This window comes from Hibiscus syriacus, unplaced genomic scaffold (genome assembly GCF_006381635.1).
Source record: "Hibiscus syriacus cultivar Baekdansim isolate YM2019G1 unplaced genomic scaffold, ASM638163v2 tig00110483_pilon, whole genome shotgun sequence".
NCBI lineage: Eukaryota > Viridiplantae > Streptophyta > Magnoliopsida > Malvales > Malvaceae > Hibiscus > Hibiscus syriacus.
The window spans coordinates 1,644,131-1,716,219 of NW_024062759.1; the positions used below are offsets into that span (position 1 = coordinate 1,644,131).

The 72,089-nt window shown below is 33.3% G+C and overlaps 4 pseudogenes; 3 read left to right on the forward strand and 1 right to left on the reverse strand.

Annotated features, from left to right (window-relative positions):
- Nucleotides 1-15,422: 15,422 nt before the first annotated feature.
- Nucleotides 15,423-16,354, forward strand: LOC120129143 (annotated as a pseudogene).
- A 4,954-nt stretch (nt 16,355-21,308) lies between these two features.
- Nucleotides 21,309-22,921, reverse strand: LOC120129241 (annotated as a pseudogene).
- A 1,946-nt stretch (nt 22,922-24,867) lies between these two features.
- Nucleotides 24,868-34,010, forward strand: LOC120129144 (annotated as a pseudogene).
- Nucleotides 34,011-45,025: 11,015 nt separating this feature from the next.
- LOC120129243 lies at nt 45,026-58,090 on the forward strand (annotated as a pseudogene).
- Nucleotides 58,091-72,089: the final 13,999 nt, after the last annotated feature.

Genomic DNA, 72,089 nt, shown 5'->3' on the forward strand with positions numbered 1-72,089 from the left:
AAACAACAATACTTAATCCAAGTAGCATATAAAATAGTTGATGACACAAATAAGGGAATAAGATTTCCTAAACATTTGCAGAATATCCAAATCAAAATATATATCAGCAAATCCACTATGGAAGCTGTTCTCAACCTGGGGGCATTCTACTATCCTATCTCTCCTTACCCCATTACATATGGGAATAAGGGTAAGCCATTTTCTTTTCTCGGATCCAACAAAACTTACACTGGAGAACCCGCGCATATACCAATGACACCTCAAGTTCAGCTCCAAGAAAACCTTCATGGCATCGCTGAGATTTAGACGGTGCTTCAAGAGCCAATGGGAATAATCTCTTGATATCTGATGAACATCCAATTCCAAAGCAGCGCAAGCATGGTATGTCACTGCAAGATGTAAATCCCATTGATATCTCCAAAATACCTATGAGTCTCAAGCTGATGGTGCTCACTTGGTGTCAATGACATCAGCATCATCTGAAAACTTTCCTTCTCATCATTGAAATACAATGATTCGTTTCTGTAACTATTCCCAATGAAATCTCCCATTATAGAAAACTACATCACCAAGGCCATGCGATTACCTTTGACCTCGAAAACAAATTCGGATACTTTCCAATAATTCGTTTCAGACACATATAAATCCATCTCAAACATGTAAGGATTCTTCGACACTTCCTGAACAACAATGAGCTTATAATGAGGTGATTTCAGAGGATCAAAAGCCAAACTAACAAAAAACTTATTATCTTTAGGGTTTCTAGGAAAAGATAGCTTCTTAAATTTCTTCGTAGTCGGATTGCAGATTAAATAGCAAGAGACATTGTTGTTATTGTCCTCATCGTCACCATCAACAGTGACGGATTCAGAAATATTTTTCGGAGTGTGCACACATATATATTAATCACATAAAATTTTGATAAAGGGTGGACACAACTAAAATTCAGGGTGGATACACTCTTCACTACTAAAGTAACAATGATAAATTCCATCTCATATTTATAGATTTTGGTGTTTATTAGATTGTTGATACATGTCAAGATTTTAGATATCAATCTTACAAATGTTGATAATCTTTTATAGATAATTATGGATGTAATATCAAATATTAAAAATATCAACATTATTTTACGAATAATTTTATATATGTATTATTTTCATATTATTTTAGAATATTCTCAATATATATCTCGTAAATGATGATTATATATTTATATAGCGGCTTTCCAGCATTGGTATTTCTAATGATTAAAAGTGAAAAACTTTTATTTTAAAATAAATAAATAAATAAATAAATTGTACAAATTACTTTTATTTTGATACTATTAATTCTTCTCCATCGTTGCTTGCGATCGCACGCCGATAAAGCTTTTGTTTTCGTATTCGTTAGATATATGATATGCTTGACAATATATCTTAGGGCAGTCTCTCTATCTTAACTTGAGTTTATTCTCCTGCTTCCCCAGTAGGATGAGGCGACAATGTCGATCGTGTAATGAATTTAGAATTGACTTTGAAAAGTAAAAGTGCAATTTAAAATTTAATTGTTTGGGATTGTTGTTAAAAAGTAGGTTTGAAAAGATAAAATGTACATTATAGACATTATGTTGTAAACTAAAAATATATAATTTAAAATATATTTATACTTATTAATACTATGATATATGAAATATTTCAACTTAAATTATAATAAAAATATAAAAAAATATAAGATAACTCATTAATAATATTTTTATAAATAAAATATTTTATTAAGAAAAAATATATTATTAATATTTTTTAATATATGGATATAAAATTATTACGAAATAATAATTTAATTACTTGTTTTGACAAAAAAGAATATTACCAAAAAAATACATTAATACTCACAAAATTAAAGTAAATTTATTAAAGTGAATTTAACATTTGAATTCTAAGATAATATTTTAATCATTTCAATTCAACCACAATAACTCTTTTAAAATTTAAAATAAAATAATTTAGGGTTAACTACACGAATGATCACTTATATTTGTATTTTATCCATTTTTTGTCAATGGTTTCAAAAAACATAAAATATAGTCACTTTCATTTTTTATTTAATTAAAATATAGTCACTTTATTTTTATTTAATTAAGATGTGCGAGACAACTTGTTGTTAACAATTAATAGAATACGTGACGTGATGGTTGGTATAATCACACACTTTATCCATGTTATTTACATATTCTCTCAATTTAATCATACTTTTAAATAAATTTTAATATAAAATATATATTTTTAAATGAAAAATGTTTTTAAATTAAGTTAATAAAAAAAATATTTAATAAGTTAATATACAAAAAATATTATTAATTTAATTATTTATACACTAAGATGCAAAAATATATATATCATGTTGTCTAATTTAGACCAAACAATAATCTTGGCTTAAGGTTTGATTCATGTTTAGTTTCCTAAGTGACCAAGGTTTGAATCTTTCTTGCCCCAATTTGCTTTCCTTTGGTTTCTTTCAACAAAAGAGTGACACATTTCACTCTTTGATTGGTGGAAATAAATATTTAAAAATTAAAATTAGTCCTTCAATCGAATGGTGACACATGGCATGACATGTGACATCATTCGATTTGAGGATTAAATTTATTTTAATTTATTAAAAGTATGACTAAATTGAGAGAATATGTAAATAATAGATACCAAATGTATGATTATATCAAAATATTTAACTGTTATTAACGAAAGTTAACTCGGGGTGACACATTTTAATTAAATAAAAACGAAAGTGATCATATCTTATGTTTTTTGAAATCAGTGACCAAAAGTGGACAAAACACAAACATAAGTGATCATCCGTGTAATGAACCCAATAATTTAAATTATATATTTATACTTTTAACCATTCAAAAATATATATATATATATAATAAATAAATTCAAATGAAATTATTATTATATATGAAATATATATATTTAAACTATAATAAGAATATAAAAAATAAAAATAAAAATAAAATATAATTATAATAAAAATATATTTTATAATAACTCATTATTAATATTTTAATATATAAACCATGAGTTTTATTTACTTTTAAATAATTAAAATAAATTATTAAGTAATAGATTATTTTTTAAGGATGTTAATATTAAATTATTAAAATAAAAATGTAAATAAATAATTAAGTTGAGTCTATGCATTAGTAAGGGGTAAAATTATAATTGCTCTCAAAACGTAAAGTTAAAAATGAAAAACTATGAATCTTAGCTTTTTGTGGTTAATTTTCTACTATTATTTTTTTTATCCATTTGACATTAATTTTACGCTCGAGACAATTTTTTTTAATTAAGAGTTACTTTTAAAAAACCGCTCTAAAGTGATTTGCCATAAATATGTACAAAAAAGTCGGTTGGAAACTCAATTGCCCACAACTTTGCTTCTGGCTGCTCTTTAAACCCTATCATTGATTTTGTTGCTGCAATAAAATTTTATTAAGAGCAAAAAAAATTAGATATAATATAACATCAACACATATATATAATCATCAATATATCAAAATTATGTGTGGCAAAGAATTATATGTGCATTTATTTATTATAGATTTTTTTTTCCAAATATTATTATGGACAAACAAATGAAAAATGAGGTGGTCATAGAGGTAGCTAAGGTAAGAAAATAAATAAAGGAGTTGGTTATATATGGACAAGCAAATACATGATTTGATTTTCCTTTTAAGAAGTGGACTGGAATGAGTCTGGATCGGTTTGTAATTTATTTTTATTGTTTTAAACAATAATGTTTATATTAAATTTACAAATATTAAATAGATTAACTCAATTTAATCTGAATTGGAAAAAAAAACTTTAAAACCATCTTAGGCCCTGATCAAGTACACAGTTAAATTATTACAATAAAATCTTCCATGTGGTAGATGGATAAGTTGGTTATTATTATCATTTACTAGAGTTTATTTAAGCCCCTTCATCAGATATAAAGTAATTTCCCATAAATATGTACAAATAAGTCGTTTGGAAACTCAGTTGCCCACAACTTTGCTTTGGCCTGCTCTTTAAACCCATATTTATGTTACGGACATTCATCATTGATTTTGTTGCTGCAATAAAATTTTATCAAGAGAAAAAAACTAAATTATAATATATATAACATAAATTTCAATGTTATAGGAAAAATTAACAAATTTGGTTCGTCAGTGGTGAATAGTTATTTTTGTTTAAATTTTTCTATTAATCTAAGATAAATATAAAGTAATATTTATTTAAATATAACTCTTGATCTTTTGACACCGAACGCTTACACTCTTAACATTTATGTTAACAATAATTCATTTATCACCGAGATCATTTGGTTCACCGGTCACGAAGAATTATTTTTCTTTTTTAGATTAAATGGAGAATTAAAGCTGATGAGAAGATAATATCAACCAGTAGTTTCTATTGGAGGATGAGAGATATTTTTTTTCAGAAGAAAGGAGGAAGGAGGGAAAATCACCCATTTTTTAGATCTTGTTTAGGTTATAAATACCTTGATCGTTGGATGGTTGATACTAGACCTAAGATCATCATAATTTTCAGTAGACTGTTAATTTATATTGATGCGGCTGTTAAATTTTGAATAGGTACTAAAATAAACAAAAACTAAAGCTTTTAATGGTGAGGTACTTGTCGGAACCGTCTTTTGGGTGGATCCGGAATTGGGATTCAACTTAGGAAAATTGGGTTAGAGTCGCCACCGATCATTTATTTAAAATTAAATGGGTTGACCGGGTACCTTATTTCTTACATGATCTGCATCTTACTAGTGATATGTCGGATTCGGGAGTCGGTTACAGTCAAGGAAGGGTTAGCACCCATGAACTGCCCTTTCGGTACTACGTAATTTCCAGTTGTCTTTAATTAAGAAAGTTGTAAAAGGTAAAATAACGATTCGAGACTTACCACTTATTGATTTAAACACCCCTCAAAAAATAATGACATAAAAAAGACGAAAATGAATAAGGTAAAAAGAATAAATTAAAGGAAATAAGAATGAAGATAAAATAGAAAAAAAAACCAAATAAGCAAAATAACAAGAAGTAAAATAAGTAAATAAATGAAACAAGGAAGCTAAAGGTAACATATACATAAAGACAATGCAATATAAAGAATAAATAATAAAAAGACCAAAATAAAAAATGAATAAATAAAGAAAATAAATATGCATAAAAATGAAATGAAAAAAAATAAATAACTAAAAAAATGAAAGTAATAATAGCTAAAGAATAAAAAAAAATATGTATAATAATCAAATAAAATAATAAGTAAAAATATATATAATAAAAATGTACATAAGAAAAATATAATACAATAAAATACATGAAAAAATATAGCTAAATACATATAATGAGAAAATAATAATAAAAATATAATATAAATGGATAAAAGCCAAAATAGAGAAATATAGTAAATAAATAGAAAAAATATAATTAAATAATAATAATGATAGATATAGTATAAAATATATATATATATATATATATATATATATATAAATATATATATATATATAGTAATAATAAAATGAAAATATGTATATATATACAAAATAAGATAAAATAATATAATATAATTATTATAATAAAAATAAATAGAAATAAACAAAATATAAAAATAAGGTAACAATAAGCGTAACGGGTTAAATTGGAATGAAAACCAAAGTTGAGGGTCAAATTCGGGAGAAAATTAGCGTTAAAACTGTGGATTAGGGGGTAAAACGATAATTGTAAAAATGAGAGGGACCAAGAACGGGGTTAACCCATTAAATTTTGAAAACGCGCGGGTTAAGGGGGTTCATCGGGTTGATGCACGGATCCAACTCGGTTTAATGGGCCGAGTATATAAGCCATTTTGTTTTCTTAATTTTTCATTTCTCTCATTTGAAAACCAAATTCCCCATCCCCATCTTCATTTTCTCTCTCGGTGTTCTTCAAAAATGAATAACACCAACCCTGATTTTCAAAAAATAGCCATCGACCGCCCCCACGCCGCCTCACCACTGTCGTTGATCGGCGGCAAAAATTGTTTTTTTTTGTTTTTCAAAAGCTTTTCTTCTCCTCTCTACGAAAACCAACATATTTTCTTGAAAAAATAGGCCTCGGGGGTAGATCTTGCTTCGAAGTTTTGAAAAACTCCACCCCCAAAGTCATCGGCCGAAGGTTTTTTAGGTTGTAGTCGAACCAAATCTCAAGTAAAAGAAAGGAAAGCAACATGCATGGCGACGAACGAACGAACAAGGTAAAGAAAAACTACCTTTTATTTCCTTCCAAAAATGGTACAAAATGCTCCGAACTCTTACTAGTATTTTTTGTGTCTATTTGTGCGTAATCTCTCTGGTAAAAATTGTGTGTGCAAATATGTTGATTACAAGCTTATTTATAGTTTACAAAAGCTATTTTTAGTCCCAGATTCTCGGTGTTTTACTTGGACTTAAACGCTTGTTGTTTGTTTTAATTGGGTGTTCCACGTTGTTGCGTCTGTGGGTTGTTGCTGGGGGCGAGGAATTCGGGAAGACTTGGGTTGTTGGAGATGAGACATGAGGCTGTGGGAGAGGCACACGGGATGAGGAGTCCTCGGGTATGCGACGTCGTACGAGTGATGAGGGTTAGGGTTTCAGAAACCCTAACCTGCTTGGGTTCTTGGATGCTGGGTTGGGCCTTGCTGGGCCACGTGTAACGGTCCCAATCCTGTAAAAACAGAACATGAATTAGTACGTGTGCACCATGTAATTTGTGTTATTTAATTATAGTATGTAATATAACATGTATTTATAATATAATACATATATATTATATATTATAAATAATATCACATTAACATATACATGTCATGCACAAAGGAAAAAACGTATGTTATGCAACGTAAAATAATGTTAATCCATGGGACAAAATTTGGTGTCTTCGACTTAGATTAAATGAATTAGAGTCGCCACCGATCATTTATTTTAAAACAAATGGGTTGATCGGATACCCTATTTTTTACCTAATCTGCGTCTTTCCAAAGATGTGTCGGATTCGGGAGTCGGTTACAGTCAAGGAAGGGTTAGCACCCTTGAACTGCCCTTTCGGTACTACGCAATTTCCAGTTGTCTTAAATTAAGAAAATTGTAATTTAAATTAAAAGGTAAAAATACGATCTCAATTACTTACCTTAGATAGTTTTAAATATGTACCCTTAAGAGAGTCAAGAAACGTGTTAGATAAAAAATATGAAAATAAATATAATAAAGAAAATAAAAACGACCGAAATAAAGGAATAAAAAAAGGAGTAAAAATAAAAATGAATACGATAAGAAAAATAAAATGAAGAAAAAAAGAATAATGATAATAATATGTACATAATAAACAAGTAAATAAAAAAAAAGAAGAAAATACAAATAAATAAAACAAATGTAAAGAAGATAAAAAAATAAAGATAAGGAATAAAAATAAAAATGAAATAGAGGGGAAAAATAAAAAAGGGTACATAGAAATAAATAAAATAGAATAATAATAATAATAATAAAAACAGTAAGTACAAAGTAATTAAAGAAAATAAAAATAGAAGGGTATAAGAATAATAAATAAAATATATGTATATATGTAATAATAAATATAATATTTGCAACAAAAAAATAAATGGAAAAAATGTATATATATATATATATATATATATATATATATATATATATATATATATATAATACATATAGATAAATAATAGAGAGAAAAAATAATAATGGTAGGGAAATGAAATAATAAATAAAAATATAATGAATGCATATAAATAAAATGTTTTAAAAAATAATAATAAATTAAAAAAAAACAAAATAAAACATATAAAATATAATAATAATAATGAAGTATATATAATAATAATAGTAAGAAAAAAATAAAATATAAAAAAATTGAATTTTTTAAAGCTCTTCTCCTCCTCTTTCCAAATGTCCGAACGATTTTCACAAAATAGCCTCGGGTTCTGTAGATCTAAAAAGTTAGTTTCGAAGAAAAAAACTCCCTCCAATCATCGGCTTTTTGAGATTTTGTGGTTTTACAAATCGAAAGCAAGAAACAAACGACACATGCAAACCTAACAACCGAAAAAGGTAAGGCTTTTTACCTTTGTTGCCTTCGAAACTTAAAAAAATGCTTTGATTGCTCCAAATTTTCTGTTCGTGTTTCGTCTATAAATTGTGTGTCACAATAGTGAGTTACAATGGCTATTTATATTGCTTATGGATCATATTTTTAGGAGTTTGAATCATAGTAAAACTTTATCATACTTTTAGGAGTTTGAATCATAGTAAAACTCTATCATATTTTTAGGAGTTTGAATCCTAGTAAAACTCTAACGTTATGTTTGTTTTCTAAATCCCACTAAATCAGGGTTGTTGAAAGTGTTGTACCCGGGTGAAAATGTGTGTTGACAGCTGCCTCTCTTTGCCCATAGTCGTGTAACGAGGATAGTGCAAAGATTAAAAGACACGCTTTTCATTCGGTGAAGTTAAAATATGACTCTGATGTTTCAATAACTCCCTGTCGAATTGAGTTGTGGATGACTCCTCCATCGTGAGGTCGAGTTGAACTGGAAGCTTCTGAGCACGATATCATTCATCGTGAAGTTGAAATCGAACTCAAAGCTCTTGGCGAGTGGCCTTTGAATCATCTTCTGGCTCAAGATACTTCGTTGTGAAGGTGCAACTTGACCTGAAGATTTTGGTGTTGATGTGTTATAGATGACTCATTTTTCGTGAAGTTGGGTCAATCTGTTTCTGAAGTTGGAATCGTATATGACCCCTTCGTCGTGAAGTTGAGCCTGGGTATTGGATGTCCTTTGTCGTGAAGTTGAAATCCAATGTATGTTGCGCTGTTCCGAAGCCAATATCCTTCGCTGTGAAGTTGAAATTGACTCTGAAACTGGAAAGTTTGTTGACATACACTCTTTCGTTGAGTTGGATATCTTTTGTCGTGAAGTTGAAATCCAATCTAGAGGATATGGATGCTACTTGTGTGCACGATTCCCATCGTCGTGAAGTTGAAACTACGGGTGGCCCATTCGTTGTGAAGTTGAGCCTGAAATTGGATATCATTCATCGTAAAGTTGAAATCCAAGTAAGTTGTATTGTTTTGAGTCCAATATCCTCCGCCGTGAAGTTGAAATTGGCTCTGAAACTGGGAAGCCCCTTCGTCGTGAAGTTGAGCCTCAAATGGCACAATATCCTCCATCGTGGAGTTGAAATCGTGGATGTGTGGGTACGATATCCTCCGTCGTGGAGTTGAAATCGTGGATGGCCCCTTCGCGTGAAGTTAGGCCTTGACTTGAATATCCTTCATCGTGAAGTTGAAATTCAAGTATTGTATGTTGCGGGTGGACACGATTCCCTTCGCCGTGAAGTTGAAACTGTGGATGACCCTTTCGTTGTGAAGTTTGGCTTCAAGTTAGATATCATTTGTCGTGAAGTTGAAATCTGTTATCTAGCAAATTGTGTCGCTTCGAGTTCAATATCCTTCGCTGTGAAGTTGAAATTGACTCTGAATGAAACTGAAAAGTTGTTTATTGACAGTCAGTCGCCTCTTCGCTGTGAAGTTGAGCTTGTTTTGTCCCGAGTCCAATATCCTTCGTTGCAAAGTTAAAATTGACTCTGAATGAAACTGAAAAGTTGTTTGTTGACAGTCAGTCGCCCCTTCGCTGTGAAGTTGAGCTTGTGTTGTCTCGAGTCCAATATCCTTCGCTGTGAAGTTGAAATTGACTCTGAATGAAACTGAAAAGTTGTTTGTTGATAGTCAGTCGCCCCTTCGCTGTGAAGTTGAGATTGTGTTGTCTCGAGTCTAATATCCTTCGTTGTGAAGTTGAAATTGGGTCTGAATGAAACTGAAAAGTTGTTTGTTGACAGTCAGTCGCCCATTCGCTGTGAAGTTGAGCTTGTGTTGTCTCGAGTTCAATATCATTCACTGTGAAGTTGAAATTGACTCTGAATGAAACTAAAAAGTTATTTGTTGACCGTCAGTCGCCCCTTCGCTGTGAAGTTGAGCAACCACCATCAATTTTCGAATGCACTTTTGAATCAATTATCTTTCATCTTGAAGTTGAAATTTGACTCTAAAAGTTGTAAAAAAAAGTATGTATGCTAAAAATGATAAATGTTATGCTCTTAAGTATGTCTAAGATGCATGCAACATGAATTAATTCTGTGGAGCCTCATTTTTGTCTACTGGTCTTGTCCTTGGAATCGACCATGCCCCTTTTATTCTTATCTTGATGTCTCAAATTCTATCTAGTCTTTCGAACTGATTGTTTTGTGAAATGCTTGAAATTTGGCATTGTTCGTTATTTCTTCAAAGGAGGCAAAATGAACCTTAGCACATTCTAGGACCTTTCATATTTGATATTGTCCTGTTAGAAAATGTTTTTCTCATTTCTCTTATTTTAGGAGGGAAAAAGATATAAGAATAAAAATTCTGTAAAACATTGCTCCCAAATTCAGGCTTGCAATCAAATCGAATCAAATCATAAATATGAGTTCAAAGAATATCAAAGGAATCAATAGCTCTTTTAATGCTTTCAGAGTTATAGCTCTTTTACAAATATTCAAGTGGATGAGTTGGCTTTAGGTTGACCTAAGGTTTCATCCATAAAAAATGTCATTTTTTCGATCATTGCAGCATGCTTTTTCTTTAGTTTGGTATTTTAATTGGATGCAGACAAAATGATGCAACTAGCATTGTCAATTACTAGACCCTCTATTTTGGTTCTCTGAAATCTTTCATTTGTTCAAGTTCTATAAGCTCCTCTAACAAAGGTAGTGCAGAAATATCGGTCTAAAACTGAAATTCTTGAGTGCTCGTGTGAAATTGACTATAACAGGTGTTTTTTAACTCCCTTAGTCCATTTTTACCGAATATTTCTTGCTTAGATAAATTTGGATTTAATTTGTCGTTATCTGGCTAGTTGAATCCATAAAACCGGAGTGTTTAACCAATTGCTTTAGAGGGACAACTTAACATTATAATCAGTTTTATCAAGTTAATTGAAGGGTTCATCTCATCACACAGTCTTCGGTCTGACAATAGCAGTAGAGCAAACACCGAATTACCAAGTGTTCGAGTAATGTCATGGTTTGAATGTAATCTACTCATAAGGCCAGGGCTTTCAAGTTTCTTCTATAACCAATTGCCTTAATGGAATAGCTCAACTTTACGGATTTAATTTCTTAAGATTGTCAAGAAGAACCTGTTATAGTCTAGGTGCTGTCGAAAGTCAAAAATTTCATCTTTAGAGTTTAATTTTCAAGCAACTGACCTAAACTAGATTCACTTACTTACAGATCATTATCATCACCGAACGTCTTAAACAAAAAGTATAATAATGTCATATACAAAAGATGCCCCATGTTGTCCGCACCTATACACACCTAAATACCAAGCCACTTGTTTATACCCTGATGGGAGAAGAAGGCTATATCAGTTCTTGTAAGGGAAAGGTATGGTGTTCAGGTTTTTCGGGGTAAAGTCCTTGTTTTGTCACTTTTAATCGTGTTACTTTGTCAAAGATCTATGAATCCAATCATTTACAAAGTTTTTAATTCAGTTGATATTCAAAGAATTTCAAGTCTGCAAATTTGATTCATTGCTCGTCGTCTTTAAAGTAACAAAAATTTATTTAAAGGTTCAAAAAGAAAAGTTCAAAAACAAGTTACACCCAAAATATGAGAAAGTTCAAAAATGAATTCAAACAGGATGCCGCAAATGATGAAATGAAATGATCTTCTTCCTTATTTGGATGCCCTGAATTGTTGAAGTTGATCTAATTCTTGTTACGTATCTTCTGCACGATTCTCTTGAATGCGTAGCAGTTCTCATTTGTGTGCCCCGAGACACTGTCGTGATATTCGCAATGGGCACTCTCATCATATCACTTGGAGTATGGGGGCTTCATGGGTTCCACCAGATATGGTGACACTCGTGGGTGTCAAAAAGTTGTTGGTGACACTCTTTTGTAGGTCATGAGAGCATGATCGAAATGTTCCCATTTTTTATGAGACATGTGAATATAGAAAAAAAAAGAGAAAAATAATGCGAAATATGAAGGAATGCATGATGCATGCAATGTTCGAGGCATTGATCCAAAAACATGTCTGTTATTATAAATAATCCTTATTGGGGACAAAAGTGTTTTATCTTTTAAGAGACAAAAATATCCTGACAGCTTCTGACATGTTAACTAGTCTTCTGCTTTCGTCTGTCACCGGTTGAATAACATGTCGAACCGCTCTGGCTTCTCTGGACGAACCGTGCAAATGTTGAGTTGCTTTTTGTACTAACCCAAGTAGTCTCGAATGACTGCATCTCTGGCATTTATCTTTTGTTGAATATGGTCCCAACGAATACGTCATTGGAGCCCTCAATTGATAGGAACTATGTGAAGTTCATTTGTCTGTTTCTTGAATTCGTCAGCAATGGTCTCCAATTTCAGCTATCGTTTTGCCATTGTCATCTTTGAAGGGACTCCTAAGATCAGTAACCTTCATCTTGCCCCTGCAACCTCTGTCAATCAGTTCTTCAAAGATAGACTTTCATTGTGCTTGATGTAGACCCGGTTCATTATGAGTCCTTTATAATGCAACAGAGTGATATACTCTTCAATTGTGGGCACCACGTCTTCTGGATTGAATGTGACACATAGCCGCCTTGTAGAGTATCCTCTGCATTTTCATCTCTTGTATTACAACTACTTTGTCCATTAATGCAAATTATTTATGTTTAACAAACACGTTTTAATGGATCAACGCCCCTTTTGAATGATGCAAGTAACGAAAATAAAATGAAAGAGAACAAAAATGAAAAGAGTTAGTGAGGTAAGGATAAAAATCAAAACAATAATGAAAACAAAAGTCTTACCCCACATGATATCTACCCCACATGCTTATTGTTCCTACCCGGACATGATCTCTATCCCGCATGCTAATTTCAAACAAATCCTAACCACATAGTTGTCTAGTTCACATGTTTTGAACAGAAAATAAAGCAGGAAATAAAATCAAAGCAACCTAGGGTTTGGAATGAGGTTTTGGGGTGGGCTCTAATTCTCTGTCGTCTCCCAGTTTAGGTTCTAAAAAGGTACTCGAGTTCTCCTTGCTGGTGCCCCCTTGGGCTTGCCAGACCCTTAGTCCTAAGCCCATTACAAGCTTATGTGGACTAAGTTAAACTCGAGAGGAAACATTCCCTCATGCCTATGCGATGAATAAATTCACACGAAGACATAAGGTATATGAATCCCGAAGGCTACTTGCTAGGCCCGTACGGTGAATAAATTCACACGAAGGCGTTGCTTTTACCCCCACTTAAATAGGGTTTAGAGCTCAGGTATAGAGCCTGAGATGAAAAACTTTTCAAAAATCTGAAATAAAAAAAATCAGTACAACTATTTATTTGAAAAATAATCAAAGGTAGATAATTGAAATCGAATAAATAAATTAAAATTAAAATTTACTATTCGCATAAAAAGACAACCGAAAATTAATTCTGGCCTGACTCACTTACATGTCCCCAATGGAGTCGCCAAGCTGTCGGAGCCGTCTTTCGGTTGGGCTCGGGAATTGGGCTTCAACTTGGATTAAACGAATTAGAGTCGTCACCGATCATTTATTTTAAAACAAATGGGTTGATCGGATACCCTATTCTTAACTGATCTGCGTCTTTCCAAAGATGTGTCGGATTCGGGAGTCGGTTACAGTCAAGGAAGGGTTAGCACCCTTGAACTGCCCTTTCGGTACTACGCAATTTCTAGTTGTCTTAAATTAAGAAAATTGTAATTTAAAATTAAAAGGTAAAAATACGATCTCAATTACTTACCTTAGATAGTTTTAAAGATGTACCCTTAAGAGAGTCAAGAAACTTGTTAGATAAAAAAATGAAAATAAATAGAATAAAGAAAATAAAAACGACCGAAATAAAGGAATAAAAAAAGGAGTAAAGATAAAAATGAATACGATAAGAAAAATAAAATGAAGAAAAAAATAATAATAATGATAATAATATGTACATAATAAACAAGTAAATAAAAAGGAGAAGAAAATACAAATAAATAAAACAAATGTAAAAAAGATAAAAAAAAATAAAGATAAGGAATAAAAATAAAAATGAAATAAAGGGGAAAAATAAAAAAGGGTAAATAGAAATAAATAAAATAGAATAATAATAATAATAATAATAATAATACTAATAATAATAAAAACAGTAAGTACAGAGTAATCAAAGAAAATAAAAATAGAAGGGTATAAGAATAATAAATAAAATATATGTATATATGTAATAATAAATATAATATTTGCAACAAATAAAAAATAAATGGAAAAAATGTATATATATATATAATACGTATAGATAAATAATAGAGAGAAATAAATAATAATGGTAGGGAAATGAAATAAAATAAGATAAAAAATATAATGAATATGCATATAAATAAAATGTTTTTAAAAAATAATAATAAATTAAAAAAAGATAAAACAAAATAAAACATATAAAATATAATAATAATAATGAAGTATATATAATAATAATAGTAAGAAAAAATAAAATATAAAAAAATAAATTTTTTAAAGCTCTTCCCCTCCTCTTTCCAAATGTCCGAACGATTTTCACAAAATAGCCTTAGGGTTCCGTAGATCTAAAAAGTTAGTTTCGAAAAAAAAAATCTCTAGTCATCGGCCTTTTGAGTTTTTATGGTTTTACAAATCGAAAGCAAGAAACAAACGACACATGCAAGCCTAACAACCGAAAAAGGTAAGGCTTTTTACCTTTGTTGCCTTCGAAATTTAAAAAAAATGCTTTGATTGCTCTAAATTTTCTGTTTGTATTTAGTCTATAAATTGTGTGTACCCGGATCCTATTTATATTGCTTATAGATCTTATTTATGATGCTTTGATGGCTATTTATATTGCTTATGGATCATATTTTTAAGAGTTTGAATCATAGTAAAACTCTATCATATTTTTAGGAGTTTGAATCCTAGTAAAACTCTAACGTTATGTTTGTTTTTTAAATCCCATTAAATTGGGGTTGTTGAGAGTGTTGTACTCGGATGAAAATGTGTATTGACAATACTAAAATAAAATAAAAACTAAATTTTAGGTATGATTTAAAAAAAACTAAATGTTTAGGTACTAAAATGAATCAAAACTAATAGTTTAAGTACTAAACATGTAATTTTCCCAAAAATAATCATTAACTAACACTTAAAAAATATTCAAAAACCAGTGGAGCTAAAGCTCGAATGATAACAATTAACAACATAACAATTAATATTTAATCATAATTTACGAATAAGGGATCACATTAATGGTGGAAATATATCCCCTACATTATATGCCACCATCATGGTTATGGCCACTATTGAAAGCTCCATAACTGAAAGCCAAAGAGGAAAGGGAAGCCATGGGAAGACCTCCATGCTGTGATAAAGTAGGTATTAAGAAAGGCCCATGGACTCCTGAAGAAGATATCATCCTCGTCTCTTACGTTCAAGAACACGGCCCTGGAAACTGGAGATCAGTCCCCACTAATACTGGTATATAACTTTCACTTCGTCTGTTTCGTAATTTCATACGGTTTTCAGCTGATCCAAATCCATTTTCGTTTGTGAAAAAAAGGGTTATTGAGATGCAGCAAAAGCTGCAGACTTCGATGGACTAATTATCTAAGACCGGGAATCAAGAGAGGCAACTTCACTACTCATGAAGAAGGGATGATTGTCTTTGCAGGCATTCTTCCATGGCAGTACCGATGAGATCGTTTCCGAAAACTTCAACGACACTGCTCCAGCTGGTTCGAGTAATGTTAAGCTAAACCAAAGCTCTTCTTCTTCGTATGCTTCAAGCACCGAGAATATTTCTCGTCTTCTTCAAGGTTGGATGAGATCGTCACCCAAGATCAACGACGACAGTATCGGGAGTACTGATTTGCTCTCTTGTGGAGATGATCAGTTGGAATCGATTCTATCGTTCGAGAACACGAACAATGTGGCATTAGAGGATAAATCTACTTCAAAGACTGCTTTTCAAGATTCTGAAAATGGTGAAAAGTTGAACCCAGAAAGGAAGCAAAAAGTTGGTCGTCAGAAAAATCTTAATATTAATGATGATAATGATAATCCTCCATTATCCTTTCTGGAGAAGTGGCTTTTGGATGAGAGTTCTGCAGGTCAAGTAGAAGACATGAATCAGATGATGGAATTGTCTTCGATTTTCTAAGATCTTTTTTTTTATTTAATTACCTTAATTTTATTTAGGTTTTATCGATAATTATTCTGAACAAGTTTGGGATCTCTTAGTATTGACAAAATGTAGTAACCTTGGATCGATGTTTCTTTAGCAACACTCTCTAGTTTATTTTTCTTAATCACATATTTTCTTTAGTCTTTAGTAAAACTAATTTGCAGATGGATCATTTCAAGCAATTCAATGACTACCGTTTTTACCATATATATGTACGAAAATTCAACCACTCTATAGCTTAAATATCTTATGGCTTCCATTTTCCTAAATAATTTAGTTAAATTGTAACTTTTTTAGAAAAAAATAGGATTAACATAATATTATTTAGATTAATTATCTACTTTCATATTAAAAATGTATATATTTGATAATATTTTATAAATCACATCGGTATCTAAAATATTGATCAACTAATCTAAATGCATGTTTATTATGGAGGTGATCCAGCTCTCAACCCATTTAATCCGTTTATAATATTAGGATTCAAATCTATGACCTTGACTAAGAGATCTAATGTCTTCTCCGCTAAACTAATTTATCGTGATATATATTGATATTTAATAAGTATTCATGTATCATAAATTAGTATAGAATTTAATTCCTCTTCTAAAACATGCTTATCGTAGCTTGTATGCGTCATCTTTGTCACTCACATAATAAATATGCATATTATGTATATGTATGAGTGATATGGGAATGGTATCACGAAAGTCTTGCTTGAAATAAGTCAACATGGTTTCGTTTTATGAGAACCATGAGAGGGAAACTTGTGATTTTATTGACCTTTTTTCGGTGTGAAAACTGGAACTTAACTGCTGGCCATTATCATAGGAAATGTGGGAGGAAAGGGATTTCCTTTTTTCCTTTAGGAAGGAGAATATAAAATAATTATAGATATCAAGATTTAAGTTTAAATTTTTTAGATAGTATTACTTTTAAAAATAATTTTATAAATTCATTAAACTATGAAATAAAAGTATTATTTATGAGAATATAATACACATATTACCTTGATTATATAAACTTGAAAGGGAAAAAAAAAAAACAGCCTTCACGATAATGGAACAACAGTGGGTTAAATTTGGAGATGAAAAGACTTGGCCTGCCGCTTCAGAGAGAACATTCACAGATTCCTCACCAGTTCACCACCTATCCAAATCAACCACAAGTCGTGCCGTCCCCTTTCATTCATCTATTTGCACCAACCGAGTAATTTCGGTGATAAAAAAATTATTGTTATTTTCTAAAGTCTTAAATTTAAGTATTAAAAATATTAAAGAGTATAAACGTTTTAATGTCAAACGATTTAGATTTACTTTTAATAGATATTTCTTACATTTATCTCATATTAATCATAAAAAAACAACTTCATCTACTCATTAAAGGTATTAAAACAATGGTAAACTACACATTTAGCACCTAAATTTTTAATTTTTTTTAAAAACCATACGTAACATTTAATTTTTGTTTCATTTTAGTACATCAAACTTAACATATTTAGTACCTAAATTTTAGGTATGGTTTTAAAAAATTAAAAGTTTAAGTACTAAAATGGACTAAAATTGATAGTTTAAATACTAAACACGTAATTTATCCTAAAACTAAAAATGAAAAGAATATATCATTTTCAGTAAAATATTAATGCAATAAATGGAAATTACATATTAAAATTTAAATAGATGTACTCTTGTCGCGGTTATTCTGTAGTTTTAATATTTATTAGTAACACTAAATTTAGTAATTTGAATCCCAAACATAACAAACACTGATATTATCAGTGATAATATTAGTAGGAGGATAATCTGGACCCCAAACGTAACAAATACAATATTATATATATATATATATATATATATATATATATATATATATAATTACTTTTAAAAACAATATATATATAACTAATATTAATATGGTAAGTATAATTTAATTTAATTTCAAAAGAGTATATAATTAAGTCTGATGTCTAGATTTTATTTAAACCAGTTGGTTAGATAGGCAAGATTAATGATTAATTTTTTCTATAAAGTACAATCATTTTACATGTACTTAAGTTCTGAAAAAAGTGCATTGCATGGATTCAGAGACAAGACAAACTCAGTAATCCTGGTATGTTTTCAAGTTATTTCCTTACCCGACTGTACTGACACAATGTTTAACATCGTGTTTCTGGTAGACATTATTTCGAGCATATATTTAATATAAATATCATTTTTATATATTTTAAAATTTATATTCTATATTTGTTTAAAATTATATAATATGATTTAGTATTAAATAATTGACATAGTTATTAACGTGAATATTGTAAAAAAAAATGCAATGAAATCTTTGAAATTGATAAATTTGATCAAATATATCATAATTTTTTAAGTTAAATCGATTCTAAACTTAAATTAATTTAGTAAAATTAAATATTAATATATTTTTAAATTTTAGAGATTGATTTATTTTAATTTACAAAATTTAATGGTGTTTTATATTTGAAATTTAAAAAAATCGAAGAGTTAATGTAATATAGGTGAGGCATGGCACATGAGATGGCTCAAGGGTTTAGATGATGGGTTTTTATTGCACATTAATTTGTTAGGTTTTAATTATGTCTATGATAAATCTTTGCCTTGATGATCTTTAACGTCTTAGTTTTATTATATATATATATATTGCACGAACCAAGTTATTTTAGTGATTAAAAGAATGATTGTTATCTCTAGAGATTCTAAATTTAAACAACAACAATTACAGGATAATTAAACATTTATTGTCAAATGATTAAGAATATTTAGAAAATTGATACAATTAAACCATTATTTAATTCAGTAAATAGATGCATTAATACACTTGAACTTAATCAAGTCTAAATTATCGGTCTATTTATCCAAATTCAAATTACACAATAAATAATATAATGCTTTAAATAAAGTCTAAATTAATAATAATAAGCCTTGAAATTGATATAATTAAACAATTCCACAAAAAAATAATTTTTTTGTTTAAAAACAAATTAATTAATTTGTGAGTACCTCACTTTCAATCACAACTATCATATCCACCTAACTTTGCAAGGTTGGCATGTGAGATAAGAGCCACCACCTACGATTATGATCCCCATGAATAATAGGCCCCAAAATACAAAGTTAACGAAATATGATTGGAAGTAGAATGAATCAATTTTTTTTATTTAATTAACTATGATTTATTTTAAAAATATACGCCTAGAATACATATCTTTTTAATTAATAGTTGTTTAAAAGTTCTATTTCATTTTTATTTTTATATATTTCAGCTAAGTTCATTGAAAAATCGAGATAAAAATTAGCCCAAAAATATAAGCACTTAGAACAAAAAAAAAACATTTACTAATTATTTAATGCCTCTTTTTTATTAACACAGCTTTGATGGGAACTCTGCTCCACAACACATTTACTGCTTAATTTTACTTCTTTCATTTAAAGATTATAAATAATATAAAAGTAAATTATTATTATTATTATATAACATTAATTATTATTTATAAGAGATGATATTTCAATAATGTTTGAACTAAATCGGTGACACCAACTTATATATTGATATATTTGTTCCTCAATTTAAAGCATTGTTTTACTTAAAATCCAATATATGTATAATGTATGAATTTTATTTTTATTCACAGTACTTGGTTAATTGAGAAATGGAGAAAGCTCCCGTTCTCTAAACCATTTTTAAAGGGTTTAATATAAGAATAAAGATTCAGATTACATTTTTTTATTTAAATGTTTAAATTATTTTTCGGTTAATTCAAGTGTTTAATATTTCTTACGTTATACTTTTAAGTGCCTGATTCGTCACGGTCAAATTTCAATGTTAATTGACATGTGTCGCCTTTATGAAATTTTAAAATTTTCATTTTATTTAAAAAACACTTAAAATACTATTTTTTAAAAAACCTATTTTTTTATATTACAAAAAAAAATCCTAAAATATTTTTAAACCCTTAATTTCAGACCTTTTGCCACCACTTGCCGCTACCAATAGGGATGTTCATAACTTGATTAAAATTTAATTAGTCGGCCGAACCGAAATTTCGGTCAGTTAATTTTGGGTTCGGTTGGTTAATAGTTAATGGTTTTTTTAAACTTCCGTTTATGTTAATTTGATTCGAAATTGGTTAATTAACCAAATTAATTGAAATTATTAAATATTTAATATACTATATATATTTTTTAGCTTTAAGGGTGTTTAAACTTCGGTTTTAATCGAATTAACCAATCGAATTAATCGAATAAAATAAAAATATTAAATATATAATATATATTATTTATAAATTCCAGTTAATTTGGTAACCGACCTATTAGCCAAACATAGTTGGTTCCGTTTGGGGATGTTGAAGAAAGAAAATTGAGGAGAGAGGGAGGCGGGTTGGGGTAATTTTTTAATAATATATTTATTTTTAAAAGAAAAAAATTGTGTCATTTAATGATGAAATTTAACGACGGTAATGATCCAATCACTTAAAATGTAATGTTGAAAACATTAGACACCGAAATTGATAAAAATAATTTAGATACCTAAATAAAAAAAATCTATAGTTTAAACAGTTATTTTGTTATTAATATTAAGCCTGCTTAACGTGATCTCTCTTTCTTTGGGATAAGAAAACCAGCATCTCAGCTAATAATGGCGGGGGTAGTGGAATTGCATTGAGCGGCCTATATGATTTATGGCCTTCGAATAATAGGGTAGGGCCTGGTTTGGTTCGAAATCCATTTAAGAACCGGGTTTGAACAAAATATAAAGTTCATTAACAAGAAGAATTTAAGACATCAATTATCATCAGTTTATCTCTGGCCACAAATGGAAGGTTAAGTGCCTAACTATGTTATCAATCCTATTTTTTCCGTAAAATGATCATGTTCGATATTGATATCGAATGCATATATAAAAATAGACATAAAGACAATCTTCAAAGCATACAGAAAAAGAGGAAATATTTGAAAGAATGATAAATACTCGTATTAGACACATCTTTTGACGCTCCTTAAAACCTATAATTAATTAGAAGTTTTTTGGCGCATATCATTTGAACCGCATCCCCTTCCTTGGATGGATACTGAAATTCAAACAGAGGCTCGACTTGTTTCAATTTCTCCCACATTCGAGTCAACTCGTCCTTCATGTTGCTCCGGATCCGGTTTATGAGGAACCCTTCTTTCATGGCGTCCGACGAATATGCAGAATTTGTAGTCGAGAAAGTCTTCGTAAGGGAGCTAGATCTCGTCGCTGATAATGACCGGAACACAATGACTAGCAATGGCATCGAAAAGGCGGTTCGATGACGGAGTGTCGCCGGCTATGTTTAGGCAGAATTTGGATGAATGCATGCCTTCACCTGCCTTGCGAATTCCATTATTTTGAACACTCCAGAATGAGAAATGTACGTCTTTTTCATCTTTTAGAAGATAAAACAGCTATCGTCTAGCAAATTCACCCTGTAATCAACAAAGACAAGAATTAATAACCGAGCACAAGTGTTCGATACAAGTATTGAATGCGATGTTCGGAGAAGGAACGCATACATCTTTCCTGTACATGGCACCTTGGAAGAAAAACAACGTTTTCCGGCTATCGAAATCGGATGAATCATTGACATAACGTTTGATTAAATGTTTGTAAGGTGCAATCACATCTTTCTCGACGTTCGCTAAAATGATCGGATACCTTCCGAAATCGGAATGAACGAAAATTGCAGGCCAGAGTTGCATCCTGCCATCAAGCATACTATTGGGATGACGAGCCAAAACCACATGATTTCTCCCACCTGAAACTTTCCATTCCTTTTGATTCCTCAAAAACTAGACCAATTTGGTTTGCAGTTCCATGTTCTTGCTCTTCTTACTCGGGGGAATCACCTTTGAATACCGATTGTAACTCAACGATGAAAAGAATGGCACGAATATCAAATCAGCTGCACTGGAATATTTTACCCTGATGGCTTGTCGGGTGTTTGAATTCTCGTAAAATTGAAAGTTCAGGTATTAAACGTACCAAAAGTGAAATTTTAGGTAATAAATGCATAGTTTATCATATAAAAATAATATAATTAATATTTTATATAATTTATATTTAGATTTTTAACTGATTTATAATTATACATTGAGTAATTTTAATCTTAAAATTTTACAAATTAAACTAATATTGCTTATCGATATTTGTTGAATGTTGTAGAATTTTTCTATACTAGAAACTTATATTCATTAAAATTAAACTAAATTTTGAAATAAATATTATTTTAAAATTTAATTTTTGAATAATAGTAGAGAAATTATGTTATTTTGGAGGACTGGAGTTCTAACCCTATAAATACGTTAGTCTTTAATATCAAAAAGAGTTAAAATTATCTTTTAATAAATATTCTCTCGTATTTATTCGACGTTTTTACCCAAAAATCACCTTCACATGTTTTAATTGCTTGTCAGATACCGTTTCAAAAAATTTTACCGATCTAACACCTTTTGCAGATGCCACGTGGGGTAAGCATCCGAACCTTTCTGGTATGGGTGTTAGATCCGTAAATTTTTTTGAAATAGTGCTTGACAGGTAATTAATTTACGTTATGGTAATTTTTGTGTAAAAAGGCCAACTTACTTTCATTTTTTGTAAAAAAACTTTCTACATTAAAAATTTTAAATCTGTTTTTGCAAATTATTTTATAACTCAATTAATTTTGATTTTGCATAAAATTACACAATACAGTTATATCTACCAATTACCATTTTGCACTTTCTAATGCTCTTCTGACCATTTTAAAATCCTATAAGTATAATCTAATCTATTAAAACTTTGAGGGTAAGTAATAATATATATGAATAATTTTATAAAACTTTTATAATTAGTATTTTTTTTCAAAATGATGATGATGATGATAATAATAATAAATATTTTATAATTTAAAAATTATAAAATAATTCTTATATTTTTGAAAAAAATTCTTAACTTTTAAAATTAATTGTTTAAAAATATAAAAAATATTAAAATAAACTTTTAATTACAATTGAGGGATCAAATGAATTATTATTCATTAATTATTATTTTTTAAAAATAGTTAATAATGTGTACTCAATTTTAATAAAATTATAATTAAATATTTATTTTATATTTTTTTAAAATTAATATTAGAAAGAATATTTTAAATATATAAGTGATATTTTTTTAGCTTTGTCTTCTTTTTTTTTTTGAATTTTGTTACAAGTTTAGAAAGTAGCACAAAAGAAATGAAAATCTTTAGATTTTCATGTATATATTTATACTTTTATTTTAGAAATATTTTACCATAATCTTTCTTAATTAATTTGAATAATGGCATAATAAATGATTAATTTGAATTATAACACACACATATAGATATATATATTCCATTAATTGGTCGATGATGATGATAATAACAAAAAATATTTTATTATAATTTATATTGGATTTTGAATATAATAATTGGAAATACATAAGTTATAATTATATCAAATATTTTAATATGTTTTATTTTCATCATTGATTTTTTTTAAATATTTTTATTATTATATTTTTAATTTGTTTTTTTATAATTGAGTTATTAATTTGTATTCTTTTAATGGCATCACACATTAATAAAAATTTAATGAGTTTATGCTAGTGAACCTTTAAATGTGCGTCGTCCTCTTAAACAACGTATCCCCTTAAACCAACAGTGATTTATAAGAATTCACTAATTATACATTCAATCAGCGTATCAAAAACATATTAAAATATAGATTTATAAGAATTTTATACTATATATATATATATATATATATATATATATATATATATTATCTCAACACATCTAAGAATAACTTTAAAGTTCAATTAAATTAAAAAACGTATTCAACACAAAAATTTTGATTAAATAATAACAAAATCAAAAGGCGAGACAAAGTTTATTAACACTATTTATTATTATTATTATTATTGAAGAAAAAAAAGTTTTTTATTATCTTATTTCTAGAATTTAATAAAAAATTATTATTAAAAGAAAAAAATAATTATTTGAAGAAAATGATAAGTGTAAAAGACAAGTGATTTTCTTTATGGTCATAGAACTTAATTTTTCAGAAGACAAAAAAAGAAAATGATTAGCTAATTAAATTTTATATTTTTTCCAACAAACAAAACACAGTTACTTCTTTAATATTTTCTGGCGTTTTATATAAAAATCATCATAACATAAATTAATTACTTATTAGATATCATTTTAGAAAATTTTACCGATCAAACACTTATCCCAAAAAAATACGAGTCATTTTTTATATTTTACTTCACGTGACATCACATCAACATAACATTTACACCTTTATGCAAAATATGTTAGATCTATAAAATTTTATAAAAGAATATCTGACTGATAATTAAAACGTAGGATTAAAAACGCCTACTTATCCCAATCAATTAAAGAAAAAACTTTTAGGATTTTTTTTTATATTTTAAAAACGATGTCTTATAGCGCGTTCAAATCGGTAGTTTCACTTCCGATTAGGATAAAAATAGTAAAAAGTAAGTTATTTCTTCCACTCCAACGTTAGTTAACAAAATTTAGTAATTTCTTTTTCTTAACAAAATTACTTTCCTCCTAAGCCCTAATGTCATCTCTTAACCACGTCATCTCTTAACCGTTCACCTGACTCCTAACTCAGTGACTCACTTCCCCTCTGCTTCTCAACCTCCTATGTCTTCATTTTTCTTCTTCTTAAATCTCTTCTTTCAAGTATTATTATGAATATTAATCTCTTTTGGTGTAAATTATCTGTATTATTACTATCTTGATTTCATTTGAAAACTTTATTCCCTTCCTCAGAAAAGGGTAGAAGCAAAAATATTAGCGCTATTTTTTAAAATTCGTAAATAAGTAGGATGGTTTTCTGTTCCCGTTGTTCTAGAAACGTTGCTGGAGAACGCCTCAATGAAGGTGTTTTGTAAGTGATTTTCTTTCTCAAAAACTCTGATGATTTTCCCGAAGAAAATTTCGAATTTATTGTTTCATTATTTATTTCTGTAGGTGTTGTAATTTTTGCGGGAAGGTGTTGGAAGAATACAATTATGCAACTGAACCTCAATTCGTTAAAGATTTAGCTGGCCAGGTAATCTTTCGGCTAAACTTTAGCGGAATACTTGTGTTATAGGTTTAAGCAAGCTGATATGTACTGTATCGTAAATTTTGTGCAAAATTCATTGTTTTCAGCTATTCGTAGTTTCCTAATCATGAAATTGTCTGGGTGAATATACGATTAAACAAAAGAAGAAACATTTTGGCCAATCTTATTGTCGGATGTGTTTTAATGGAGTGAATTGTGCTGACCTGGGGAGTTCAAGTTTTATTACCCTTTATTTATTTTTATTTTCTTTTAGTTGATCACTTGATCTGTGCTTTCATGTTTTTGACTTGTGTTTCTATTGATTTCTATTGCTGATTTCACTTTGTTCCCGAGCAAACTGTCCGGAAATTTTGTGAAGTCAGTCCAAGATATTTCAGATTCACGTAGGCGTACATTGGATAAGGGTATGGCTTGTCAAGTAGCATCTATGCTATACAAAAAGCTATATGTTTCCGACTTTTGCTAAAGGATCACTGATACATTTCATCATATTCTCCCTTCCTAGTTTCTCTGGTTTCAAAACATTTTAACATATATTATTGCAAGCTCAAATTTACTTTTATGTGTTATTTCAGTTTCTTGTCATGGTTAATAACGTGTTAGCATTAAAGTGATTACTGCAATCTGGCTTACAAACATCTTGTTTATGGTTTTAATTTCATTGTGATACAGCTTTTGATAATATGAATAGTCTGAGGATTCAATTAGAGCTTGACGATTATAGTGATGAAGTTGTTGAAATTGCTAGACGCTTTTATGAAGTATGTTTTGTTCTGCCTAGCTCTCGTTTCAATGCTTATCATTTTCGTCTTTTCCTCCTCAATATATTGAGCTATTTTTATCTGTATTGTGAAGATTGGCCTTGAACGGAATTTCACCAGGGGGCACAGATCAGAACTAGTAAGGCTGCATGTCTTTATCTTGCCTGTAGGTGAGGAATATTTCTTTCTTACATTTGTAACCTGGTTACATCGAATGCTATTGCTTGCCTGAATTTGAACATGGTTGTCTAAACCTAAAATGTGATGATTCAGCTGTTTAAATGTCAGCTTAAAAAAACAATCATATAGGTACCTATTGATTACATGTGTAAGAATTTGCTAAAATAAATTTCACACTAGTAACTTGTTATCTCAGATAGGTATTTTACATATTTTGCGTAGTTTTTTCCAGCTCGTTAATGCATCTTTTTTTTTTTACTAATATAGGGTCATGTAGATACCTAGATGGTACTTATCTTTTATTACTTCAAACCTCTCTTTCTCATTTATAAAATACCACGCAGATTCTTTACCTTGTATCCTTCTTTTAGAGGAAGTGTTTGATTTTTTGTTCCTTTCAAGTCCTGTTTGAAATTTGTGTGTTATTGTCTACTTTTCCTTCTGCAACACAATAACATGTGATCCTTTTCTTCATTATCTAGTATGACATGCATATGATATTTTCTTTGGGATGAATTTATGCCTCTAGTTTATCATGTCATCATATATGCTTTTTGGTTATGGAATTTGTGTAAATTTGGCTTAAGGAAAAGGAGGGTAATGACATAATTCGTAAAGGTTTTTTTTTGGTTAGGATTTCTTGCACTAGGAAGGAGTGTAAGGCTTGTATTTTAGGGTTTGATATTGCTCAAACGAATGTATTTGCAGCTAGGGTTTGAATGCTGAAAGATTATTGCTGGTTTGGAATTTGGATAGAAATGTTTGGATGTGATCTCTTTCATCTTGTGGTTCACTACTTAAAAAGCACCAATGGTTCATGCTGTGTTTTTGAGAGCTGCATCAAATTCAAATTAGCTCTACCCATTCTTTAAAATTAGACCAATGCAGAAATATAAATCATACACTGTATGACAGTCGGGAAAGGGTGCAGTAGAGGAGGGAGAGGAATAGAGAAAGAGAGAGCTATCATGAACAATATGATTCAATGTTAATTTAAACTATAGTCTGTGAGGTGCATACATTTGAATGTAATTTATTGTGACAAAAATGTGTTCTATTTCATCATTTTGTGGTGGTTAAATGTGGTATCACATGAATACATTAATGCCATGCTCAAATAATTTACCCTCTTGATTTTCTTTCCTTTATATCACTTTTGTGTTTCTTGAACTGTTGAACTATTTCCCTCCTTAACCATATCATTTCCGGAATGTAGGTAAAAGAGAAAGCCGTTCCTCCTTATTGATTTTTCAAATTCTATAAGTGTAAACGTGTAAGGAATTTCCTCCTTTTTACCCCTTATAAAAAAATAAATCGTTTGATAATCCTTTCTATCTCTGGTTTTGTGTGACCTGTTCCTTTTTTGTTTTGTTCAAGTTCTGTTGTTTCTTCTTCAGTTATGAGCTTGGCTCTGTATATCTGCAGCTTTGCTATGTGCTGTACCTTGCTGACACAAAAGATCTTCCGAATAGTTGATCCTTCAATTTTTATTCATAAATTTACAATCAGTAAGTTGCTTAATCAATTTCCATGCCTTGAGATTCTTTAGTTGATTGTATGCTCCCATTGTTTGTGATTTGAACTCAGACATGCATAACAACCAACATGCTTTGCAGCTTTGATTCCAGAAGGGAATGATGCAATTGTTAAAATTGCACGAGACATTTTAGCTAACATGAAACGGGACTGGATGCAGGTATGATTTTATTCAAAGCACTTCATTTTGATTCTGAGTATCACTGGGTAATTTTTACAGTTAAAATCTTACTGTAACACAAATTTACAGACAGGGAGAAAACCCAGTGGATTATGTGGTGCAGCGCTGTACATTTCTGCACTTTCACATGGTTTGAAGGTTTCTAAGTCAAAAATTGTAAGTTGTTTTCTTACTTCTTTGTTTATTGGATTCTTTAATAATTATAGATGTTTTAATTGTATATCTATTTTTATTATCTGGCTGAAAAACTTTGCAATTTTAAATTTATGAGTCGGGCTTGCAATTTAACAGATGTTTTAACTTCCAGCCTTGTCATGATTGTAGACACATGCTAAATAAGGTCCTAACTTATATTACATGGTTTTAGATAAGGTTCATGTCTTCAGCCAAGCTAAAGTAGTTATAGTTTAAATGCCTCACTGCTATAGTTAAAGAAATCAACTGAAGTCTTAAGCCATAACAAATATTGAAAATATTAAAAAGATGCTTGATATTTCCATTTAGCGTCTGCTAGATAATGATTTTTCGTTTTTCCAGTTCCAATTTCTTCTTTATTTAGATTCACGTTGTTTGTTGTTTTCCCCTTTTCTTATTATTATCCCTGCTGTCTCTCTCTCAAATTATTTGTTTAATTAAGGTCTCTGTTTATCAGATTGAGGTTGTTCACATTTGTGAAGCAACATTGTCAAAGCGGTTGATTGAATTTGAGAATACCGACGCTGGAGCCTTAACGGTATGTACCTTTCAACTTGTTCATAGTAATATAGAAGAATTACATTTTGCCAGGAAACTGGCAACGGAATAAGATTGTAAATTAGTAGTAACTGTGAAATGAAGAACCACATTCTACCTAGTTGATATTTATGATAGTTTGGATCATTTTTTGTATTTTATTTTTTAATTTTCCTTTTGATGTTGATGTGACTTCCTATCTGCATAGGGTCCTAAGTAGATAATGAATGTGTGATCTGATTTAATTGTAATTTGATTATTAAATTTTTACTGTTGTTATTTGTGTCCACTCTACAGACTATCCAACTAATTTTATGTAAATTTGATGCTGATTTTTAATCATTATGCAAGCATTATGTTGAATTGTTGTATTTAGAATATCATTACTTTTCCTCCATTTTATTTCTTGAAAACACACTCCATTGTTATTGGGACCAGATGGAAGAGTTTACGGAAAAGGAGAGGGAGCTTCGAAATAGTTCATTAACTATAAAGCAGCCAAATACTGGGTCAAAAGAAACAAGCTTAGATGAAGTTCTATGTAGGCATACGGAGAGAAAACCTTTTGCCTATGGACTTTGTAATGAATGTTACAAAGAGGTAAGCACTCGTGTTGTTTTGACATTTTGTAGGCTTTCTTATCTTTTTTTTGTGCTCTACAATTTTACTGATGGGAACTGTTTTATAACGAAGCTGGAGTTCTTGCTGTTACTGGTTGATGCAGTTCATGAAGGTTTCAGGAGGGCTTGAAGGGGGATCAGATCCACCTGCATTCCAACGTGCTGAGAAAGAGACACTTGCAAAATTATCTATGGAGGAAAATTCTAATGTAAGTTCTGTAACTATACCTTTCTAAAGGTTTAAGGACAGTGAAAGGTTGATAATCCAAATTGTAATTGCTTCATTTATTTTGGATTTCAGGATTTACACTGCATGCAATAATTATTCACTTACAATGTCTCTCCATCCCTTCCTCATGTGCTAACTGATCTTTTTATTTGGTGTTGTCATGCTTTTCAGTTTAAACACTTAATAATGAGGAATTTATCTATGGTATGCTGCTTAATTATGAGAGATTAACCAGTCTCAAATTCCTGTGACTGGATGCATGATCTTTTTAGTTTATTTAGTTATAATATTATCTTCAGCCTTGTTTTAACTGTCATTCTTTATCATGAGACTTCATTGTTTTGATTATTCTTCATAATTACAGAGCGTATCTAACAGCACTATTGAGAGTGGATCTGAAAAAACTCAAAATATTGGTAAGTTTAAAACTCATGTTTAATCATGCTTTACATGGATTAATAATTGGACACTTTGGTCTAAATGCCCAAGCTTTTTAATTAGAGAAGGTATTGTTTCAGGGCTTTTAGAGGATGCAACTAACAAGGCAGGCATTGATGACGATGACAATAATAAATTACCTGGAGTTGATGGTAGTGATGGATCAGATAACTTTTCTGATATCGACGATTTTGAGGTAGGGAATAAGTCTGTTTTCTTGTATATTGTCATTGCAATGTCCATATGAACTTCAGCAAACAAAATACTACATGCTTAAGCTCAATTACCAAAGTGCTACCAGTTACATTGGTTGTATTTCCTAGTCTTAACAGAATTGCGAAGGTGTAGGTAGAATTAAGTAGATTCATTATATCAAGATTCTTGAGCTTTGACAAGCTTAACTCTTTTGCTTCTTGGATCAAAACAATTTTTGCACTGCATCAATAAACCATCTAAGATGTGTACCCATGAGTTGAAGTCAATTGGGATTAAGTTCAGCTTTCAGTCATTGCTACCAAGCTAATGCTAAACATATGGGTACACATATTGTTATACTTTCTTCTGAGCTGCTCTGGGTCTATATAATGTTCAAGAACTGGCTAAAATTTACCTAAATTAAGCTTATTGTTCAGTTCTATATTCTTCAGTATTTAGTGTGTGATTCTTCATAGCTTTTTTAGGAAGTGAGTTTGGTTGGTCTGGTATAGAATCAACCAATCTACCTGAAATTTAGTCATATAAATATTCTTTACTGTATACCTTCCTCAGCAGTATTGTTCATGGCTTTTAAACATGCTATATATTTATTATGCTTGCATGCAGTTAAAAATCATATAAAAAACACTTTTATAAAAGCTTATTCAACAAATAGTTAAAGGTGAAATGATAAACAATTTGCAGATAATCTATTATTTTTGTGTTCAATCTTTAACGATGATTTTGGTTGTTTTATTTAATAAATATATTAAAATATATGAAAAAGACCAAAACACTATTATGGTAATATTAATTATCATTTGAGAAGAGTTGGTGCCCAGTTAACTGGTGACACCGACTCAGACAAAAATTTAAATCATAGTATAGTAAGAGCATGTTATTGTTTGAGTGGCATGCATTGTGTTTAAACTTATTTTAGAAAGTGTTGGATGATTTTGTGTATGGAGCAGCACTATCCGTTGTTTACTTTGATATCATTTTCTTATTACACTTGGGGATTACTCAAATATTATGTTTTCAGGTTGATAGTTATCTTCTTCACAATGAGGAGGAGAAGCATTTCAAAAAAATCATTTGGGAAGAAATGAACCGGGAATATCTTGAGGTGATTTGAAACATGACTTTTGTTGAGCACAACATTATTTTGGCTTACTCTAGTCTAATCTCACACTTTAATTCCTGCATTGAAATGTGCTCAAGTATGGGCATTGGAAGAAGCAGTTAGTAAATCTTACCTGTTAAAAACATCCAGAAGAGTATGATTTCTCCTAGACTAATAATTTCTCCTTGAAGAATAATTCAAATATAATCGAGCACTAAAGAGACAAACTTTTAGATGGGGTTTCTCATAATCTTATCATGTGGTTAAATTGAGCCCTAATTCCAGTGAAATTGTTTGATATAACTTGTGTCTCAGTGCCTGTTGTTGGTTAGAATGTTCGTAAAGAATACAAATAAACTTTGTTTTGATGAATTTAACGAGAAAATAAAAATCTCTCTTGCTATACGTAACAGGAGCTTAATCATGCTGCAATCTTTTCAGGAACAAGCAGCAAAGGAAGCAGCCATAGAAGCTGCTAAAGAGGCTTTAATGGCCAAGTATGATAAATGCCCAGAGGACCTCCAAGCTGCACAGGAGCTTGCTGCAGCTGCTGCAGAAGTAGTGGCAAAGTCTAGAAAGGTGATTCTTGAGTATTAAGAGAAGTATGGAGTTTTCTGATTTCTGAAGATTATATTGAGAGAAATGCAAGGCACCACTCATGCTCGGTTACTTATGGTTAAAGATAGGCATGGAAGGCAATATCTAAACTGCTAAAATGAAAATGCAAAACAAACTACAAAGCAGGGATGGACCTAGAGGGGGGCGAGTGGGAGCAGTGGCCTCCCTAAAAATTTCAAATTCCTATATATTTTATATATTTTCTCTTGAAAATTTTTATTTTGCCCCCCCCCAACAAAACAAGAATTTTATAAGTTCTTCCCTCAAAATTTTATAAGTTTGCCCCCAACATGAAATCCAGTTTCCGTCCCTCCTACAAATGTACCATGCATAGTAGGTTGATCACATGGACTTATTTTTTTCTCAATTTCAGTTAACTATTTCCACTCTTTTTTATTCAAAGGTTCTTTTTACTCTATTTTACACACACAAACACACGAGCATAAATGTAAGCTTTAGCATGCCTGCAGTATGTTATTTTATGTCCAATAATGACCGTCTTCAGATTATCGTACTTATCCTTTTAAGATATATTGCTTCAAGAGTTCTTTCCTCTATCTCAACTTTTTTTCCTCTCATTTTGTTGGCCTTTGTTGTATTACCAGGAGAGACAACAAAAGCGGGCTGCTGAAGAAAAAGTACAGGTCCTCCTAAGACTGCTGCTGAAGCAACCCGGCGAATGCTGGTCAAGAAGGTACCAGATGGCTTTCTTGTTTTAGCACGAGGCTGAATAGTGAAACTTAGTTCTGAGATTTGTGATTACGATAAACTGCACTCCCTTTAAAATAGTAATTAAGCTACAGGAATCTTATCTGAATTAATTTCGGGTCAATGAATCTAAACAGATACTAATCTCTCTCTAGATGGATGTAAAAGTTCCTCTTTATTATTCTGTGAATTTAAAATAGTCGATCCTGAAGTCGAGGTCATGATTTTTAGGAAATCCCATTTACATAAGATTTTGCTGAAAAGAGCTTTTATCTATCTTTGAGTTGCGAGGATGTGGTTGAACAAATTAAAAACAGAAAGTTAAGAGAAGCTGAATAAATATATATATATATATATATATTTCTTTTTCCCTGAAAGCGTCATCATTTGTCAATAGATCATTTTCTTGGCATTTATAAAACATATGCAATTTAAAAAATTTAGAATGCTTGGAATCTGTTTGTGTAAAAGATGTGAAAATTGGCTTCTCATTTAATTTTATCACTCTAATTGAAATGGAAAACTTTGAAAAATAGGTAAGTCTCATTTTACTTTTCCGGAAATTTTAACTAGATTTGAAAGTAAGTAGATGAATTTGCTATGCCCAATAACTAGCTCAGGAGTTGAAACAAAATGATCCCTATAAAGCATGCATGCATGTTTACGAGTGAAACCTCAAATTTTGTACTTGATATGGATTCTAACAACCGCATTGCTTAAATTTTGGCTTGAATGTTTGATACCTTATATGGCTTCTGTGCAGGGACTAAGCTCAAAAATAAACTATGATGCATTAGAGAAACTCTTCGATGACCCGGTACGTTTATGTCTGCTTTTAAGATTAATTTTTAGGCTGTAGACCCAAATAACTCTGTACTTTGTTTTGTTTCCCTTGTCTGCGACACAAATACTTTCTCATTCGGGTGGTATGGTACCTTTATTACTCTGACTTTGGGAGTGTTGGATACAGATGTAATCAAGTTTTTCCTCGTATTAGTTCCCTCAGAATTTTTTTTTTCAAAATAAATAAATTGTCTTGAGATTTCTTTGGTATCACAGGTGGGTACAGAGAAAGACAAGAAACAAGAACTAGAGTCAACTTTGGATGAAAACGAAGAGGAGGGTTCGAAAATTGGGAAAGCAGGTAATGAATATAACGGTGATGGAGGAGTTGAAGAAGAAGATCATGAAGACAATAACCCGGAATTTTGACAGCCAAGTTTATGATTATGATGGATATTGACCCCTCACTCAATGGCTTCTCATGATTTTGAAAATTTGTTAATACACCTATTTTTTTTTTTTGGTCTTCTCAGATTGTTTGCAAGTTTTTTATTTTCTTTATATTTTAAAAAAATATCCTCATTATGTATTTATATTAAATTTAATTGATATAAATTTTATATTTTTCTTTAATTATTGTAAAAGTAACATATATATGAATTTGAACTTAATTTTTTCTTTAAAAAAGTAGATCCTTCAAATTAATTTTCTTTATAGAATCACATTATGATTATTAAAGAGAGTAATCGACACTTTGAAAACTAGTGACGAAAACTGTAGGTATAGTTATATATATGAATATGATATAGGTTTTGAAGCGATATTTGTGGTTGTGGATAAAAGCATAAAGGTAGAGGCGATTTAGATGACCCATTCCCCACAATTTATTGCACCATCCCATGCTTCATTACTGCAAAATTAATTGTTTGTATAAGCTTAATGTTCTGTTTTTGGTTGCAATCCACTCTCAAATTTTAGTTGCAACCAAAAAAAGAGTTGAATTTTAGTTGGAAATTTCTTTTCATTTTTAAAATCCCGATTCTTTTAGCTTATTATTTGGGTGGTCGCCAGAGACACATGATAATGTATTTGAGCATTTATTATTAGATGATCGAAATTTTTTAAAACATATATTATTACTTGTAATCTTCACATTAAAAAAATTAATCGGTTTATCTTTTATTTCATGAATTTAATCATTCTATTTGTTTGATTTAAAATTTAAAATCCAGCTAATAACATATTTAATTTAACGTTTATAAACAAATTTGAATATATAAAATCAATTGGAATTGATTTTTTAAATCAAACTTTTGAACATTAAAATATCACATACTTCAGTTTAAAAAAAATCATAAATTGTGTTATCAATTATATTTTATTTTTAAATCAAACTAATAAAAAAAGTAATCTTCCATAATTGAAAACGATGGACTGGGAGCATAATTAAACTTTTCGCTTATTTTATAACCTCTCATGCATCAAAGTGAAACTATATATATTCCTTTACTTATTTTACATGCATAATTCAAATGAAATCATTAAGTTTAATGGGGTTTTTTTTTTTTACAGAAGTTGCTTGTTTTATTAAAATGTATGAAATAATTCGAAATACAATTAAGATTTACAATCATAATTATAAATTAAATATATAATTAGGATTATTTTCTATAATCATCGACGTAAAACTAGTCATTTAAGATCACATAAGGGCCATAGAAGGAAAGATTAAAAACCTAACCAAGAAACTCAAACAAAGGTAGATACAAATGAACCACAAAAGGGATCAAACTATTAAAAAATCACCGACAAACCATAAATCATAGTCGATGGACGTGAAAAGCTATCAATGAATGCAAATCAAGTATCTAAATTCAATATGAAGGTCCAAAGCATGAAAGATCAACATGATAACATATAAGCTTCATATTGATCAGTCGTGACTTTTTTAAATCAACCCTTAGAAAAAGATAAATGAAAACAACTGTCAAACAACCAAAAAACATGCCAAAATGAAGAAAAACATATGTCACAAAGGCAAATGAAAATGTGTCATACATGCAGACTTATTAAAAATAAAAAATAAAAGAAAATGAAGATGTGATATAAGAAAATAAAAGGTCAATAAAGAATAGCGACGACCGATAATCAATATTAAAATTGGAGCCACTGTCGATCAATAAAATAAAAAGAAAAAGGAACGAGCAACGCACCGATGAGAGAAAATTAGGTTTTGGTTAAAATGATATCCAAATTTCTCATTAAGTTTGAAGTTCAAATATCTCGTATAATAAATAAATAAATAATAAAAATTGGTCATTAGTTGTAATGATGGATCCAAGATTATTTTTGATGGTAAACATGTATATATATTATCATCTTAACTTTTTTATAAAATAGGTACAAATAAAATATTAGGGTGAACATATTTAATAAAATGAATAACTATCAAAAGGAAATTTAGATTAATTAGCCACTCATCAGTTAGTATAGTAAGATGATATATTATTGTATTTAATAAGGTTTTAGGTTTGAGTCATAGCGTTTTGAATAAAATAAAGTGGGTTAAAAGAATCATCTTATAATAAACCTTTATTGGATATGAATTAATCAATAATTAAAAAAAATAATATTTATGATGAATACTACTTGTTGTATAGGTTAATTAGATTTAAAAAAAATAATTGATTCATCCTTATCCTCTTCGTAGCTTTAATAAACACATCTAAAAGATACCAATTAAAATGATTCATATTTTATTTTCATCTTTTTTGCCCTTAAAGAAACTATTATAGCCCTCTCAAGTCTCAAAACGATGTCAAGTGAGGGTTTTGCTAAGCAGCCCAATAATCACCTTTTTGTTAAAAATATAATTTATTTATTTTTAATTGAATAAAAATAATATATTAAATAAAAATATATATTTCTAGATTTTTCTTGTTACGGAAGCTTGATTTACTATTAAAATTAATATGATGTTAATAATTAATCAATATTTTATAATTAAGTTCAAATAAATTACAGTTAAATATCGAATTGGGTTAAAATAACCCGAATTCTAAAATCTACCTAAAAATCCAATGATTGAACATATCAACTAATATTTCTGTCAGTGTAATTTTTTGGGTAAACTATTCCATTAAACCACTCAACTATTATCCTTTTTTTTACTTTGATCATCAACTATTTTTCTACAAATTCGATCATTAATATTTTTTTCTTATTTTGATCATCATTCGTTAACCTAATAAAAAAGTGACGTGGCTTGATATAATAATAGTTTTATTCTCCAAAATTTATGTATTCTATCAATTTAGTTATAATTCAAAATAATTTAATAAATTTAACTATCAATATTTAAAAATTCTATCAACTTAGTCCTTTGCTAATCCAAACCCTAACCTTGCCTTCGCCCATCATTGTTCGATATTGTCGCTGGCACCTTCTCTGATCATTGAGACAATCAAATGGTTTCTAATATAATTTTTTTTGTTTTGTGGGCTTTAGTTTTAGATTTAAGTAACACATTAAGTTGAATTGTTTTAAATTAGGATCAAATTGATAAAATATACAAGTTTTAGAGATTAAAATTATTATTAAACCATATCACACCATCATTTTAATGACCGCTAATTAAAATAGAAAAATGTAACATCAGGAATCATATTTGGAGAAAATATAGTTCTGTGATAAAATAGGAAAAAAGACAATAATTTGGTGAGTAATATTGCAATTTAGCCTTTATATTGTTTGAGAGAAGTCTGTGCAAAATAAAGAAACCCTTAAAAAGGTAATGAGCGGTACAAGTTGAAGGGACAAAAAAAGCCATAAACCCATGTTTTGTACACTCTTTTTTGACAATCATCAATGCTCTTTCTTCAACATATTAGGTTGAATGGAGACGTCTCTACCTGCAAAAAGTGGACTTTTAGGTTCAATCATTAACCAAACAACTATGTATAGAAATTAATAGAAAAGTTATCATTGTGGATCACCTTCATTAATGTTTAAAATAGAGTTGTAATAATTATTTTATTTCCTCAATTTCATTTATGTCAATGTAATTTTCTCAATAAAATCAAATATTATTCTTTGTAGAAAAGATTATAAAAACATAAATTTATTTAATGGTCTCAATGGTCAAAATAGATGTTGTTTTTTTTTTAGATTCTGAATTTGAACAGTTGCGACCGAATCGGTTCCAGTTTTATACTCAATTTCACTCTATATATAATAAAATAAGTATCTTATTTAATATATATTGCAAACATTATACGAACACAAGTATAATCGTATGTAACTTTTATACTCCATTTAGTTCGATTGATAACTGCAATATGAATATAAAAATGGAAGACGGAGAGAAAGGTGTTCGAAGTTTAAGCCAACCCTGAATAATAGTTTCAGTCCTCTCGTTTAATATAAAATGTTTTAAAGAGAAGACGGCAGTGATACTGTAAGCCATGTTTTGCTTAACGTCACACTTGTTATTGATTATTATTATTAGTCCACCATTTTTTGACCATCACTCTGTATGGATTGTTTTCTTCTCTCCTTTTGATTTTAATATTAATATATCTGTATATAAAAAAGAAGTTGTCTCCTTCTTTTTCAAGCAGCAAGCCCAGGTTTCCATGCATTCAGCCACATTAGCCGAAACCCTAGCTTTCCTTCTCCAACCCTCTCCTCTTCTTTGTTTCTTTACCATTTTCACCACTCTTCTCATGATTTTTTGTTGCCACGTACGCAGTGAGTTCCTGTCCATCTCGTATCTGCAAAATATCATTTCTTAAAGCTAATGGGTGCAGTAATATAAGTTATATCACATAATTTTCAAAAACATATATGAAATATTTAATGTAATTTTCTTAAACTCAAAACAAGCATTTCATTGTTTACATCTTACTCAGCGTCCAACGACATTGACAAAACATTAAAAACTTATTCAACCTTGAAATGAGTATCCTGGAAGTAGAGATACTATTCTGTTTAGCCGTTCATTTTAATTATTGTTTATTTTTTTTTATCAAACTGGGTGAAATAATTACCATATATGCAAAAGGAAGGGGAATGTGTAACATTGCCATTCACTTGACATAAAAGCTAATTATGTTCTACTGTTGATCTAAATATAATATATAGTATAATAATTGAAGTCTAAAACAAACCAAAAAGTATGGGTTTTCACCTTTTGTTAAGCATGAAAGAAAGTAGATGAAAAGGTTTGAATAATAGAATCGATAACTAATAAAGATTATAAACATATACTATCTTGTAATCATCTTAAGCTATTCAATATATTCCTTTGATTTTTCACTATCCAAAAATCCTAAAAATGTGTAAAACTTTCGGTTTTTTTTTTTTTTGGGTTACAAAGAGGAAAATAAAGAAAGACGGAACTAATGTAAAATGAAACCCTTGGAGAATTGAACACCCTTGCAATCAACTTCGAGCATGAACTTCACCTTGTCCAGCGGTTGGGTAAAAATTACAAGATCTTCCTCAATCTCACAACCCATTTTTGACAGAATATCGACACAAAAAATCCCTTCGCGAAATTGGTGTTGGAACTCGACATTCCACTCCCGATCACGCAAACTACGATCATCTGCTATAATAGAGCCCAAGGGATGCGTAGAAACATGACCAGTTGTAATCAAATGAAGGGCCACACGGGCATCCACTTCACAAATAACATCCTGAAAAGTGTTCTCCCAAGCAATTGTAAGACCGATCCGGATAGCATGGACTCAGCTGCAACACTCGAACAGTATCTGAGATACACCGAGAACCCTAAAATCCAATGGCCTCTTGCATCCCAAAAAATTCCACCAGCTCCAGCAATTGCATGATCGTCAGTGTTCATCTTAATCTTTCCCCTCGCTGACGCTTCCCATGACACAAGCCGCAGCTGGATTAGCTTTCGTTCAGGTGGTGCGAAGGCCAAGCAAACTTCCCTCAAAGAATTCAGAATGGACTTCCACAAAGAGACATCATTCACGCTAGCATCATTCTAATCAAATATCCGTCTTCAACGACTAGTTCATAGCTTCCAAAGGGACGCTGCAAAACACATAACTTGAGGCAGCAAATGCACTGTGATATCAAGCTGGTCACTCAAACAAGTCTGCAAATCTGTCACGTAAAAATCATTCGAGGAATAAATCAAAAGAAATTAGTTCCAAACTCCCCTAGCAATGCTACACTTCCTCAAGATGTGGATCGTGTCTTCCTCCAAACTGCCATAAGCCGAGCAATGGGGAAGAAAGTTAGCAGACCAAGAAGCGCATCCAGCATTCGTAATTAAACGATCTCTCCAAACCATCCATAGAAAGAAAATCCAGCGAAGAGCTAAATAAGTTGATCGAGTACTGAAAATCCCATCCCCGGTATATGTCCAGATAAATGAATCCCGAAATAAAGTAAAACGGGAAATGGGATAGCCTAAAATACTATTAATAATCTCCATTGGCAGCTGGGCGAAAAGCTTCTCTGAGTTCCATTTCCTATCAGCAGTAATATACTCACTAACAGGAACCTTATCATCATCCATAGGTCCCGAAACATCCGGTAGTAAACAAATAGGACTTCCCAACCAATGATCCATACAGAACAAAGTGTCTTCCCCATTCCCGATTCGTCGAATCATGTCATTCGCTAGATTTTGAAGGCCAAATACAAGGCTCTTCCAAATGTGCGACCAATTCGGTAACACACGAGTTTGGTTTCTAGCGTAAACAATAGGGTCATCACCAACTCCATATAAAGCTTTCAAAGAACGAACCCAAAGGCTGTTAGGTGCTGAACAAATCGCCAAGTTGTTTTTTGGAGGAGAACATTGTTGTGTAACCTCATCGATCGAAGACCCAAACCACCATATCGCTTCGGTTTGCAACACACTTCCAGGAGACTAAATGCGACACACTCTTATCATCAGAACCTCCCCATAAAAAAACTTTGATTTAAACGATCTACATTATCAGTTGTGACCACCGGAAGCTTAGAAGTTAACATAGTATACGTAGGAATAACAGATATGACCGAATTGATCAAAGTGGTACAAGTGTATACTAAACATCTTGTTATGAATAATACTGTAGAACATAGATTCAAATATTTAGGATATTAAATTTATTTTTTTTAAATTAAAATTATTTTAGATTACGAATTTAGAGTAGATATTAGTAGACACTTCCAAGTATTCATTATGAGAATTTGTATTACTTATGCAAATGTGAGTTATATAAATTTAAGTATAGATGATAAAGCATTAAAAACGCTTACTTATAAGTGCTGGAAGTCAAACTCTTGAACAATCACATGTGCATCCAAACTTAACAATAAAAAAATATGTCGGCAAGATTTAAGGTGGTCCCATAAATCACAAGTGTGGCAGCAATAAAACAAATGGCAGCAGCTACAAAAAAAAAAACAAATTGAAGATAAGCACAAGCAAATTCAATCACGCGGCTAGAATATTTTAGAAACAAACATGAGGTGGAGAAGATATTGCAGTATTGTAATATTGAGAGTGTTGTTGTAACATATTTTGTTTCGTATAAATAAAAATTTCTGAGTGTTATAAATTATCGTGAGCCCATCTACGCTTCTAACAAGTGGCCTCAGAGCTTGGTTCGAGTTCAACGTGGTGGAGAAGATGACCAACATGATTCAACCACAAATCCCGAGATTGAAAAAGATAAATTATGGCAATTGGAGCATTCAAATGAAGGCGTTACTAGGCTCCCAAGATTGTTGGGATATCATCGAGGATGGTTACACCGAGCCTGAAAATGCAGCAGCAGAAGCAGTCCTGGCCAATGAAGAAAAGAAGGTATTGAAGGAATCCCGGAGAAAAGATAAAAGAGCGTTGTTCTTTATTTTTCAAGGAGTAGACGAATCTACCTTTGAAAAAATTTCTGATGCAAAGACCGCAAAACAAGCATGGGAGATTTTGCAAAAATCTCTACAAGGTGCCCAAAGACTGCTGGAGATAGTACACACAGATATAGCCGGTCCTTTTGACATACCATCGCTTGGCGGTAACAGGTACTACCTAACTTTCATTGATGATTTTAGTAGAAAATGTTGGATTTATATCTTGAAAGAAAAGTCAGAAGCGCTGGAAAAATTAAAAGAATTTAAAGCAATGGCGGAAAAACAAAGCGGTCAATATTTGAAGATACTCAGATCAGATAGAGGAGGCGAATATACATCAAAGTTATTTGAAGAATTCTGCAAAGAGCATGGTATCATCCATCAGCTGACAGCCAGATACACGCCACAACAAAATGGAGTTGCAGAAAGGAAGAACCGCACAATCCTGGATATGGCGAGAAGCATGGTAAAAGGCAAGCAACTACCGAGAAATTTCTGGGCTGAAGCAGTTCGATGTGCAGTTTACTTATTGAACCGATGTCCAACAAAAAGCGTGAAGTATATGACGCCAAACGAAGCATGGAGTGGACAGAAACCAGGAGTTGGACACTTCAAGATTTTTGGATGCATCGCATATGCCCATGTTCCCGAACATACCAGAAAGAAGCTTGATGACAGAGGAGAAAAATGTATTTTCATTGGCTATGATGAAAGAAGCAAAGCTTACAGATTATATAATCCTCTTACAAAGAAGATAATAATTTCAAGAGATGTCGAGTTCGATGAAGCAGACTATTGGAGATGGAGCGAAGAAGAAAAGAAAGTTGAAGGACTATTTTTTAAAGATGACGATCTTATCAATCAAGATGAACAAGCTGATGATCAAGGTCCTCAACAAAATCTACCATTGTCGTCAAGCAGCAGCAGCGATGCTAGCAACATAATAGAAGATCCTGAAGCACCTCCCACAGAACTTCGAAGATCCACAAGAGAGAGAAGAATGCCAGAAAGGTACAACGATTATGAACTAAATAATGTTTTACTTTTCTGCTTGCTTGTGAACAGTGATCCAATAACATACGAAGAAGCGGTTGAAGATGACAAATGGAGGAATGCAATGGATGAAGAAATTGCATCAATAGAAAGAAATGATACATGGGAGCTAACAAATCAACCAGAAGGCCATAATCCAATTGGAGTAAAATGGGTTTACAAGACAAAGACCAATAAAGAAGGAAAGGTCGAGAAGCACAAAGCGAGACTAGTTGTCAAAGGCTATAAACAAAGACAAGGAATAGACTATGATGAAGTATTTGCTCCAGTAGCAAGGATCGAGACCATCAGACTTCTCACAGCAGTCGCAGCACAAAAAGGATGGAAAATTTATCAAATGGATGTGAAGTCAGCATTTCTAAATGGCTACCTAGAAGAAGAAGTTTATATTGAGCAACTACCTAGATACATTAGAAAGGGACATGAAGACAAAGTTTACCGATTGAAGAAAGCTCTATATGGTTTGAAGCAAGCCCCGAGAGCATGGAACACGAGGATTGATGAATATTTCCAGAGAAATGGGTTCATGAAGAGTCCATACGAGCATGCCTTATACACAAAGAAAAATAAAGACGGTGATATCATGATCGTGTGCTTATATGTGGACGACATGATTTTCACAGGAAATAATCATGTATGTTCAATGATTTTAAGAAAGCTATGACTAAAGAATTTGAAATGACAGATATGGAGAAATGTCATACTTCCTTGGAGTTGAAGTGAAGCAAATGCAAGAAGGAATATTTATATCACAAAAGAAGTATGCAGAAGAAATTTTAAGAAAATTCAGAATGGAAGATTGCAAGCCGGTAGCCACTCCAGCAGAACCAGGAGTCAAATTAAGTGTGAATTCAACAAGAGAGCAAGTGAATCCGACGTTGTTCAAAAGCATAGTTGGAAGTCTAAGGTATCTGACTATCACACGACCAGACATAACATACGCTGTGGGATTGGTAAGCAGATTCATGGAGCATCCGAAACAAGATCATTGGAGTGCAGCAAAAAGAATCCTCAGATATGTCAAAGGTACAACAGGTCATGGTTTATTCTACACGCATTCAGAAAATTCGAAGCTGGTTGGTTATTCTGATAGTGTTTATGGGGGAGACTTAGACGATCGGAAAAGCACAACTGGATATCTCTTTCATATCGGCTCTGCAGTATTTTCATGGTCATCAAAGAAGCAACAAACAGTAGCTCTTTCAACATGTGAAGCAGAATACATAGCCGCAGCAGCGTGCACTTGCCAAGCAATGTGGTTAAGGAATATTTTGAACGAGCTAAATTTGGCGCAAGAAGAACCAACTACAATCTATGTCGACAACAAGTCTACAATTTCCCTTGCCAAGAATCCAGTCTCTCATAGCCGAAGCAAGCATATTGATACAAAGTATCACTTTATACGAGAGCAGGTGAAGAACAAAAATGTGGAGCTAATTTACTGCAGAACTGAAGATCAACTAGCAGATATTTTCACAAAGCCATTGAGAGCAGATATATTCAACCGACTCAAAGAGAAGCTCGGAATGGAAAGTCGAGTTTGAGGGGGAGTGCTGGAAGTCAAACTCTTGAACAATCACATGTGCATCCAAACTTAACAATAAAAAAATATGTCGGCAAGATTTAAGGTGGTCCCATAAATCACAAGTGTGGCAGCAATAAAACAAATGGCAGCAGCTACAAAAAAAACAAATTGAAGATAAGCACAAGCAAATTCAATCACGCGGCTAGAATATTTTAGAAACAAACATGAGGTGGCAACGAGAAATTGAGAAGCATCCAGAGTAAGTTAAGTCGGTTTAGTTTTCCTATATATACGTGTAATTTGTAGCAAAGGGTGTGTGTGAGTGAGAAAAGCAAAGTACGAGTGGGAAAAAAATTAGAGAAAATTGAGAGAGCTTAGCAAAGCATAAAATAGTGAGGTTGTGTTTGTAAACTAGCCGCAGCTAGTATTGCAGTATTGTAATATTGAGAGTGTTGTTGTAACATATTTTGTTTCGTATAAATAAAAATTTCTGAGTGTTATAAATTATCGTGAGCCCATCTACGCTTCTAACAATAACGAGATTTGAATCTTTAACTTTAGAAAGTTCAAACTCAAATTTGTACGAATTCAAATACAACATACACTTTTAATTTTTAAATTCATTTTTAATATAAATAATGATAAATAATAATGTTTAATTTATTTTAGATTTGTATAGTAATACTTGAATAATTTATAACTAAAAACCAAATTCAAAATTTTAAACTAATTTACGTATTCCAAAATTTTAAATTTTTTAAAAAAATATATAAATATCCGATTATAGTCTAGATTTCATACCCTGGATTTAGGAGGCAATGGAGTGATTTCAAGTATAGGAGGTGGAAGCAACAAAAGGGTGATTTCGTAACTTGAGGAAGTATTCCATCAAGGCTTATATAATTCACCTCCTCCCTCGTGTATTCTAGACCGTGTATTCGTGTGCTTTTTCTTTTGCTTGTATATTTTAAACCTAGTTATCAGTTTCAACACCTTTATTTAGCTTTCTTTTTTCTTCACCCTTCATCATAATAATGGAAGATCAACGTCCAGAGCCTAATGGTTCGAGCCATGGTTCCGAAAGAAGTGAACCGGTGAGGTCAAGGTGGACGCCAAAACCGGAACAAATCCTCATACTCGAGTCCATCTTCAACAGTGGCATGGTGAACCCTTCAAAAGACGAAACCGTCAGAATAAGAAAACTGCTCGAGAAATTTGTTTCCGTTGGGGATGCTAACGTCTTCCACTGGTTCCAGAACCGGCGTTCCAGGTCTCGCCGCCGCCAACGGCAGATGCAAGCCAGCCTTGCAGCGGGTTCCGAACAAAGGAATAATAACCACCAAGCGCAACAGGAACTTGGGGGTGGTGCAATTCAGTATGACAGTACTAATGGGGTGGCCGCCGCCGCCGCCATGGGGTTTCAAGGACTTGGCCAAAGCTCGAGTGTTTCGGAAACTTCGAATTTGCACTATCAAACTGGTAATTGCATGGTTGAAAAAAGAGTTAATTTTCTTTTTTTTTTAATCCTATTTTCATTTTCATTAAACTTGATTATATATCTTGAGAATTACTGTGAATTCTTGTCATCTACTTCAAACATTTACTTTTTTATTCATCCAAATTTATACTATGAATATTCATGGATTTGAAAAGTCAGGTGTTTATTCTTTTTGTTTTTTCCTAGGAACGATAATTAGTATTACTACCTAATGACAGTATATTTTAATTTATTTAGTTAATCTATCATTTTTATTGAATTACATAAAATTATTTTGACAGTTTTTATATCATTAAATCACTGTAAATATGGTATTATATACCAGTTTTTAATATTAGAATTATATAGCTTTTAATAAACATTTTTAAGATTAGAAATGATATAAAATAGAGAAAATAACCTCAGTGACCAAAAATCCCATATAATATACGATTTTAATCAACTTTTTCCGGATTTGCCAAAATGACCAACAAAATCGCAATGCGATCGCTAATTCGCAGCGCGATCTCCATTATCGCAAATTCGCGTTGCATTTTCGCAATGCGATAGTTGAAAATCGCGTTGCGATGGTCTACAGTATCGTTGCGATTTTCCCAATTCGCAATGCGAATAAGTAAATCGCAACGCGAATTGGGAAAATCGCAATGCGAATAAGTAAATCGCAACGCGAATTGGGAAAATCGCAATGCGATACTGACTATCGCAATGCGATAATAAAAAATCGCAACGAGATACTTACTTTCGCAACGCGATACTGACTTTCGCAACGCGATTTACATAGCGCCATTCGTATTAACGCTATTTTTTTTTCAAATTCCAAACACGTATTTTTTCTTAATAAATCGGAAAATGAACCGTCCACAGTAATCGCAACTCATAACCTCAAACCCAAAAACACAACACTCAGTCCCATCTCCATCTCTCACTCTCTACGGCGAAATCCGTCACCATCTCCGAAGATTTCCGTCCCCATCGCTGGCGAAATCCCTCACAACCATTCACAGTCAAAAATCCCTCACAATCATTCAGAAATGGAAAATCAACCTCCGAGGGTTAGTTTTTTTATTTTTATTTTGAAATTTTTGCATTATTTTAGGTTTTTCATATTGAGATTGATGATAAGTTTACTGGTAATTTCAATAATAGATTAACCATTTCACTTAGATTTCTTATTAAATTCATTCGATTGCTGCCAATACTGCTAAACTGTTTAGCCTGTGAAGTTAGTATTTGTCTTTGCTTTGTCTTTTGGTTGAAGTAATGCAGAAGAAGAATAGTTTCGAGAATGAAAATCGCAACGCGGAAATAACTATCGCAACGCGAAATAAAAATCGCAACGCGAAACCAAAATCGCATTGCGATTTTTATTTCGCGTTGCGATTTTCATTTCGCGTTGCGATTTTTATTTCGCGGTTGCGATTTTCATTTCGCGTTGCGATTGTCTGGTCGCGATAGTCATTTCGCGTTGCGATTCTCTCGTTGCGATAGTCATTTCCGCGTTGCGATTCTCATTATCTCGTTGCGATTTTCATTTCAACCAAAAGACAAAAACAGTGTTGCAAATTTTAGTTTCAAGAATAAACTACTATTTATGTTATTGTTTTGTTTTTGGTATTCTTGACAGTGTAATTTTTGGTATATCTAACTTGGTATGTTTATTGTTTTTTTGTAGAATTTTTTTCGGCTTCATTGACATTAAGGAATAAAGTTAGCCTAGCCACTACAATTGCTTCGAAGCTTTCACATGCACAAAGAAAATTGTTTGAAGAAACCTGCTTCGGGCCATGGCTGAGAGTACAGCATCCGGGTGGAGATGCTAGTTTGACCCATTTGTGGCTTCAGACCATGACTAGCGATCTACCCGACAGTATACAACGTGGTGAGGAAGAGATATGGTTTCATTTTCCACCGGCGTATACTTGTTTTGGGCGGAAGGAGTTCTGCTTAATCACTGGTCTACGATTCGGACACGATGATGTAGGCCGGTACACTCGTCATATCACCCGCCCATCATGGTTATCCAGGGTTTTTCCTGATGAGTTAATAGAGAAGCCGAACTACACGTCGACGACATGAAGAAATTGTTTAATAAGAAAGATGGTTTTACTCGGATGAATGACGTCGATGTTGTCCGAGTATGCCTTCTATACTTTGTATGCCGGCTTTCTAGGCAGAGAGGCCAGACAACCTATTCCTCATGAGCTAATATTATTGGTAGAGGACCTAAATGCATGGAATCTGTTTCCGTGGGGTTCGTATATATGGAAAGCTACCTGGACTAAGTTGTCGTCTGCCTTTGATGACCACAAAAGTTTGCGGGGCGATGGGTCGAAATACACTTTGTCAGGCTTTGTTTGGGCCTTTAAGGTAAGAATTTCTATATAATGTTTTCAAAATTATAATTAATTATTTAACAATTACTAATGTTTGTTATTATATTGTTTGTAGATTTGGATATTCGAGGCTTTCCCCAGCATGCAGACATATGCATTAAAATCCTCAGAGATATTCCTAGGGCTATTTCCTGGAAGAGGAAACGTATGTTGGATTGGGAAGACTTAATACCATATGCGACAATAAATAATGTAAGTTAACACAAATACTATCATATATAAACAAGTTATTAATAGTAGACGTTTAACTTTGTTTTAGTTTTTATATTTTTAGGAGGCCAACACTCCATTAATGAGACTGACACCCACAGAGGCTGAGCTTGCCACTGATTGGTGGCAAGCTAGTCAGCGTTTTTTTGATGGCACGAATGATGAGCAGCCTCCACTTCCTCCACTTCGAGAGCCATCACCTCACCCAGAGCCATCACCTGATCGACCCGACTATACACCTCTACAACGAGAGCCATCACCTATCCCGTCACATCATCGAGTCTCTTCTCCACCATCACCTCATGATAGGTGACCGACAAAGATGCCACGACTTCTATCTCCCTGTTCTCCACCTCCACGGGATGAGTTAAGGGAGTTACGTGATGAGGTCAATGCCTTGCGTGAGGAGATCGATACTCTACGCGATAACGATGGTGCATGGCGTGTGGAGGTGTCTACTTTACGTGGTGAGGTTGCCGCTCTACGTGAGATGGTAGTATCGTTGCAGAATGAGGTTCATACTCTACGCAACGAGGTAAGTTTAAGATTTTCCATATTTAACTTGATGATAAATTTACTCGTAATTTCACTTAAATTAACCATTTCACTTAGATTTCTTAGTAAATTTATTCGGTTACTGCCAAAACTGCTAAACTTTTTACTTTAACACTGTGAAGTTAGTATTTGTCTTTGTTTTGTATTTTGGTTGAAAGTTTGAAATATATTTATCTTTGTTTTCACTGTTTAAATATCATGTCTATTTATTTACTGATATTTGTATTTTTATTTAGCGGACCGATAAGGTGGATGCTTTACGTCGGGTTTTTCTTGCACGACAGAGTTCACGCATCAGACGGCGTGCACGTGCTATTAAGTCTCCGTATACCCCAATAGTTCGAAGACACCGCAAGAAGAAGCCCGAATCGCCTATCATCCCTCAAGAGTACACTCCTATCGTTGAAGAGGCCCCTATCATTCCTCGAGAGTCCCCTCCCACCGTTCAAGAGGCCACTGTCATTGTTGAAGAGGTCCCTCCCACCATTCAAGAGCCCGATTCACATGGCGTCATATGTAGGATTCTTGAGAAACCCTCTGACGTGCCGGACATGATGGATTCAAGTTGGCTCTCGTATGAGTTACCGGCCAGTACCATACCGGTATCTGAAGAGGAGAGAAAACAACTACCGGACATAATTCTGGATAACACCCTTTGGGCTAAGACCGCAGTTGAATTTTATCTACATGAGCGAAGCCAGGGGTGTTTCACTGACATATGCAAGCTCAATGATGATATCTATTTGTTGCTTGATCGGTCTTGGTGGGGCGTATTATTAGGGGTCGAAGACAATGGATATTTCGATGGAGGGGTAAGTCTTATATTTTTCTTATATTTTCATTTGATTAATTTGTTTAAAAATTAATGTAATTCACTAATATATGTATTTTTTTGTAAAACAGCATATCGATGCGTGGGTTTCACGTCTACTAATAATTAGGAAACTTAAGGAAAATAAAAGAAATACACGGTATACAATAATGCCGACGGCTTTTAACGCAGTTCACTTGAAGAATCAACGAGATGAATCATTTGCGTTGGGCAATGGACAAGCTAAACTTTATCCTGCATGGTGGGAGGTCGATAAGGTTAGTGTTTATTTTAGATTGAGTTTAAAGGTATTCATAAATAAGTGCGCAAATGAATGAATTATTACTTATGATTGCAGGTGTTTATCCCTATTTTGGAACGTAACCATTGGCTTCTCGTCGAGCTTCAGATCCCATCCCTTAAGGCAATAGTATATGACAGCATGATAAATTACATATCATTGGCTGATTTAAGAGATATTATTAAGGGATGGAGCTCTTATTTGGCTAAATACTGGATGCGATAAATTATTAGACTCGTTCTGGAAACAAGAAGCCAAAGAAGCTCAATATTACAGTTAGCAGAGACGAGACCGCACCACAACAAACGAAAGGACCCAGAGGGGATTGTGGTCCTCTCGTATGCTTGGCGTTGGACCGTTTGATCACAGGAAGTATAAAGTATCTACCTCCCACGATATAGATAGAGCTGCAGTAGGCTTGTGGTTTCGACATTATATGGCTAGATCGATATATACGAGACGCTGCCTACCTGCATCCGCGTTATAAAAATGTCCATAAACAATTGGTATGTTTATAGGCTTGTGGTTTGAAAATGTTTGGTTAAGTACCTAGAATTCAATAATTGCTGTTTGTAGGTTTTAGATGTGTAGAAAGTGTTGTTTGAGCAAATGTTTGGTTTATGCAGGTTAATCTCAGAAGTGAGCTGCGTGAAAATGATGTATGGCTGCAAAAGTTGATTCAATAGTAGAAGTGTTATTTTCTCTAATAATTATTGCTTATTTTTGATTGTTTAATTGATTTGTAAAAGGTGATTTGTAAAAGTTGATTTGTTTAATTGATGTTAACATAATTCTTATTTGTGCTTGTTTAATTGATGAAATGTAATGGTTGATTTTGTTGATTTCAATCTGCATTATGTTGAAGGCAAAAAGTACTATCGCAATGCGAAATGAAAATCGCAACGAGAGAATCGCAACACGAAAATGAAAATCGCAACGCGAAATTAAATTCGCGTTGCGATTTTCATTTCACATTGCGATTCCCTCGTTGCGATTTTCATTTCGCATTGCGAAATTAGCGTTGCGATTCTCTCGTTGCGATTTTCATTTCGCATTGCGATAGTAATTTCCGCGTTGCGATGGACATTAAGATGATTGCCTATTAAGTGATAACAACTGGAACAGATCATAGCAATTTTCAAACTCAAGTTACTAATACATGCCTAACTGAAAATGTTAAAAGTTCACACATAAAATCCACATAATACAACGTTTGCATTTAAAAATCACCTAAGTTAACAGTCCCAAAAGGTGAAGCCAGTTGTGATTGGGATTTTAAAGATGATTGCGATTTTGATTGCCTTTTTCTTGACACCATATGAGCTTTGGATTTTGATGACGATCCATATTTTGGTAGAGGAAAAGATGATTGTGATGGCACTGGTGATCCACATGTCAACCTTGTATGACCACTTTCCTTGCACCGACTACATGTCGATCTCTTCTTCTCTTCACCCTTAGACGGTATACGATCGTGACTTTTTGGTCGGCCAGGTAGCCTTCTGTCCATGGTTGGTGACAAAACTGTTTGTAAGTCATCTGGTATGTCCCACTCAGAAGGATGTGAAATAGGGTAGACAATCTCGGCATAAGTCTGTCGATATACTTCTGTAGTATAGCAATCCATAGTGTATGTGCTTGAATCATCTTGGTTTAGATGAAGAGCAACTTTTATAACATGGCCACATGGATAACCAGATGTTTGCCATTTCATACAACTACACGTCCTTGCATTTAGATCGACAAGCCCATTTAAGTTATTATCCAGTACTTCAAACAAAGTGTTTGAACATGGTTCAACTCTCCATGACGTTGACTTCACAACACGTTTCGTTATCTTTTTTTCAGTCCATGGTGTAACACGATGTTCCAATGTTCCTGTAAATTTAAATAAATAATACTTAGTAAAATATATGATAAGTTACGAATTCAAAGAAATAATACCTGTATGGTTTCTTTTCTTGTAGTACCACTGTTGAATAGAGGCTCGAAAAAACTCCATTAACTAGTAATGGGTAATTTCCGGGAATGATGACTTAGAGCGTTAATTGATTCTGCACTATTAGACGTCATGAAACCATATCTTGCTCCAAGTTGATGTACTCTTGACCATCTTTCAAACCCGATATCTTCTAGTGTTTGAGCACACTGAGGCAAAACACGTCTTAAACAGTTTATATGCTTATTGAAATCCACTTCCCGATAAGCCTTTACAGCCTTCCAGTATGTCCATTTGTGCTTTTTTATACCAGCAGACCTTGATTTTAGATTTCTATACAAATGAACACCACAAAGTCCATGAAAAGCATCTGGGAAACACCTTCTAACAGCGTTGTCAATTAAGTTTGCCCTATCGGATATGATTGTCAGATTGCTAATAGGACCTATGCAATCCCTAAGATGCCCCATAAACCATGTCCATGAATCAGAGGTTTCAGATTTGCCAACCCCGTAAGCTATTGGCAATATCCCATTGTTAGCATCCATGGCTATTGCTAATAAGTTTACTCCAAGGTATCGACCTTTCAAATGTGCTCCGTCAACTATAATAATTGGGCGCATGCAAGTAATAAACGAACGAATCTACAAAATAATATACACAAGAAATATAATCATTTAAATTTTAAATGCATGTAACTAACAGAAATGAGTCAACAGAATTATATTGATTTACTAACCGCAGCACCAATGGCGATAAACAGCAACTCAAAGTGTCCATCTCTATCTGTTTTGATATGAGTTACCGACCCAGGATTTTTCAGCTTTAAATTGTGACAATAAGACGGCAGTTGGGCAAACGATGCTTCTGGCGACCCTCAACAATTCCAAGGCATAACATTGGGCTCTCCAAGCTTGAGAATATGATATACTGATCTTGAACCGAGCATTCATGTCAGTCATAATTTCATGTCCCCGATATACCATGCCATTCAAAAACATTAACTCAGCCAGAAAACCACCCAACACCTTTTTGTTTGCCTGTCTATGGTGAGGAAAAACTTGGGTTCTTGAACATGTATGTTTATCAATAAAGGTCCTAACTTGAAACATTGCGCAATCTTTTATCCTCTTTGCAATCATACGCCACATACAGTTTTTATCAATCGTACACCTTGTTTCGAAACGATCTTTGCTTGATTTGTTAACTTTTAGTTGATAGCCATCTTCCACACATTTCGTATACAAAGCTATCTTCAAGTCTTCCTTTGTATCAAAACAATCATCTTTCTTGATACGAATAACTTTTGTGTAACAATCAACTGCTTTCTTTGCCAACTCTTCTTCCGGTAACTGAAGTAATTCTGGCATATTCCAGTTATACTCCCGTGGCATTTTCTTTTCTTCGGGGACTTTTTCTTCTTCTTTTTATTCTTCAGGATTATATGAATTACAGAATGGATGTTCAACATGTTCATTCACAGTCGTAACTTCCTCCTCATTATCATCAACAACATCTTCCTCGGCAACGGGTGTTTCATCATCAAAATTCGGGTATTGACCAATATCAAAATCATTACACGCAGGGTTTGTTTCTTCTTCTGAAACATCATCAAAATCCGTGTATTGACCAATATCAAAGTCTGGGTATTGACCAAGATCAAATTTCGAATACTGACTAGTACTCACAATTTTTTCTCTTGGCTCATCATCGTCTAATTGGTCAATACGAAAACCGGAATTTGGTGCTGAAAGTTGATTTGGATTTGGATTAGATAAAGGCTGTGGGTTTTTTGACCCACTTAGTTGATTACTACCCGCTACTGACCCAACAATACTACTTCTAGGTTCAACAACATACAATGTAACATCATCACTTGAAACATTAATGTAAGCAATGAATCGTCAACATCTTCATTGTCGGTTAACAAATAAACTTTACCATTTCTCTGATAAGATAGCCTAAATCCACTTAGGGGCTCTAAATTCAATTTCTTTGAAATACGTAACATTAGGGTTTCATAAGTTAACTTCTTTAATGACAGTTTTAGTTGAAGATTCATGAGTAAAGGCATATATTGTAAAACACCATGAACATTCTCCCATGACCCTCCAAAACACAAATCTATCCAAACATGATCAACATTAGATGATTTCATGGTTGTAACTAAACAAACGAGATGCGAAACTAAGACCTGTTGCCGGATGGGGAAGGATGTCGTTGGATATTGGAACGAATGTCGCCGGAGAGAGTGATAGATGGAGATGGCAGGAGTTGCGATTTAGGGATTTAGGTTATGAGTTGTTGCTGCTGCGTATATATATACACTCAAAATTTGGCTTGCGAAACTAAAACCTGTTGTGAACTTTGAAACTCGCATTGCGATTCTGTATTATCTCGTTGCGAAAGTCAGAATCGCGTTGCGAAAGGCAATCATTTGACCATCGCAATGCGAAATGCAAATCGCAACGATAGAATCGCAATGCGAAATGAAAAAGGCAACGAGGATTAACATGCATAAACTTTTAACAATTATTATTGAATTCTAGGTACTTAACCAAACATTTTCAAACCAAAAGGAGTATATATGTTAACAAAACTTGCATTTGACTTACCAATTAACAATGGACACTTTCATAACGCGGATGCAGGTAGGCAGCGTCTCGAATATATTGCTCTAGCCATATAATGCCGAAACCACAAGCCTACTGCAGCTCTATCTCTATCGGTGCGAGGTAAAACCTCTGTGCTTCCCGTCGTCAAACGCGCCAAGCAAAGGCATACGAGAGGACCACAATCCCCTCTGGCTCCCGGCGATTGCTGTGGCGCGGTCTCGTCTCTGACAACTGTGACATTGAACTTAAGGATTTTCATTTCGCGTTGCGATTTTGTCGTTGCGATTTCATTTCGCATTACGATTTTGTCGTTGCGATTTTCATTTCACATTGCGATAGCCATTTCCGCGTTGCGATAGTCATTTTCGTATTGCGAAAGTAAACTATTCTTCTTCTGCAAATTGAAACTTGAATGGATTGCATTACTTCAACCAAAAGACAAAAACAAAACCAAAAACAAATACTAACAAAAACAGATTGGCAGCAACCGAATGAATTACGAGTATGAAAAATCTTAAACTTACCTCGTTGCGTAGAGTATGAACCTCATTCTGCAACGATGCTACCATCTCACGTAGAGCGGCTACCTCACCGCGTAATGTAGACACCTCAACACGCCATGCACCATCGTCTTTGCGTAAAGTACCGACCTCCTCACGCAAGGCATTGACCTCATCACGTAACTCCCCTAACTCATCCCGTTGAGGTGGAGGTGGAGAACAGGGAGATAAACGTCGTGGCATCTTTGCCGGTCGCCTATCTTGCGGTGATGGTGGAGAAGAGGCTCGATGATGTGACAGAATAGGTGATGGCTGTCGTTGTGGAGGTGTATAGCCGGGTCGATCAGATGATGGCTCTGGGTGAGGTGATAGCTCTGGGCGAGGTGATGGCTCCCGAAGTGGAGGCTTCTCATCAACCGTTCCATCAAAAAAAACGCTTACTAGCTTGCCACCAATCAGTGGCAAGCTCAGCTTCCGTGGGTGTCAGCCTCTGTAGAGGAGTGTTGGCCTCCTAACAATATAAAAGCTCAAACAAAGTTAAATGTGTACTAGTAATAACTTGTTTATAAACATATGGTAGTATATATGTTAACTTACATTATTTATTGCCGTATACCGTAGTAAATCTTCCCATTGCAAGGTTCGTTTCCTCTTCCAGGAAATAGCCCTGGGAATATTATTTGAAGTTTTTATTGCATATGTCTTCATGGCGGGAAAGGCCTCAAATATCCAAATCTACAAACAATATAATAACAAACATTAGTAATTATTAAATAATTACTTATATTTTGGAAACATTATATAAAATTCTTACCTTAAAGGCCCAAATAAAGCCTGTCAAAGTGTATTTGGAACCATCGCCATGCAAACTTTTTCGATCATCCAAGGCAGACGATAACTTATTCCATGTAGCTTTCTATAAATACGAGCCCCACGGAAACAGGTTCCACGCATTTAGGTCTTCTACCAATTTGATTAGATCATTTGGAATAGGTTGTTTGGCCTCTCTGCCTAAAAAGCTGGCATGCAAAAGAATTAGAAGGCATACTCGGACAACGTCGACGTCATCCATCCGAGTAAAACCATCTTTATTATTCAAAAATCTTGTCAGGTCTTCTACGTGTAGACTCGGCCTCTCCAGCTCAGGAAAAACCCGGGATAGCCATGATGGGCGGGTAATGTGTCTAGTGTACCGACCTACATCATCGTGTCCAAAGCGTAGACCGGTGATTAAGCAAAACTCCTCCCGCCCAAAACACGTATACGCCGGTGGAAAATCAAACCATATCTCTTCATCACGACGTTGTATAGTCTCTGGTAGATCTCTAGTCATGGTTTGAAGAAACAGGTGTGTCAACATCGCATCTCCACCGGGATGTTGTACTTTCAGCCATGGCCCGAAGCATGTATCCTCAAACATTTTTCTTTGTGCAGGTGAAAGCTTCGACGCAATTGTTTTGGCCAGGCTGACTTTATTTCTCAAGGTCAATTGAGCCGAATAAAAGTTCTACAAAAACAATAAACATACTAAATTAGATATACCAAAAACTACACTGTGAAGATATACCAAAAACAATAATAAACATAAATAGTAGTAGTTTATTCTTCAAACTTAAATATGCAACACTGTGAATTTCGTATTTGTCTTTGTTTTTTGGTTGAAGTAATGCAATTCATTCAAGTTTCAATTTGCAGAAGAAGAATAGTTTCTGAAAATGAAAATCGCAACACAAAAATGACTATCGCAACGAGAGAATCGCAACGCGAAACTAAAATCGCGTTGCGATTTGCATTTCACGTTGCGATTCTTGGTTGATTTAATAAGCAATCTAAGTGAAATGGTTAATCTATTATTGAAATTACCAGTAAACTTATCATCAATTTCAATATGAAAAACCTAATAATAATGCAAAAATTTCAAAAAGAAAATAATTAAAAAAACTAACCCTCGTTGGTTGATTTGGTTGATTTTCCATTTCTGATTGTGTGGGTGGCTCTGAGAGATTTAGATAGACGGATTTCGCCGGAGATGGGGACGGATTTCGTCGGAGATGGGTGAGAGAGTGAGAGATGGAGATGGGACTGAGTTGTGATTTTAGGTTTTAGGTTATGAGTTGCGATTACGGGATATACTGTGGACAGTTCAGTGTTCCAATATATTTATATCATGTTTGGAATTTAAAAATAAAATACTTGGCCAGGATACTAATGGCGCTTTGAAAATCGCATTGCGATTATGTATTATCGCGTTGCGAAAGTCAGTATCGCGTTGCGAAAGTAAGTATCTCGTTACGATTTTTTATTATCGCATTGCGATAGTCAGTATCGCATTGCGATTTTCCCAATTCGCGTTGCGATTTACTTATTCGCATTGCGATTTTCCCAATTCGCGTTGCGATTTACTTATTCGCATTGCGAATTGGGAAAATCGCAACGAAACTGTAAACCATCGCAACGCAATTTTCAACTATCGCATTGCGAAAATGCAACGCGAATTTGCGATAATGGAGATCGCGTTGCGAATTAGCGATCGCATTGCGATTTTGTTGGTCATTTTGGCAAATCCGGAAAAAGTTGGTTAAAATCGTATAGTTATTTTCTCTATAAAATAAAGTAGTCATGATGTGGTTAACAAAGTATTTAGTGTTTTGCATTATAACCCATATGCTACCTTATTTATTGTTTCGTATTCAAGCTTTCTATTGGGTATTTTTTATGAGTTTGTAAAAGAAATCAATTTTATACAAGAGAAACCAATGATTGAAAATAACCTAAGCCAATTATACAATCTTTCCCCCCCACAAAGATTCTCTACTTTCACTTGTTTTAATTAAGGTTCAACTTTAAGCTTTTTCCCAATATTTAAGGGGGAAATGAAAAAGGAAACCTTCATTGATTTCAATTTCTTTGATCAATTATAAGATAGTGACTGTAACGAGCAGTTCTGTCTGCAGAATTTAAGCCAAGAAATCTGCAGAAATTAAGTGCTGATATTCTGCAAAACTGAGTTCCAGCTGCAGCATGAATTGGCCTTATAACTTTTACTAGGATCGTTTTTTCTTTTTCAGTTTCAGGATTCATCAGTGTTCATCAATGACGTTCCAACGGAAGTTCCAAGAGGACCCCTTGATAGGAAAGGGAAAAGGCATGTTTGGTGAAGAAGTAGAGTTGGTTCTCAGGCGTGCCTATCCCCATGAACGAATTCGGCCTTTTACTTCAGGCTTTACAACACGGCGAAAGCTATTTCCTGGTAAGTGCATTCACCTTGCTAATCTGACTCGACTCGATTAAAAGTTCCTTGGATTAGCCCTAATATGGATTTAAAAGTTTAGACCTTCATCCTTGGGAGTAAAAACCCTAATAACGAATTTTGAGGTTAAGACCAAAATGATTACATCTTATCCTTTATTGCAGGTTTCGAGAATAACTTAAATTTCAGCATCTGCAATCTCTTCTTCTATTTTCAAGCTTCCGTCTCGTTTGTACTGAAATAGAGCTGCAAACAAGTGGGAGAGATGTCGGTATTATAAGACGATAATATGCAACTATAAACTATATATATGTAACAAGTCCCAAGTTTCTATTTTGCTTTATTCATATTATATCTCTTGTTTCATAGGAGTTCAACTCAACCTCAATGTTACATAAAATTGCATTCATCTTATATGAAATGACCCAGGCGTTGATGTTCGCTTCGCGTTATATATGTTACCATGTATTAGGTGACAAAAGACATGTATATGTGTTTATATTTGTGTTTGTATATTTTTTAATGTGATAGTTAATATTTTATATTTAAACAGATATTCTTAATGTTTTTATTTAGTTTTACAGACGACATTAAGAATCGAATAGGTTTTAGTATAATAATATAAATTTGTTAAGTTGAGGTGCATGGCATTGGGCAGTACGTGGGTATTGATGTGAGAGGAATTGTGTTCAGTTTATAGAATCCAAAGAAAATAAAAAAAAGAGAGAGGTTGGAACTTCAGTCTTCACCACCGACCAATATAACCAATCTGAATCATACGGATGTTTTGTTTTTAACAATTATTTATTTGGCACATTTACTCACACGGCCTCATGTGATCCCTTCCAACTTATACTTTTAAAAATTAAATTTGTGTACGATTTTACACACCACACGATCGCTATTTTCCTACATTATTTTAGCTATTTTTTCATTTAATATAATGTTGTTTACAGTGCTATTGTTATATGGATTATGTAGAAAAAATTCCAACAAAAAAGTGCATGCGTTGGTATTTGATTAGATCGTTATATTATTTCTAATTAGAGTTAATATTTTTTTCTATAATCATTTATACCTGTTTCACTAATTAATTAATTTAAATTATTTATTGAAAAAATATTATAAGAATGACCCTTCAAATTCAACTTATATAATTTATAATGTCAGAATTTAAACTTCAATAATTATATCGATTTATTTAAATTAATCAGTAAAATTTAATTTCCTCTTAATAACATGCGAATAAAATAGTTAAGTTTACTAAACTTTTAGATCTAATGAAAATTTTAACAGAAAAAAGTAGAGGAAATGAACCTCACCCAAAAAACAGTTTGACATTTTGAACCGATCATACTTAACATTTTCTTTATTTATTGAATCAACAGAAATATATTGAATAATTAAGTTTAAAATGCTAAAATAAAAATTCACAATACATAGGATAAAATATGTATAACATAAGTGAGGGTTCATAGATGGCACGCTGTCTATATGTAAATTTAATTTTCTAAAAAGAATATTTTTAAGAATGGGTATTCGAAGTTTCAAATACTCTTTGACCAACGTTTTTCATCATTGACCAACATCAGTGTAAATCCTTCGCCATTAAGATGTTCTAACTTAACCATGAGCTTATACATAAATCATCTCCATGATTATTTTCCTTTTCCTTTAACAATTGACAATGCAATCGGAAATTGATTATCTCCGTCTCTACCAACAGCCATAAACAATATTTCCTTCGTAATAGATCTAAAAAGTACATGGATTTCATGTACCCTTTTGTCAATTTTTAAAAACTTATGTGAAGAATGAAGTTACATTTATCTTAAATATATTGAGTGATTTTCTTACAAGAATTCAGGTTCCACTAGTTATGTATATAAGGTGTACTTTGTTAATAATTAAAAAAATTGTGAACATATATTACCTTTTAATCATGCATCCTACACTACTAAAAAACAATTACATTCATTTTAAAAACATTAAGTCTTAAGGATTACTTATAAGTTTTATACCATATGTGTTAGGGTTTCCTCTACCGTCTGACACGTTTTTTCCTTTTTCTCTTGTGGCACATTTCTTGAGCTGTAATCTCAGTTTTTTTCCTATTTAGGGTGAGCGATCAATATGTGTTCTGTTGAGAATGGGAGAAATCGAACGTGATTTGGAGAACCTCAATTTGGGGAATAAGAAAGAAGAATCCCCAACTCTTGGGCAGAATGATTCTCTATCACAACTCTCATTTGATTACTGTATGGTGGGTCATTTTCTTACTGCTAGTGGGATCAATTTACAGGCGATGAGGAGGAGGAAGCCCCAACTCTTGGGCAGAATGATTCTCTATCACAACTCTCATTTGATTACTGTCTGGTGGGTCATTTTCTTACTGCTAGTGGGATCAATTTCCAAGCGATGAGGATAACTTTAGTCAACGTTTGGCACCCTATTTAGGGTATTCAATTATTGACTTAGGGGAGCGTGAGTTTCTATTTCGTCTCTATCATGAAATCGATGTGAATCTGATTGTTAATAATGGTCCATGGTATTTCAATGCCCACTTATTGATTCTTCATAGATTGGTGGTTGGGGAAGATCCGAGACATGTGGCTCTTAATACTGTGGATTTTTGGGTTCTGGTAAATGAACTGCTGGTTGAATTTATATTCGAATAGGTTGCTAAGTTGATGTGTAATTTTATAGGGTCTTTCATTGAGTTTGATGTTATTGTCATATCATTGGGGTATAAGAGAAACATCTAAATATGGGTAGGTATTGACGTCTGGTGAAAAGGAGGAAAAAGTTAGCCTTACCGAATGGTATGTTCGTTTATGTTGTATTTCAATATGAGAAATTGAAATTGTTCTGTTTCCTTTATGGTAATCTTGGACATGGAGAAAAATATTCTCCTTTAAGAATTCTACTAGACAAAAAAGATATTCTTTTGTAGTGGGATGCCTCTATTTGAGCTCCACCAAGGACGATGTTGTGGAAGACGGGTTAATTTACACCAATAATAACAAATTCACCTTGAAAATTATTATGTAGGTGACTAGTGTGAAAACGATTGTACTAAAAATCACCCCAAGGTAGATTCCCAGGAAAGAGTGGAGGGGTCACAATGGTCCCTCTTAAAACCACTCTCCTTAGACAGAACTACCAATACAAGTAATTTTAATAGGACAATAATTAACAACTATACCCGACAATAGCTATTAAATAGACATAAAAGAGAACACCAAAATTTAACGAGGTTAGGCCAAAATTATTCCTAAGTCCTCGAACACTACTAAAATATTTCACTAATAGAGGAAATATTACAAAGAGAGAGAAAGAGTACAAATAACCTTTAATATATAAGAAGACTTATATTTGTGGGATGCTAAACTAAGGAGGAGGAGGACTCTATTTATAACAAAAGAATTTCCCATCCTCCTTATACAAAACCAATGTGGGATTCAAAATTTGCCAAAAAACCAAAAAATCTCCACATTGGCAAATTCTACACACATCTCTCAAAAATCCAATATTCAATAGTGTCTGCAAATTCATCTTTCAATTTGTAACAATATTGACCAAGTCTAAACAATGTTTAAACTTGACCGCAGTTACCACTTTTGTCAACATATCAGTAGGATTCTCAGTGGTCCGAATCTTCTGGATTATGACTCCACCTTCTTCTAGAATCTCTCGTACAAAGTGATATCGAACATCGATGTGCTTCGTCCTTACATGGTAAACCTGGTTCCTTACTAAATGAATAGCACTCTGACTGTCACAGTGCACTTTGATGTGCTTCTATTCCATTCCCAATTCACCAAGCAACCCTTGAAACCAAATTGCCTCCTTCACAGCCTCTGTAACTGCCATATACTCTGCCTCTGTAGTAGACAAAGCCACTGTTGACTGTAAGGTGGACTTCCAACCGACTGGTGCTTTTGCAAATGTAAACACATAACCAGTAGTTGATTGACGCTTGGCTAAATTACCTGCATAGTCTGAATCACAATACCCAACTACACACTGACCATCTTGTTTGTCCTGTTGAAAGACCAAACCAACATCTACGGTGTTCATAATATACCGCATAATCCATTTCACAGCTTGCCAATGCTCATTTCCAGGATCATGCATATACCTACTCACAACCCCAACTGCCTGTGAAATATCGGGTCTCGTACACACCATTGCATACATCAAGCTACCAACAGAACTTGAATACGAAACCTTTGACATGTATTCTCGTTTTGCATCATTCTTAGGTGACATGGATGCACCGAGATTGAAATGAGGAGCAAGAGGGGTACTAACTGGTTTTGACTTCTCATTCATGCCAAAACGTTTTAGTACCTTCCTTAGATATTCTTTTTGAGACAAACAAAGCCTCCCCAATTTCTTATCCCTTGATATCTCCATGCCTAGAATTTTCTTCACTTCACCAAGATCCTTCATCTCAAACTCTCTGTTCAATTGAGTCTTTAGTTTCGCAATTTCTGTCTGACTCCTATAAGTTATCAGCATATCATCAACATAAAGAAGAAGATATATATAGGATCCATCTTGTAGCTTGTGTAAATACACACAATGATCATATTTGCTCCTTGTGTACTTATGCCCTATCATAAACTTGTCAAATCGCTTGTACCACTGCCTTGGAGATTGCTTCAATCCGTACAACGATTTTTCTAATTTGCACACCATATCTTCTTTTTCAACAACTTTGAATCCATCTGGCTGAGTCATGTAGATTTCCTCATCCAAGTCTCCATGTAAAAATGCAGTTTTTACATCCATCTGAACTAGTTCCAAATTCAACTGCACTACCAAAGCCAACAAAATTCTGATGGAGGAATGTTTTACAACTGGAGAAAATACTTCATTATAATCAACTCCCTCCGTTTGAGCGTATCCTTTAGCCACCAATCTTGCTTTGTAGCGGATGTTATTCTTGTCAGGAAATCCATCTTTCTTTGCATATACCCACTTGCACCCAATTGCCTTCTTTCCCTTCGGAAGACTAGCTAGTTTCCACGTCTAATTCTTTTGAAGGGATTGCATTTCTTCATTCATGGATATCCTCCACTTTTTATGTTCTAAACTTTGGAATGCTTCATTAAAAGTGGTAGGATCATCATCAATTGCAATTGGTGATGCAAAAGAGACCATATCAGCATAACGGACAGATTGTCTAATGGTTCTCTTTCCCTTTCTGAGTGTAATTGATTCATGTTGCTGTGGAGGTTCTTGGGTCTGAACCTCTTCTTCATCTGACTCTTCTTCTACCATAGGAGAGTCAACATCAGTTTCTTTATTGGCTGGGACAATTCTGCTTCCTTCAAACTCCACTTGTTTGGGAGTTTCATCTGTCTGCTCCAATTTTTCTAAAGTCACCTTTCTCAATATGGTAGATTCATCAAAGGTAACATCCATGATGAAGATTATTTTCTTTGTTTTTGGACACTAAAGACGATAGCCTTTCACACCAGAGGTGATTCCCATAAAGACCGCCTTCTTTGCTCTTGGATCCAGCTTTGACTTCTTAACATGGTAGTATGCAGTGGAACCAAACACATGTAAATAATCATAATCTGTAGCAGGTTCTCCAAACCATTTCTCTAATGGTGTTTTACCATCAATAGCAGTCGATGGTAAGCGATTGACAAGGTGACAAGCATAGTCCAAAGCCTCAGCCCAAAATTCTTTGCCTAACCCAGCATTAGACAACATACACCGAACCTTGTCCACTAATGGCTGGTTCATACACTTTGCCACCCCATTCTGTTGTGGTGTATATATGACAGTGAAATGCCTGGCAATACCTTCTTCTTCACAGACTTTCAGAAGTGGATCATTTTTGTACTCTCCACAATTATCTGTACGGAGACGTTTGATTTTTCTTTCTGTTTGAGTCTCCACCATCTTTTTTCATTTAAGGAAAAAAACCTAGCACCTCATCCTTTGTCTTCATTGTATACACTCAAACTCTCCAGGAAAAATCATCAACAAATGTGACATAATAGTGTGTTCCTCCCAATGAAGTTGTCTTGGAAGACCCCCATACATCTGAATGAACATAATCCAAAATACCTTTAGTATCATGGATTGTTCTTCCAAATTTCACCATCGTCTTATTCCTTTTGATGCAATGCTCACAAAAAAACTAATTTGCAATCCCGAGCACCTTTCAATAATCCTTGATCTATCAGTAATTTCAAGGATTTTTCACCAACATGCCCCAAGCGTATATGCCATAACCTAGTTTCTTCTGACTCCTGTTCATCAGTAGAAGCTGCCACTACTATTGTCCCAACAATTGTACTACCCAGAAAGTAATACACATTGTTTCTTTTCCGAATTCCCTTCATTATCGCCAGTGCACCAGAGATAATCCTTATAATCCCATATTTTTCCCTCACTTCTAAACCTTTTGACTCTAAGGTTTCCACATAGATGCAATTTCTCATTAAATCTGGTACATAATGGATACCTGTTAAGGTTTTGATTGATCCATCCTGATTCCTCAAGCGAATTGAACCAATCCCAAGTGTGTCAAGAGGGAAATTATTTGCTTTGTAGACAATTCCACCTTTTAGTTCTTTAAAACCAAAGAACCATTCTCTATTGGGGGTCATATGGTAGCTACAAGCTGAATCTAACAACCATGAATTGGAACAGCTGGTTGATGACGTAGCAGCGAATGCGAAATCTGAATCTGCATCATCATACTCGACCACATTTGATTCTGAGACAGCCTTTCCCCTTTCAGGTTTGCCTTTATTCTTTAGCCTGTGACATTCTTTCTTCCAGTACCCTTTTTTTCGACAAAAGGCACATTCATCTTTGCTCAATCTGGACTTTGACTTCGATCTCCCTCTCCTTCCTTTATTCTGACTCTTCGAACGACCTCTAACAACAAGATCTTCTGCTTCGACACTTGTGTTTTTTGTTTGCCTTTCTTTCTCAATTCATAACTATACAAGGAAGCAGTTACTTCACTGAGAGATACATCAACCTTCCCATGAAATAGAGTAGTTTCAAGATATTCAAACTCATCAGGAAGTGATCCTATCAACATCAGAGCCAGATTTTTGTCTTCAAAAGTCACGTCCATATTTATCAGATCAGTCACCAACTAATTAAAGATAGTAATGTGATCATTCATAGTGGTGCCTGGTACATAGTTGAAGTGGAACAATCTCTTTTTCATGTAGAGCTTGTTTTGACCGCTTTTCTTCAAAAATTTCTCATCTAGTGTCTTCCACAATTTACTTGCAGAAGTTTCCTTAGAAAATGGATACTTCTGCTCTCTAGAAAGACACGATCGAATACTATCACATGCCAATCTATTGATCCACTTCTATTCTTTCTCCTCAACATCATCTGGTTTCTCTCCTTCAATAGCAATGTCTAAACCCTGCTGAAATAGGGCATCTAGAACCTCACTTTGCCACATGCCGAAATGACCGGTGCCATAAAAAATCTCCACTACAAATCTAACATTTGCCATAGCATTTCTTGCCAAAATTAAAGATGAATAAGCTGTTGACGATGATATGGATGTTTTTGTGTCGTCTGTCATTTCTACTACAAATTCTATTTAATAGCTGCCAACGCGGAATGTCAATTAGCCCAAGGAAATTTTTTTCTGATGTGGAAGATCAGCCTAAGTCGCAACCATAGAGCATACTAAAATAAGCCAAGAGCTCTGATGCCAATTATTGTGGAAGACGAGTTAATTTCCACCAATAATAACAAATTCACCTTGAAAACTATTATCTAGGTGACTAGTGTGAAAACGATTGTACTAAAAATCACCCCAAGTTAGATTCCTAGGAAAGAGTGGAGGGGTCACAATGGTCCCTCTTAAAACTCACTCTCATTAGACAGAACTACCAAGACAAGTAATTTTAATAGGACAATAATTAACAACAACTATACCCGACAATAGCTATTAAATAGACATAAAAGAAAAACACCAAAATTTAACGAGGTTAGGCCAAAATTATGCCTAATAATATTTCACTAATAGAGGAATATTACAAAGAGAGAGAAAGAGTACAAATAGCCTTTAATATAAAAGAAGACTTATATTTGTGGGATGCTAAACTAAGGAGGAGGAGGGCTCTATTTATAACAAAAAAATTTCCCCTCCTCCTTATACAAAACCAATGTGGGATTCAAAATTTGCAAAAAAACCAACAGAGGAGGGGTATGGTGACAAGTGATTACGATAGGATAGCATGAGTGTGGGTGCGAAGCGGGAACAAAGGGGTTTTGGAGGTGACACTTAGAAGCAGATTGATAGTAACTGGTAAATTAACTCTTGGGTGGAGAAAGTCTTCTCCTCAAACTACGTTGATCCTAATGTACAGGGAGTTTTTGATATCATTATAATGTATGTGGAAGAAGGTGTTCCTTAAAAAAAAAAGGAAAGTGTGAAACGCTAGAGGAGTAAAATTGTGGAAGAGTCTGATGGTATTTCTATTCAATCGACAAACTTGAAATCACATGCCAGCTGATCACCACGAAACTTCTAAGCTGGAACGTCTGAGGATTGGGGATGCCCAGGACGGTGCGTTGTCTCCGACATTTGCTGAGATATTGTAACACACTTTACCTTACCTAGACTAAACAAGTCAGATCCATAAGACTTGTTAACTAAATTTCCCCAAAAGCTTACCCAAACCTTATTTTAAATACTTTAACATTTTCCCTTGCATTTACTGATTTTAAACACTTAGAGTGACTAAAAAAGAAAAACAATAGTTAAACATAAATCAAACATTTATAAAATTCAAAGTTCAGACCCAAAGTCTAAAACATAGTTTATATATAATGCCCAAAAAATAATTAAACGTCATAAATATTATCTAAATAAATATAGATAAAATAATAAACAAAAAGCCCGAATAAATATCGTACTATAAAAATAATGAAAACGAAATAAGGTTGAACTCCAAGTATCGGTTCACCTAGCTAGAAAATCTGAAAGAATAAACTAAGGGGGAATAAGCTACAAGGCTTAGTGTGTCTATGAAGTGCAATCAAACACAAGTAATATCATATTCCGAAGCATACAGTAATACTCATACCTCAAATCATCAAGGTTAATAACAATTTAAATGATATGCAAATGCTCATGCACTGCCCGTACTCATGTCACACCATCCAAAAAATGGGTAACCCAGAACCACAATTTTTACTATCCAAACACACCATGTGATTGGGGTTCGCCACAAAGGCTAAGGCCATTGAATTCAAAAAAGCCACAAAGGCTAAGGCCACTGAATTCAAAAAAGTGACATTTATCCCGTCGAGTGAATACTCTAAACTTCCCCTATCAAAATTCATCCCAATATGATATGCAAATGGCCCACATATCCGATATCTGATCTAAATAACACATACTCAAATATCATATATATGAATTCCGATCTGAACCGAATGAGAACACAATTATATGATCCCAAAGTCCGAACATATAGCATAATCTGAATCCGATAAATTTCACAAGTCACATAACATAATTTTCTAAATTCCAACTGATACAACAATATTACAGAACTATCATGCTCGAAACCAATATCCAAACATCATGCTTAATCGAATTATATTTATAGCAACAATACACATAACAATCATACTCACAACCAATTTTAAACAATCAATCAATCAACACAAATAGATATAACACCAAGTAGAGACACACCTCGACAGATAGCTAATAACAATAATAACGCCTCACATGACTAGCTCGAACGATGGGTCTAACCAAATATGTTCATACATAATAATTAACCAATAATTTACTATTCTAATTTCATAACAAAACTAAATATAAATATAAATTATTAACTAATGCTCACGATTACGTTCGAGTCGGTCTGAAATTAACAGGTAACAAAGGAGGAGACGATAATTCCATTTCTGAGTCAATATCTCCTGCAAAATTATGAAGTTTCTATTAAATTCTAAATTCAACGATTTTCAAATTAAAAATAACGATTAAAAAATATTAGAATAATTTTAATTTGAATCGAGGTAACCGATATCGGAGGTCTTGATTTGAACTATGGCAGTCCAGTCAGGCACCAAAGGGGCGTCAACAAGCACCCCACGATGATGTCCAGTCACACTAGGTCATCCAGGGTGCTGCCAGCCGATACTAGGGTGCTGCCAGCTGACACTAGGGTGCTACTTAGTGGCTGTCGAAGGCCGATAACGATGGTGGGGTTCTAAACCAGCCATTTGGGCACTCTTAAACAAAAATCGAACGATAAGAACACCCTAGAATGACCAAGATTAATAGTAACAACGATAGAATAATGAGGAGGGATTAGTTTCAGTTCAATTCTATTTGTCGTGTGTAAGAATCGACGACGATTGTGAGAGCAGGAAATAAAGAAGCTAACGATTGACTTCACCAACGACCTTGATCAAACAAACGACGATAGTGACGAGAGACTTAAATGGAACAACGATAGCAAAGGAAGGAATGGAGAAACTGTTGAAAATATTGGCAGTCAATGGCTATTAAAATTGAATTCAAATGAGGTTGTTATTGAATTCAAATAGGGATGCTTAGAATTCAAAGGTAGGCTGCCTAATTGTGTTGAAAATGGTAATGGTTAAATCATACAATTAGTCATTGTATTTTAGGGTAATTTCAAGATTAGTCCCTAAGTTTCAACTATAAATACCCTTACCCATTTAGCTTCAAAATCATCCCAAATCATTTCTTTCTCCCAATACTAGAGAGTTTTCTTGTGAGTAGTGAGTGTTTTGTAAACACCTGTAAATTTTCTCTCTTAGTAAAAGATCTGCAGCAGTCCGGAGACGTAGGCATAAGTTGGCTAAACTCCGTTATCAATTTCGGGTATTATTTTTCCGCTTTTATTTCGCGTTCTTACTAATATGGTTATAGGGAAATTACTCGTACTCGGTTTATTTCCTAACAACTGGTAATCAGAGGTTTTGGTTGTGAATTTTGTCAATTTTTTGCGAGATTACTATTTATTACTATTCACATGAATAGTGAATAGTAAAAAATTATCGGCTATACGAATTTGTCGACAGAGGTGTTTTTAATACACGGTGGTTCGCAAGAATTGTCAGAAAGGATCCAAACGAAGCAATATTCAAGTGGGAGCGATGGCTGTAGACGAAGGGAATGTGAAAATTGAGAAGTTCGATGGTGCGAACTTTGACTTTTGGAAAATGCAGATTGAAGATTTTTTGTACCAGAAAAATCTATATCAACCTCTCTCAGGAAAGCAACCAGAGGTCATGAAGGGTGAAGATTGGACTCTTCTCGACAGACAAGCCCTCGGAGTTATCCGCCTGACGTTGTCCCGAAATGTTGCTTTCAACATAGCAAAGGAAAATACCACGGCGGGTCTTATGGCGACTCTCTTCAGTGTGTATAAGAAACCATCATCCTAAAAAAAAGTGCACTTGATGAGGCGATTATTCAATTTGCGGATGACGGAATGGGCATCGATGACACAACACCTAAATGAACTCAACACAATTACAACCCAGTTGAGTTCAGTGGAAATTAAATTCGATGATGAAGTTCAAGCTTTAATTATCTTATCATCTCTACCAGACAGTTGGAATGCTACTGTTACAGCAGTCAGCAGCTCGTCGGGAAACAACAAATTAAAATTTGACGATGTTCGGGATCTGGTATTAAGCGAAGAAATTCGACGGAGAGAATCGGGTGAAGCATCAACCTCCTCAGCCTTGCACACGGAGTCCAGATGGAGAACTTCAGAAAGAAATTCAAATAGTGGCAGATCGAAATCCAGAATGGGCAAATCAAGAACAGGAAAGAAAGATTTTACCTGTTATAATTGTGGCAAGAAGGGTCACTTTAAAAGAGATTGTCGAGCACTGAAGAAAGATACCGGTGCACAAGTATCTGCCAACATGACAGAGGAGACATGTGATGCCATGATTCTAAGCGTCAACACTCCAATTGAATCATGGATCTTGGATTCAGGGGCATCTTTCCACTCCACCCCATGCCGAGAAATCATGGAGAATTATGTCAATGGTGATTTTGTGAAGGTTCATCTAGCTGATGATGAAACCTTGAAGATCGTCGGAAAAGGAGACATCCGATTAAAGTTGCCAAACCAGACCACCTGGACGCTGAAAGGAGTGAGACATATTCCTGGCCTCAAAAGAAATTTGATTTGTGTAGGACCGCTTGATGGAGAAGGATATAGCATAACCTTTTCAGGCTGTGAATGGAAGATTACCAAAGGAGCACTCGTCATAGCTCATGGTAAGAAGACTGATACTCTCTATGTAACCTCAAATTTAGAGAATATCATTGCAGTAGCATATGCTGATGGAAAAACAAACCTATGACACTAAAGGCTTGACTAAATGAGCGAGAATGGGATGAAGACACTTTTATCAAAAGGGAAGCTGTCGGATCTAAAGAGTATAGATGTCGGACTATGCGAGGATTGCATCTTTGGCAAATAAAAGAAAGTCAGCTTTGCAAAGATTGGTAAGACACCCAAGGCTGAAAAGTTAGAGTTGGTTCAAACTGATGTATGGGGACCATCTCTAGTTCCATCTCTTGCAGGCTCATTATATTATGTTACCTTCATCGATGATTCAACAAGGAAGGTGTGGGTTTATTTTCTAAAGAAGAAATCAGAAGTCTTTGATACCTTCAGAAAATGAAAGGCCATGGTGGAAAACGAGACTGGTTTGAAAGTCAAGCGGTTGAGGTCTGATAATGGAGGAGAGTACATAAATAGTAGATTCAGAGAATTTTGCGCAAACAATGGGATCAAGATGGAGAGAACAATTCCCATGACACCGCAACAGAATGACGTAGCAGAGCGCATGAACAAAACTCTGAATGAACGTGCCAGAAGCATGAGGATACACGCCGGCTTGCCCAAATTGCTATGGGCTGAAGCTATCAACACTGCAGCTTACCTGATCAACCGTGGGCTCTCAGTTCCCTTAGATGGCGGAATACCAGAGGAAGTTTGGTGAAAGAAAGAAATAAACCTTTCACACTTAAGAGTGTTTGGTTGTATTTCTTATGTACACATAGACTCTACTGAAAGAAGTAAACTTGATGCTAAGTCCAACAAATGTTCCTTTGTTGGTTATGGCGGTGATGAGTTCGGTTACCGGTTTTGGGACTATGAAAATCGGAAGATCATCAGAAGCAGAGATGTCATTTTCAATGAGAGTGTGATGTACAAAGATAGATCAACCATAAAATCAAGCTCAAACACCGAAGCTGAAACAAAGGAATTTGCTGAGTTCGAGGAGATTTCTGGAAATGATGTTCAGATTAATCCTGAAGTAGTTCAAGAAGAACCAGGCACACCAGAACTGAGACACTCCTCTAGAATTCTTAAACCAACCCAACGATATTCTCCTTCTTTGCACTACTTGTTGCTGACTGACAATGGTGAACTAGAGTGCTATGATGAAGCAATGCAAGTGGAGGATTCAGTCAAGTGGGAGTCTTCCATGAAAGATGAGATGGACTCACTTATGTCAAACCAGACATGGGAATTAGTTGAATTACCACCAAGCAAGAAAGTACTCCATAACAAGTGGATTTACAGGATCAAAGAAGAGCACGATGGGAGCAAACGCTACAAAGCAAGATTGGTTGTCAAAGGCTTTCAGCAAAAAGAAGGTATTGACTACAATGAAATTTTCTCTCCAGTCGTGAAACTATCTACAATTAGACTGGTGTTGAAAATTGTAGCTGCAGAGAATTTACATCTTGAGAAGTTAGATGTAAAGACAGCTTTCTTTCATGGTGATTTGGAAAAAGAAATCTATATGAGGCAGCCAGAAGGCTTCATAGAGGCATGCAAGAAAAACCTGGTATGCAGGTTAAAGAAGAGCTTGTATGGTTTAAAACAAGCTCCTAGATAGTGGTACAAGAAGTTCGATAGTTTCATGGGTAGTAGTGGTTTTACCAGATGCCAAGCAGATCATTGTTGCTACATCAAGAGGTTCGACAATAGCT